This window comes from Chiloscyllium punctatum, chromosome 35, assembly GCF_047496795.1.
Source record: "Chiloscyllium punctatum isolate Juve2018m chromosome 35, sChiPun1.3, whole genome shotgun sequence".
Classification (NCBI taxonomy): Eukaryota; Metazoa; Chordata; class Chondrichthyes; order Orectolobiformes; family Hemiscylliidae; genus Chiloscyllium; species Chiloscyllium punctatum.
Genome location: NC_092773.1, coordinates 27,356,396 through 27,428,484, shown reverse-complemented (window position 1 = coordinate 27,428,484; position 72,089 = coordinate 27,356,396).

The window sequence follows — 72,089 nt, the reverse complement described above, 5'->3', positions numbered from 1 at the left end:
TAGGAAGCAACTGGACCACACGGGCAAAGTCCACACAGCACAGACAGTCGCCCTCGGCTGAAATCAAACCCACGTCCCTGGCGCTGTGAGGGAACATTGCTAACTCCTGAGTCACCGCTTACAAGATGCAAGTATACCAGTGAATATTTGAAAGAGGCACAGAAAACTGTCATTTCAGAACCAACTGGTGCTTTCAGATGAATTCCAGGAATGTCCCTGCCCAAGATTAGTTCCTCTACAGAATAAGAAAACACTCCTTCCACACTTCGATCACTCCTTTGGACGAGAAACCCTCATAATTCTCAGAGGAAATCATGTTACTTGTATGCCATGGTGGTGGGATAAACATTTAAGCATGAAACTAACGTCACTATGTGAACACCATCGAAAAACCATTGGACCACTTCACCAGTCAGAAGACACGAGTGAACGTAAGAGTCTCCACATTTTAAGACATGTGGAGGCATCAATGAAAGTTTATCTATTTTATACAAGATTAACTTCCAATGTTATTTAAACATTGGACAACATCGAAGTAAACGTGACTATGTTCTTCGTATACAACAATTCTGATGTCTAATCCATTACATCCTTTTCCAATTGCAACGGTATTTGAGAGAAGAACTCAGAAACACATTTCCACTTGAACAGGGTTCAAAGCCTAATATCAGCAATACAGACAACAATGAAAAGATCTTGAAATCAACGTAGATGTCATAGTCATTTGCTCTGAAGACGTGGAACTGGAGAATTTATGAAGTAAAGACAAAGTCGTTTTCTCTGAAGACGTGGAACTAGAGAATGTTTGGACTAGGGACATGATAATTCAATGAAGATGGAGTGAAGTTTGTTCATAAAGAATAGAGGAATTTCAGGGTGCGCTCATAAGGTTCAAAGCGCTGGAATGGAAAGACAGCTGTGTGGAGCTAAATCCTGCCACAGCCCAATTGGTTGAAATTCGAAATTTCTAGTTGTTAAATCTGGAATACTTAGACTAATCAAAATCATTCGTCATTTCCTCTCAATGAAGTCTCATCGGACATAGGACAAATGATTTCATGGTTGTGCCTAGAGAAGGAAAGGAATTAACACCAGAAGGTACTGAACCTAACGTTGGTTGGAATAGAATAATAGTGTAATGCCGTGATACAAATGTAAAGGAATGGATACGCATATCAGTGCAGAGTCAGTTCAATGTTGTGTCTCAATCCAGTCAGGCACCCAGTCTCAGTACAATTCCAGAGTCAGAGAATCTCAGAACCATACTGTACAGAAAAGGCTTCTTGGTCCATCGAATCTGTGCAACAAAAAATACAAGCAATCTACAACAGTCTCTCTTTCCTACACTGGGTGCACAGCGTTGACAAGAGTTCAAGTCCTCATCCAAGTTCTTTAGAACGTTTGTGACGTTTCCCGTCTCAAATAGTTTCACAGGCAGTACAGTCCAGAAAACAACCAACCACTTACTGAAAATTATTTTCAACCAATTCCCTCTAAATAACCTTCCTTTCACTTTTAAATTATGACCCTTGTGATTGATCATTTGACAAATGCCTCTCATATTCTTATGCTCATCTTTGCATTGGAGTCTTACTTCAAAGGAAACAGTCTAGTGTCACTTCATGTCCGAATTGCTCCAACCCAGGTAACACTGTGGTGAATCTCCACTGCTCCCCATCCAGAGCAATCACATTCTTTCTCCAATGCGAAGACCAGAACTATACACGGTACAATAGTTGTGATCTCGACAAAATTCTGAATTTCTCGAGCATGACATATCTATTTTTATAATCAATTGCACGACTGTTAAATGCAAAAGCACCAATTGACTACTTAACGAGCTTATGAATTTGTCTGCCCACTTTTCGGAATCTGTGGGCAAATGTACAAAGGTCACTCACTTACTGTTAGCCTTCTCGTATCTGTCATTTATTGAATATTTACTTTGGCTCTCTCAATATTCCACCGTGCAGCACTTCACATTTACTAGGGTTATGTTCCATCTGGGATTGAAATGCCCATCTGATCAATCTGTTCATTTCCTGCTGCAACCTTTCGTCTTCCTTCTCACTGTCCACCACCGGTTAATTTTTGTGTTCTCCTCAAAATGTATTATCGTTCCTTCCCCCACCACCACGTTCTTCCGTACAGAATTTATGAACACAATGAATAATGAGGGAGCTAGCATTGGCTCCTGTGGACGTCCATTTCACATTGTGCTCCTGAAATTATGAAATTGTCACTGGGGGAGATTTGTACATTACCATTTGTTAAGTACATGATTCTGTTATCAGCTGATATGAATGCTGAAATCATCGGACCCCAGAGTGATACATGTCTTAGTATACCACACGTTTTCCTGTTCACTTGCTGCAAGAGAATTGCCATTGAAAGTCTCACAAAAGGGTGTCCCGGTACTTTATATGATAAACAAACTTAAAAATTATTGCACAAGAAGGCAACAGCACTAACAATGTCACACCGTTCACAACTCCTCCAAATGAGCCCAATCGAAAGATCATCATGTAATATTTAATCCACTTTACGCTACATCCACCCACTTTAAATTCTCGAAATTGAATGAAGAGTCATTCGCGCTTCATGTGTGGGCTTGATGTTGATTTGATATTGCTGCAATATGTTACACTTTTGCTAACTTTACGCATTCTCCAGATGTTATTCTTTTCAAATAATGTCTCCTCTCTGGAGCTTTAAGCAAACTCTTTATAATTTAGCATGTGTTCTTTCACCTTATGTCTTCAGTAATTTATTTTAATATACCTTCCTCTTTGTCACTCGAAAATATTTTGTGAAGAATTTCAACTGAGCAATTCCAAAAAGGTTTCCCAACATAGCTGCGTTGTCTACTGCTAAGACCACCTGGTGCTGAAACGGATGATCTCTCTTTGCCTGACTGCATTTTTCTGGAAGAAACTGTTTCTGAGCAAATTTCTCCTTTAAAAGCCTCCAGTTGTAAAAGCTCAAGTTAGTAAAAGCTCGAACAATAATCTACACAGAATTATTTGCTGTTCGTTAATCTAAATGCACGTGATTTCTTGAAGTTATTTTTAACTCGCTCTGAAAATAACTTTCTGACCCTTGTTGAACTGAATCAAAGCATATCATGTGGAGGTTCCGTATTCATCAGTCACAATTCTTCAGACCTCAGGATAGTATTACGGAGCAATGTGCTGTTTACTTTAATCAGAAGGAGACTGATTAAAATAAACACGAAGTGAGAGACCTGAAATAATATAAGTTGTACAATAAAACTTAATTATTAAGCACGTTTGAACTAATATTGCAAGAAGATGTCGTTGCTCACAGAAGAACAGTCGAATAAGTTCAGACATAGATTTAAACAAACTCAGCGATCCAAGTCACTTACTTGAACCACCAATTATGCCCAGGACCATGTAGAATACTTTCCTAACCGTTTGGACCGGACGGTGCATGTCATGTCCCACGCTTCTGCTGGTAATTTCCCGAAGTTTAATTCTGTCGTATGCCGTTCATATGGACTTAATTATATATACATCAGGATCTCCACAGGGATATTTTTGTTGCATAATTTTACGAAGTGATTGTTTTTGTCCTGAAAAGATGCGACAAACAGATGACGACAGCGGAATTAATCCATCGACGCTAAAAGATGTTTACCATGGTGAATGAAGTGGGTTAACAACAACTGCCTGACGAGAGGAAAGCACTGGTCACATGGAGTAAATGACCAGTATTGGAAACCGTGCTAAATCCAAATCGAGGTGATCATTCAATTCCACATCCATCTGCCACCCGATAACTTGCCCCCAGTGGCCATTCACTGAGTGAATTCGTGCCATCAGTGTACGCATTCGCGGCTGTTTAACTTAGTTGTGGTACATCACGGCTGTCTTTAGCTCAGGGTGGGTAGTTGAAATTTTCACGGAAATAAAAGAGCACAACAGAATTTGACAAGTTGCATGCTTTTGTGAGCCAATCTCACTCCTTTCATGTTCCAACATTACCTGGCTTTCTACCAGATGTTTCATATTAGTTTCTCCATAATTGCATATGTCTTCGTCAACTCTCAAGGCATTCATGTCAAATCCTCAACACGAGTTGTGTAAAACGTAATGTCTCACCATATCATTGGTGACTCTGTTGCCAAAGTGCTGCTGCAAACTCTATCATCGATCCACTATGAAAGACATGTGCATAAGTTAAATTTATCTTGAGAGTGCGAGAAGTGGTTTGCGGAATCAGTATAAATGCCGAAATCATTAGCGGATTGCTTTATTCTGCTTTGAAAAAATAACTAAGATTTGTAATGTTTGGCTGTACATCACAGGCGTGGAGCTTGTCAGTTTCCAGATGCACATCAGCATTTGATGCACGGGTGGAAACACAATAAGTGTCTCTCACTCGCTCAGATGCAGTCCAACAGTGACTCTTCCCTTTAATTCCACGAATGCAATGTGTCCAATATGAACATACATTGGATTGCCATTTATCAGAAACTGAACTGGACTAGTCATACAAATGCAATAGCTATGAGGGCAATTTAGATTTTAGAGACACTGTAGCAAGCAACTCAAATCCTGATTCCCCAAAAACGTTACAACGTATGCAAAGTGGAAGTCACGTGAGAGAAAAAAAACGAACATTTGACTAAAAGGGTGCAGTTCCAGCAACACACAAGAAACTCGACACCATTTCGGAAACCCACCACATTTAATCGGTATCATAACTCAAAAAAAAACAGTCTGACTAGAACTGTTGCAAAGTAGAAACACTGTCCACCATCTAGATGATTTTGGGAAGCAACTCACCAAGCATTTTATTCAGGAAATGCGCTGAATGATTATGAAGCTTGATCCCAATGCAGAAACACGGCATGAGACTTTCTGAGAAAGTCGACGCCTTTGAATAAGGAAAATATCATCTGCTGAAAAGCATTGTTCATTACGGAATCAGACTTCAACATGGACGACTGTCTGAGTAAGAGAGGGATTATGTGCCTTCTCCAAATGCAATTGAATCTGAATAAATCGCAGGACATTTAACCCAGTCCCTACTTACTACTTGCTGCACCCTGATCAATGTGAGTCTGCTTGCTGGATTTCAATATGACAGTTTACTATTCTCCTTGCACCTCCACACCAATCATGGCCCATTCCAACAGATATTTATGTCATTCTGTATAAAGCGCTGTTCTCCTTTTTCAAGTCCATTGTATACTTCTGATGACAGCGAGATGACGATAAATTTCCAACACACATGTCTCCTCTCAGCAGTGTTCAGAATTCTTTTGTGTTTTATTATCACACTGACCTTGTTAATTCATCCAATTAACGATTGAATTACCCTGGCCTTTGATGTTGGCTGTTTAACTCTGTAGATTCTGCAGGATTTTCCTTTGGCAGATTTCCCACCTTGAAGAAAGAAAGGTAGATAGTCATGCCTTGTGACCAAATTAAGATGTTTTGAGATCAATTTATCCCTTTACTTCATTACTCCGTGTATTTCGAATGGAAGGGTTCAATATGAACTGTCAGAAAATGTGATCCGTAGCTGTGGAGAGTTGTTTTATTCCAGATTAAGAGAAGCATGATCCATGAAGAATATTCAGGAATTAGATCTAGGTTTGTTTGGAAGATTTCGGGTTATTTGTTAGTGAGACTAAGAGTAAGGGAACATCGTTGACTGACCCTGTTCTAAAGCCAATTCAAAGTTGATATTCACCTTCTAAACTATGTCCTTTCGGCAACAGCTGCTTTCCATTTACGTACAAACGAGAAAAAAAAATACAGGCATAATCAGTGGATTTTAGCATAAACAAGACAGTTAACGGTTTTTCTCACTTTCTTAGGTGTTTTGCAAGCACCTTTTCTGCCCTGGATTCCTGGACGAGAAAAACAGCATCAATTGTCTTTGCAATGGGTGGAATTGTGATAAAAGGTTTTAAAGTTTAACCTCCAATTTTAAAAAAAGTACAATTTTGAGAGTAAATTCCTCTGAAATGTGCAAACATATTGATCATATATTCCGAAACTCACTTTCAATTTCACTTTTTCCGTTAATTTTGCAGTCATAATGATCCTGTCTTTGGGGAAAGTGTGATCTCTCCTCACTTACTACCTGACATCTGATGGCCATGCCAACACTGAGATGTTTGTGTCCATATTAGCGCAGTCGTTCTATTGTGCTTCATGTATCATTTTTCCCAGGATCTTTTCTTGCGATCACACCAGTGTGCAAGTTCATCAGTATATTCAGTTATGCCATCATCGACCAGACAATCTGAATCACGATCACTTTTTGCTTTGATCGAATGTAGCTACCTGTTGCTGGAGGTTAACAAAGTAATAGTGCATAAGCAAAGCTAAAATTATGGTTCTTTTATCAAACTATCTTTCGCTCTGTGTAGATTTTACCTGCATGTATTTTGCAGCTTATTTTTGTGCATATATTAACGATAGACCCCGTTTCTGTGTTGCCACTTGAAGCGAGTATACTGTACTGCACAGTATGGGTTAAATTTGACTTGTTCAACATGATTTTAAACTCGTTCTTCCCCATTACTTTACATTATGTTGTTCAGTTTTATGACCATCAGAGTCATTGTGGTGGCCAGTCGTGTGAGTCAAACTTTTCAGCACCAGAACAAAAGGGTTACTTCCAAGGCCTCAAAGATTGTAAGGAGAAGAAAAGATGTGACTTTGCACTTCACCATATCTGGAAGTTATGCCTCCTGAGTTTTACAAATGCCACTTATTGATTGAGTGAGTAGAAGCAGTGTCCAACTTTAGAGAGAGAAGTCAAGCAGTGGCTAGCACTTTGCTAAAGATGTCCAATTGAAGAGCGTCTTTCAAACATAAAGTGCCAAATAGCCTCATTCCGTTCCATATTATTTTCTGTGAATTCTGTGACTCATACTGGTCTGAATCGTGCCTTACACCGTTTTAACAAAACCTCCTGAAATGTAAAGTCACGCTTTTTGAAATAAAGATGAACATTACATTTGCATTTCGCTGTTCTCTGCAGATCTCCCTCGACAATTCCAAAATCACTCTGTTCTCTCGTTTTGATCTGTTTTCCGACATTTAAATGCCATTAGGCTCTTCTACTTTTCCTTCCAAAGTGCATCGCCTCACATGTTCCCACAAAAGATTCCATTTTCTAAGTTTATCACTGTTCACTTCACATGCCCTTACCTTTGCAAACTCTTTGCATCGTCCTCACGTCTGGCCTTCATACATGATTTTGTGTTGTCTGCACACTTGGCTGTCGTACATTCACTGACGTCGTTCGAGTATAACAAAGAAATATGATCCTTCTCTGAACTCTGTGTATTAAACTGGCTACTCCCTGCAATGATAAAATAAAATCATCTTTCCGCCACAACTCTTTCTCCTATTAGTCACTGGTCCACTGCCAATGCAAATATGTCAACGCCAAAACATTGGCCTTTCACCTTATTTAATAGTTTAACGTGCGGTATCATATCCAATACCTTCTGTCAATCCAAGCACATTATATGGATTACTTCCCCTCTATGAATTCGACATTTTTGCCAGCTCAATTTGGCTGGCAATTTGAATCCATCTGAATGTGCTAGATTATCTTTTGCATTTCTTAAATTCAATTGCGCTTGCATCCTTAACAATAAACTCTTCATTTTCCAAATGAGGGTTGTCGTTTTATGGAATCCCTGCAGTTTGACAACAAGCCATTTGGCCCAACGAGCACACGACGATACCTCTGACTAACGCATCTAATCTACACATCACTGAACACTCTGGGGACTTTAGCATGATCAATTCACTTAACATGCAGAACTTTGGAATGTGAGAGGAAATAGCACCACCCGGAGGAAACCCATACAGACAGTGGGAGAATTTGCAAACTCCACATAGACAGATGCCTGAAGCTGAAATCGAATCCATATCCCTGGCGTGGTGAAAAGAGATGCTAACCACTGAATCACCGTGTATCCCCACCATTGGATAATCACATTATTTTTTTCAACAACGCATTGAATTTCCTGTTTTCTAAGTTCATAATAATTTTTGGAAATCGATGGATTCCTGGAAGATTACTGCCAAAGCATCCACTATCTTTGAAGCTGCTTCCTCTTAAATCCTTCACATGGAACACATCAGCTCCAAAGGACTTATATCCCTTTGGCTCATCTGCTCCTTTTCTTGCAGTAGTTTTATATTTATTTACATGTCTTCTTGATTTTCACTCGGCTTCATTATCCTCTTTGAGAAAAATATGCCTCAGCTCTTTGTGAAACAGGCGGTTTCCAGTAATGAAGCAATACATTCCAGTTGACAACACTTGCTGGATAGTTCTGAATGTATCTGAAACTATGCTGACATCCAGATTGGGGTGTACTTTTTTTTCATCTGAACGCGATGTGTAAGACTACTAGCATTCTGTTCTTTGTACATTTAAAACATTATGTGGTTGCTTCAACGCCGCAAACTAGGTAATAGCCAGTCGTTGTTTCGTTTCTTTGTGTAAGACAATGATAATTCATAGTATACCTGGTTGGTTTAAAATTTAACCAACAGTTAACTTTACATAAGTATTCTTTACATCAATGGTACTAAGAGCCTGCAAAACGTTGCCTGTGGAGGTGGTTCAAATTCAGCAGTATTTCAGAGGCATTTGGACAAACATGTGAAGAACAGAAGAATTGTAAAATCGTTAGAAACTAGCAGAGGCCAGGAAAAATACAAGAAGTTGGGAGAAGGCAAAATATGCGGTGAGCTGACTGGTGATAAAACAAAAGTGAAAGAGTTTTCTTTCAGACCCACAAAAGACACGAGAGAGGCTAGCTTGGATACTGGATCTCTGTAAAATGAGGCTGCTGAAGAAGAAATAGGGAACAAAGAAGTAACCAAGGAACGAAAATTTGCAACTGACTTCACAACGGAAGACTCCAGTAGTGTGCCTAAACTTTTTAAGATCGTCAGGGATAAAACGGTGGACAGTGACCAAATTTTGGTCGAAGGTGGATTGGATGGATTATGTCAAGATTTCTGAACGTGATGCCTGAGGAACCTCTCGGAGCGATGTAGTGACCTTTCAGGAGCCACTAGAGTTAACGAAACGTGGTAGATGTAGGCATAGTTACAACCTTTTCAAGTCACTTGCGTAAGTACACGAAAAGGATAGGATTGGAGTGATTAGGTTTAGAGTTCTGAGGATGGGTTACTCGAACCGAGCTGGTCGCAGAGCAGTGTCACCTCCTTCAAAACGTCCTGCACCTTCACATGGTATCTTGGATAAATGCCCGTGAAGTAGTTATTTTACTTATCCCACGATCTTCTCCGAACAATTTTCTGACTTGGTATCCACCAATTTCTGGACTCATGTCTAAATACTGTGAAACATATAGGAATAATGTTGTTTGATTTGAGAGGCACAGCAATGATTTATAAGGCTGTTGCCACGATAAAAGAACTGAGTTACAGGGAAACACTGAATAGAATAGACGTTCTTTTCCTTCAGTCTGGAGCATCACAATCTGAGCAATGATCACATACAGGTTCTTAAGATCAGTAGAGGCACGCACACGATGGCGAGCCAAAGTTTCTGTCTCGGTTGGCGCGAGTCCAAAATTCGAGGACAGATTTCAGCTGAGTGGGAACAGATTTATAATAGACTTGAGGGATAGCTTTTTCAAAGAGTGTGGAATCAACTGTCAGTGGAAATGGTGGAGACAGGTAAAATTGCAACATTCCAAAGGTACTTGGATGGTATCTGAAGATGAAGGATGTAGAGATATATGGGCCAAATACTGGCACCGGTAACACGATCAGATTGGAATGCCTAGTCAGCATGGAAAAGTTGGTCAAAAGTGTCTGTTTTCCTGCTGCATTATTCTAATACAATGTAACAGCTGATAGATATGTGAAAACTATGTTCTTATCATTTACAAAAAAGGTTGGATTCCAATTGTAAGATGTCCCGATCTCTGGTTTGCGTACACTAAACAACCCAACTTCATAAACCTCTATGGTAAATTATTTTATAGAGACGAGACCCGCCAAGGGAGCAAATTCCTCCATACCTGTTTCTTAGATTGGCAGCCACTGTTACTAAGACAAGGTCTGGCACTGCGGCGATCACTGCTGCATCAGCGTACCAGGGATCTGGGTTCGAATCCAGCCTCGAGTCGCTCTGTGGACCTTGCACGTTCTCCCGTCTGCAAGAGGTTCCTCCCAAAGTCCAAAGGTGTGCAGGTGAAATGAATCGGTGTGGCTAAATTGCACACAGAGTTCAGGTGTGTGTAGTTTTACTGCATTACTTAGGGGAAAAAATGTTGGGGAATGGTGCTGGGTGAGTTACTCTTCCGTTTGTCAGTGAAACTTGCTTTCACGCTTCGGGATTCATTGGATTCTCATAGAAGGGGGCACAATCTCAGCACATCTGCCATATCAAGATCCATAAGAATCCTACATATGACAATATGCACCCTCACATTATTCGAATCTCTGCTGAATTCTATCTGGGAAACATCTCCGCATGAGACTGTCTCTCTCATAGCCGGTGTCAGAGGAGTAAAGCAACTCTTAACTACTTTTAATGCCAAGTATATGCGTCCAGTCATTCTAGAGAGGAAACTGTGGAATTCAGAAACGAGGCGTCCAACTATAGAACATTAGAATTGGAATTTATAATTAATTTCCATTTGTATGTTTATGAGAAAAACATGAAGACAAGTGTTGTAAATCTGCCTACCATGTCGCCTATGTTCATATAAATATAAATATAAAATAACCTTCACAATAGTCCATATAAAGGCTCATGGACGAAGATAAGGGATCGTGAGATCGAATAAAGGCGACCAAGAGATGTTCGACGCAGCTGGAATGAGAACAACATCCAAAACGAGAATGACCAGACAGGACGAAAGTTGAAATGCTGGAATGCATTGGACCAAATGCCTCTGAAGAAAATCTGATCCCAAAAACCGCCAATGAAAAAAAGCGATGGGCGGTTGTATCACTGTGGTCAGCCAAGACCGTCAGGCCAAGACACTAGAACATGGAGCCGGAAGTGCTCTACAAAGATTAAGAGTGAGCCAGACTGCAGTTGATCTCATAAATCAGGACAAACTGTTCCATCAGAAATTGTTCTGAAGACGGAGAGCAGGAGGACAGGAGCAATGCAGAAATAGGAATCATAATGCCATAAATGTTCAATATTAAATCGAGAAGGCATAAATGTCAGTCAAGAGTTTAGAGTCCAGACTGGTAAAGTGCAGAATGTTGCAGCCTTATAGATAAACAGAAGTATTTAGTTTTTTTTAAAAAAAAGATGTTTTGGTGGATAAAACAGTGGCTGAATAAAGCGAACATTTCAAAAGAGCAATGAGCAGCATGCAACCTACATACATATCTACGAGAAATATATATGGGGCATTCCAAGCTGGAGCTTGCAAACTAGGCGGTTATGATTTAATCATTAATTGCTTATTGGAAAATGCAATAAGCAACGAAAGGGAAATAAGTGAAAACGGACAAAATTTAAAAACAGGTTGTTTTTGACTCGATGGTAACTGCTGTGACCTCACGTGACTTGAGAACGAACTATTGAATAAAACATAGCGAGGCACCTAGATTTGTTGATGTACCAAGACATGTATGGGAAAAGTCATCAGCGATGGCAACAGAGCAGATCAGAATAGCTTTGACCCCATGAACGTTTCCATGCTTAGGGATCTTACAGTGTTAGACTCAGCTTCCTGTGGAAATTGAGATAGCGATGCAATATGACAGCCACCGTTTGGAGTCCTCGGTTTGCAAAAGGAAATAAGACTGCTTGTTCGATATGTCTGAAGTCCTTTAATTAACTAGTCTAAATATGTGCAAGATAGGTGGATTGGCCATTAGAAATTCATATTATTTGGAGATGTCCATTCTAGGTGTCTGAGGGTCACAGGGGTAGTGTAGGATTTCTGACTCTGGGTTGAATGCTCTTTGGAAGTTCAGTGTGGATTCAATAGGACGAATGGCCTGCTTAAACGTGCAATTCTATGATTCTATCAATTACACATTCTTTTGTGTGCACTTACAATTGCTTAAACTACTCAATCGGCATTCAATCAAATCTCACGTGTCTTCTTTTACTCATTTTGTTCAAAAATTAAACAACCTTTTCGGCTGACTAAGGAAATTAGAGAGAAAATAAGGAATGGTACAGAGGCATCTGAAGCATACTAAAAGAATGATAGCAACAGAAATTAGGAACAGTACTTCAAATGCAAATGAGAGTCTAAGGAATGAGTTAGGAAGGCGAAGTGCATTAAGAGGAAAGGATCACAGGTTGCAGTAAATCGAAAAAGTAAAACAATCTTTAAATAATTAATGAAAGATAGAATGGGGCCCAGAAGGAATAAGCAGGTTAAGATGCTCACTGTACAAATGGGTTAGGCAGTGGCGCTTAATGAGGACTTTGTTTGTGTCCTGGCTAGTTTAGTAAATGGTAGTAATGGCCCAATTGAAAATGTTGGCGTTGAGCAAATGAACAATATCATGAGAGATATAGATAGAAAATCCTTTAAGAACAGACTGATGTATTCCATAGTAATGGCAGAGGTAAGGGAACAAATTGTAGATTCGTTGAAGTTAGCTGGACCGTGGAGCAATGAAGAGGATGTGGAGATCATGATGTGCACTGTCAACATATATTAAACGTGTAAATAAAGCGTTACTTGGTGATGGTATACAGGCCACCATGGAGTTATTTCACAACACGAAATGGGTTTCAATGTGTTCAAGCAGGGAGTGGTTAGTGTGGAAAACATTGCCTGGGACTGTGGCGTCAGCAGTTTCATTTGAGATATTAAAGAGGATATTAAAGAGTTATGTTGCAAGAAATGGTGCCCAGGGATATGAGGCAATGTCAAGAGACTGGGGAAGATGAAGCAGAACCGGGGGACAGGCATCGTAATAACTTCTCTTTTTCTGTGATATAGGATTGCATGCTTCGCAATATCACAGTTCTGTGTTTGCAATTGATATGGGCCTTAAAGTATTTAATATTTATTAACAGCAATAAACTTTCATCCCAGGCGTGAATAAATTGTACCTTCTAGCCCTCTTAACAAAGCAATTGTGTGCCCATGTTTTGTGGAAGTCTCGAGCATTATTATTCCATTCTCGTCTTCTAGTGAAAGAAAGGTTGTTATTTATGAGAAGTTCGATTTTAGTGTTCTTGTTTTGGAGAACTAAGTGTAGAGTGATGGCAGGATGTTTGAGGTAAGGGTGACCACCGATGTTCCTGCCGACCTCACCTGCAGGAGGTGCAGCCAGCTCCAGCTCTTCGCAGACGGCGTTCGGGAACTGGAGCTGGAGTTGGATGAACTGAGGATTATTTGAGAGGCTGAGAGGGTGATAGATAGAAGCTACAGGGACATAGTTACGCCAGAGAACAGAGGTAGCTGGGTAACAGTTAGAGGTGGGAAGGGGAGGAAGCAGGAAGTGCAAAGATCCCTTGTGGTCGTTCCACTCAACAATAAGTATACCGCTTTGGATATTTTTGGGGGTACGACCGAGCAGGGGTAAGCTGCAGTGACCGAGTCTCTGGCACGAGGTGCGGCTTTGAGGCCCAGAAGGGAAAGGGGGAGAGGAGGAGAACGCTAGTTATAGGCGACTCTACAGTTAGAGGGACAGACAGGCGGTTCTGCGGACATGGGCAAGATTCTCAGATGGTTTGTTGCTTCCCGGGTGCCAGGGTCCCAGACGGCTCAGACTGTGTCTTCAGAATCCTTAAGAGGGAGGGTGTGCAGCCAGAAGTCGTGGTGCAAATTGGCACCAACGACACTGGTAGGATAAGGGGTGGGGAGGTCATTCAGGACCTCAGGGAGTTAGGCTGGAAGCTAAAAGCTAGGACGGACAGAGTCGTCATCTCTGGGTTGTTGCTGGTGCCACGTGACAGTGAGGCAAAGAATGGGGAGAGAGTGCAGTTGAATATGTGGCTGCAAGGATGGTGGAGGAGGGAGGGCTTCAGGTATTTGGGCAATTGGACTGCATTCTGGGCAAGGTGTACAAGCAGGACGGGTTGCACCTGAACCAGAAGGGCACCAATATCCTGGGAGGTAGGTTTGCTAGCACTCTTGGGGGGGTTTCAACTAATTTGGCAGGGGGATGGAATCCGGACTTGGAGTCCAGCAAGTAGGTTAGCTGTTTTGCAGGATGTCCAAGAATGTAGGGAGGCTGCGGAGAAGTTAGCACTGACAGGGAATATTTGCGCACAAGTATAGGAAATAGGAAAGGAGCAGTCACCTTGTTGGGTGTTTACTATAGGCTCCCCAATAGCAGCAGAGATGTGTAGAAACAGATTGGGAAGCAGATTTTGGAAAGGTGCAGAAGCCACAGGGTAGTAATCATGGGCGATTTCAACTTCCAAAATATTGATTGGAAGCTCTTTAGATCAAGTAGATTGGACGGGGCGGTGTTTGTGCAGTATATCCAGGAAACTTTTCTACCACAGTATGTAGAATGTCAGACTAGAGGGGAGGCCATATTGGATTTGGTACGAGGTAACGAACCAGGACAAGTGATGGGATTGTTAGTGGGTGAGCATTTTGGTGATGTTGACCACAATTCTGTGACTTTCACCTTGGTTATGGAGAGAGATAGGTGCGTGCAGGTCTTACGATTGGGGGAAGGGTAAATACGATGCTGCAAGACAGGATCTGAGGAGCATAAATTTGGAACATAGACTGTCAGGGAAGGATGTCGTTGAAATGTGAAACTTTTTCAAGGAACAGATACGACGTGTCCTTGATATGTATGTACCTCTTAGGTAGGAAAGAGATGGTCGTGTGAGGGAACATTGCTTGACGAGGGAGGTTGAATGCATTGTAAGGAGGAAGAAGGAGGCTTACATAAGGTTGAGGAAACAAGGTTCAGACTGAGCGTTGCAGGGATACATGATAGTCAGGAGGGAGCTGAAGAAAGGAATTAGGAGAGCTAAGAGAGGGCATGAAAAATCTTTGGCGGGTAGGATCAAGGATAACCCCAAGGCCTTTTATGCGTATGTGAGAAACATGAGAATGACGCGAACGAGGGGAGGTCCGATCAACGACAGTATTTGCAAATGAGAGGGACCGTATTGTTGAAGAGGAGATTATGAAATGGACTGGTAAGCTCGAGGAGATACTTGTTAGGAAGGAAGATGCGTTGTGCATTTTGAAAAACTTGAGGATAGACAAGCCCCCGGGCCTGACGGGATATATCCTAGGATTATGTGGGAAGCAAGAGAGGAAATTGCAGAACCGTTGGCAATGATCTTTTTCTCTTCACTGTCAATGGGTGTGGTGCCAGGGGACTGGAGATTGGCGAATGTTGTGCCCCTGTTCAAAATAGGGAATAGGGATAACCCCAGGAATTACAGGCCAGTTAGTCTTACTTCTGTGGTAGGCAAAGTAATGAAAAGGGTACTGAGGGATAGGATTTATCAGTATCTGGAAAGACAATACTTGATTAGGGATAGCCAGCACGGATTTGTGAGGGGGAGGTCTTGCCTAACAAGTCTAATTGAATTATTTGAGGAGGTGACCAAGCATGTGGATGAGGGTAGAGTAGTGGATGTAGTGTACATGGATTTTAGTAAGGTATTTGATAAGGTTCCCCATGGTAGGCTTATGCGGAAAATCAGGAGGCATAGGATAGTGGGAAGTTTGGCCATTTGGTTAGAGAACTGGCAAACCGGTCGAAGTTAGAGAGTGGTGGTGATGGTAAAATTTCAGCCTGGAGCCCACTTACAAGTGGAGTACCGCAGGGATGAATTCTGGGCCGTCTGCTGTTTGTAATTTTCATTAATGACATGGACGAGGGAGTTGAAGGGTGGGTCAGTAAATTTGCAGACGATACGAAGATAGGTGGAGTTGTGGATAGTGAGGAGGGCTGTTGTCGGCTGCAGAGGGACTTAGATATGATGCAGATCTGGGCTGAGGAATGGCAGATGGAGTTCAACCCTGTCAAGTGTGAGGTTGTCCATTTTGGAAGGACAAATAAGAATGCGGAATACAGGGTTAACGGTAGGGTTCTTAGTAAGGTGGAGGAGCAGAGGGATCTTGGGGTCTATGTTCATAGATCTTTGAAAGTTGCCACTCAGGTGGATAGAGCTTGGAAGAAGGCCTGTGGTGTATGAGCGTTCATTTGCAGAGGGATTGAATTAAAGAGTCGTGAGGTGATGTTGCAGCTGTATAGGACATTGGTAAGGCCACATTTGGAGTACTGTGTGCATTTCTGGTCGCCTCATTTTAGCAAAGATGTGGAAGATTTGGAGAGGGTGTGGAGGAGATTTACTAAGATGTTGCCTGGAAGGGAGAATAGGTCGTACGAGGCTAGGTTGAGAGTGTTAGGCCTTTTCTCATTGGAACGGCGAAGGATGAGTGGTGACAGAGTAGACAGTCAGAGACGTTTTCCCCGGGTACAATACAGTGTTAAAAGGAGACATAAATTTAAGGTGAAGGGTGGATGGAATATGGGCGCTGTCAGGGTTAGGTTCTTTACCCAGAGAGTGGTGGGTGCATGGAATGCGCTGCCTGTGGGAGTGGCAGAGTCAGAATCATTGGTGACCTTCAAGTGGCAATTGGATAGGTACATGGATAGGTGCATAATCTAGGACAAATATTCCGCACAACATCGTGGGCCGAAGGGCCTGTTCTGTGCTGTATTGTTGTATGTTCTATGTTCTATGTTCTATGTTGAATGTGAGGACCGAAAACAGACAATTAAGTTACATCCCAGTCTGTGATCAGATTGATACTTACCATAGCAAATGTATTACTTCTTCCTGTCATGCAGCAGAATGACTGCAGCTGAACGAACAACCAGAAAGGGACTCACTGTTCGGAACGCAGGCTAGCGAAAAAGAGAATAGACAATAAAGTATTCTCGTGCACTGGTCAGTGAATTATAATAAGGATACAAACATGACAGTCGAAACAGGAATAAATGAGGAAGAGAAAAAACACTAATTGCTGCAAAAGCTCAGCAACTCTGGGAGCATTTGTGGAAAAAAATGAGGATCAATGTTGCAAGTCCTTGCTCAGAACTACCTGTCGCTCAAAAATGTCAGTTTATGCAGAACATATGGTGTGAGTTGAGGAAAGGTAAAAGGAGAGATCAAGCTCTAAACATCTTGGAACTGCTACTGAATCCAACAGCAAATTTCAGGCTTGAGCCCTCTTATGTCCACATCCAACACACACAGCAGATCTTGTTATCACATTGTCTACTGTTACACACAACCCATTGTTAGACACTAACATAACATAGTTTGTTCGTGAAGGGCTATTCACCCTCCTGGTCGTATCGTTTTCCACTTCTTTGTGAGTCCGACCGTTCTGCTCTCCCTATGCCTTTTTCCTCTACTGCCATTTATGGCTAATCCACTTGCCCCCAGCAACGTAGCTCCTGCATGTAAACTTATAATTTCCTCTCTACCATCAGTACTGAGCAAGGGGCCACTCGACCAGAATGTTAAGTCTGATTTCTCTTCACAGATGCTAACAGACCTGCTGAGCATTTCCACCAATTTTCTAATTTTGCTTCTGATTTCGACCATATCGCAGCTCTTTCGATTTTGAGAAATCTGCAAAACAGAGTGGGGCCGTAATTTTGAAGCGGTTGGGTAGCCAGGCAACACAAGGGGCAAAGCCATCATCAAAGGTGAGCTAGTGATATCAGAGAGTAATTGGGAGAGCCCGGGATTGATGCAATATTCCAGATGGGAATGCCATCATTTGAGACGATTCGCACAAGAGAGAGCATTGCCGTTTTCCTGTTGTCTTCAAGAGCTCAGACCAGCGTAGCGTCTTCATTTACTGTGAATAGTCTGAAATGCAAAGTAAGAAACAAAAGATATGAATCTGTGCAGTCATCTCAGCTTGGAGCTGGTAGTTCCTCGTGGAGTCCCACGTCTGGACTGTGCAAACAACAACTGTTGCATTTTGACTTTACAAAACTGACAATTACCCTTCCTGGTGCTGTGGGCCCTATGACAACGCTGCTCCTATCTCAACATCATGCTGCCCTTGTTTCTTTTTCCACGATGAGCTGTAAAAAGCCAAGGTTCCGATTTTTCTGGGTTTGGGTTCTTTGCTAATTTCTAACAGAATTTGCTGAAGGGAATACTCAGTAAAAAGGCTTTCAATTTTTAAAACACTTTATAATGAAAGGGAAATGGCCAGTTTTGCTTTTGGTTTATTTTGATTTGGGTTATGTTTTGGTTTATTTTTTATCAGCGGACCGAAAGAAACAGCTGCAGTGAAAAAAAGAAAATTCTATGCTGATTCTCTCTCTATCATCTTTCTGGGAAGAGCCTGTGTTCGACTTTACCGTTTCGATAAGGGGTGTGTTTATGGGGATGTTGCAGAAAATTGGAACAGTATTATAAAGTCAGTTTTCTTTTCACGTAGTTTACCTTATTCTATATTCTATTCTCGTTTGTTAGCCTGTAAATACATTCTGTTACGTTCAAAACTGAGCGATTTGACCAGCTGCATCACTGCTGCACTTTCTGAGATTACTTACAGTTTGGAAACAGGCCCTTCTGCCCAACAAGTCCACACCAACCCGCCGAAGCGTCGCCCACCCAAACCCATTCCTCTATATTTGGCCCTTCACCTAACACTACGGGCAATTTAGCATGGCCAATTCACCTAACCTGCGCATTTTTGGATTGTGGGAGGAAACTGCAGCACCCAGAGGAAACCCACGCAGTCACAGGGAGAACGTGCAAACCCTACACTGCGAGTCCCCTGAGGTAGGAATTGAGCCCGGGTCTCTGGCAATGTGAGGCAGCAGTGTTACCACTTTGCCACCGTGCCGCCCACTAAGCATCGATTTAGAAACCACAACACTGCGACAGCCGGGAATTGAACCCGGAGTCAACTGCTTGGAAGGCCACTATACCACCATCACCCTGCTAAATATCCACTACACACCTGCTTAAATTAACTGGAAAAGTTGGCGTCTGAGTGACCTTTATGAAACGTTATGGAACGTTTTGACATTTTTCATGACATCTCTTTCAGCATGCATTAAAGTGTATCATAACAGCTGTAATAAAGCCTGCCATTATTGCTGAAGACTCTTGAAGATGTAAACTCGAAACAGACACATAAAATTCTGGAGAATCTCAACTTGTGGATTGTCTTTTCATTTCCAAATTCTGACGAAGGACAATAACACCAGAATCGAAACTTTCTGCCAGACCTTCACATTTCTTTGTGTTTGTTCCATTAATGTGACGTCTCTCTGTGGGTTCGAGCTAAACTGTTCCGCATTTTGTAAATACGACTTATTGATGACTCAATACATGATGATTCCTGCAACCGCTTCACAGGAGAACTGTGGAATCGAGTGTGGACACTGAATCATATACGTTCAGATGAGCACAAACGACAAATGCCTTGAGCAAAGAGGTAGATTTTAAGGTTATCAATATGGAAAAACATTTTGAGATGCAGGAGGTTTATTAAAAGGAATTCCACAATTGATGTTCAAGGATTCTGATGGCCTACCACGAAGACAGATGAGGAACAAACGAAGAGTTTGCAGAGCTAAGTAAACCTAAAACTGTGCCAACATCACAAACGAGAATTGAGTGTGCATAGAAAAAGGTCATGGAAACGGAAGAAAAAAAGAGAAAACTGTTCTTAATATTAAATTCAAAACATTGGCTTACTGCAGCCATTGATGGATTGCAAGCACAAGGTGTGAAATGTGGTCAGGAATATTACAATTCAAAACATGAATAACAGATTTTGATCATGTGTTCACAGAGGATAGCATGTTGAGATCTCAGAAGGAGTGCCTTCCAACAATCATGCATCAAAGTTACAATAACATTGAGATATTTTCGCAGAAAATGCTGGAAACATCGAAAATAGTAACAGGAAAAGGACTTGCATCTATTTGAGCCTGTTCCTTCATTCAATCTTATGATAGCTCATCATTAGACCCAGTACCTGTCTTCTTTATGAAAATAGCCAAAGCACACCTCTCAGTGCACCTCTTTGTTTTGCGCATTGATAATCACGTCAATATTACATTTTGCCGCTTTTGCTCCTGAACTGGATAGCCTGAGATTGATCCTGGTAATACCGTGTCTGTCATGTAATTGCAAACTACCTCAAACTTTAAGAATTGCATTGAAGCATGTATGCATTTTCTTCAGAATTCACTCTACTTTGCATTGGCGACAGAGCTGCAGATAGAATCATAGAGTCATGGAGTCATACAGCACGGAAATAAACCCATCAGTCCAACTCATCCATGCCGTACAGATATCCCAACCCAATACATTCCCACCTGACAGCACCTGGCCCCATATCCCTCCAAACCCTTCCCATTCATATACCCATCCAAATGCCTTTGAAATATTATAATGGTACTAACCTCCACCATTTCCTCTGGCAGCTCTTTCCATACATGTACTACCCTCTGTGTGAAAAATTGCCTCTTAGATCTCATTCATATCTTTCCCCTCGCACACTAAATCCATGCCCTGTCGTTCCGGACACCCCACCCCACGGGGAAAAAAATCTTTGCCTATTTATCCTATCCATGCCCCTCAAAATTTTGTAAAGATCTATAAGGTCACCCCTCAGCCTGCGATGCTTCTCGCAAAACAGTACTAGCCTCATCAGCCTCTCCCTATAGCTCAAATCCTCTAACCTTGGCAACATACTTGTAAATCTTTACTGAGACCTTTACAGTTTCACAACAACTTTCCGGTAGGAAGGAGACTAGAATTGCATGCACGCAATATTACAACAGTCATCTAACCATTATCCTGTCGAGCTACAACATGTCCTCCCAACTCCTGTCCTCAATATTCTAACCAATAAAAGAAAGCATACCAAACGCCTTCTTCACTATCCTATTTACCTTCGACAGCACTTTGAAGGACCTATGAACCTGCACTCCAAGTTCTGTTTGTTCAGGACCGCGCACTGGGACTTAACAGTAAGTTTTTAAGTCATGCTAAGATTTCCTTTCCCAAAATGCAGCATATCGCATTTTTCTGAATTAAACTCCATCTGCGAATTCTCAGCCCAATTACCCATCTGATCATGATCCCCTTTTTAATCTGAGGTAACCCTCTTCTCTGTCTACTGCATCTCCAATGTTGGTGTCACCTGCAGACTTACTAGCTGTACCTTTTATGCTCACAACCAAATTATTTATATAAATGACCCAGCACCTATCCTTTTGGCACTCCACTAGTCACAGTCTAACAGTCTGAAAAACAGCCCTCCACCTACACACTCTGTCTTCTAGCTTTGAGACAGTTCTGTATCCAAATGACTAGTTCTCCCTGTATTTCCTGAGATGTAACCATGCTAACAAGTCTCCCATGTTGCATGCTGTTCCGACATCTAATCATTTATATATTTTAAGATTAGCTAGGAGACAATCAGCGATCCTTGCAGTTCTGTGATGGTCAGCAGCAGAGAGTTGGAAGCCTTGCTAAATTGTTAAGGAGGCTGTGACCAAGGAAGAAGGGTGGTGTGGATTGATAGGGAAGAGGTTTTGCAGCGGGTAATGAAAAGTGTGTCTGCAGTGTATCCAGTAGTTAATGAAATATCAGTTGCGTGAGGATGTGCAATGTTCAAGTCAATATGAAGGGAGACAGGCATCCTGAATTTGATCATTCTCCCAGTCCTTGGTTAACTTATCTGGTTCTCTGATAAATAGGTGCATGTTTCAAAATTGAAATCCTAAAGTTAGCACAGGCGCTATTTGACCCAAGCCAAGTTTTTAAGTTCAAGGTCCTTTGTTATCATTCCTCATTCTTTCAAATATTGCAAAGTCATTTACAAAACGTTCATTCATTGTCTTCCCTCATTGTCATAGAGCAGAATTTGTTGTTTTCTCACTTCAAAGGCAATTTAGTAGTCACTCTTGTTGTGTTTCTGGAGTCACGTGAAGTATAAGTGGGCAACGATGGCAAATTCGCTTCTCTATTGAAATCAAAATGATATTTATGATATTCAATTGGTAATGTGTGCAACAATACTGATTATAGCTGATGGAATGGGGAACGTTGAATGATATGTCTGTCCAAGAATGATCTTGGAGATAGTGAAGTGAATTTTGATGAGATGTGACATGGATCGAGATGAACTGGAGTAACTCGAGGCAATTGAATGTGGGAGGCAATGTTAAAGGAAGTGGAGTCATCAAGAGCTGCTGGTTTATTGCGAGAGCGATGCAGTAGGGTTTGTCCAAGTGAAGTGGTGCACAAGAGATATTATTTGCACCTGCAGGTGAAATGAGAGTTAATCTGGATTTAAAAGTTTACACATGAGGCTGAGAGGGGTATGCACTGAAGGAGATTGACACGATTAGGAGCTGTGCACGAGGGTTAAATATTTAAAAGTGACGCAGTTCAGTCTCGTTTTCACTAACATTGTGACTGAGATGGAGCAGGACATACAATTGAGACAGGCTCCATGCGAGATCAATGGCCATTGAACTGCATTTCTCCGATAGCCCTGTTTCTATTGCAACAAATGATGCTTGCTCTCCCATAAAATTGAGAAACTTTGCCTCAGCTTGTGAGAAAAACGGTAATGGCCATGTGTATTCAGTATGAAAACGAAAGGTCTCCAACAAAGTTTCTAATATGGAACAAATCGAAGTCACAAAATGCTGAGCACTTTCAGTGATGTGATTATCGATCAATCAAATAATTTATCGAATTGATTCATTCAGCGTGAGTGTTAGCCACAATCTGATTTCAGTCACACATTTTTAATTCCAGCAAAGTAGATTTAGGGATGTAATTTGTACTCTGTACTTGCTATGCAAACTGACAGAAACATACTAAACGTTGAACAATGCAGTTAAAATTTCCCCAAACTACAAATGATCCATTAAGTGATTATATTTGTCTCTTGACCTAGTGTTTACAGAACTGTTCCCTGGCTGTATGCTCAGAGAGCGCTGCTGGCCCTGAAAATGAGAAGTGTAGTGCAATGACAACTTTGAACAAAAGAACTGGGCGATAATAAGGCAGAGGGAAAAATGGAAGAACTCTACTGTTTTCCAGAAAGCAGCGTAATAATTATATGCTCTTGCATCACGAGACGGGGAGTTCCATTCGTGCATGTTGATCTGTGAGTATTTGGGGAAATAGAAAACTGCATTGTTGAACATTTATGATGTTTCCGTGTGCATTTTGATCTCCATCAATCCAGTCACTTGGCTTACAGACTGAGCAGATCGGCACAATTACTGTTCCACTTCTGCTACTACGGTTTTCTCTCTGCCTTGTTGAGGTTTCAAATTCAGGCCAGAAAGGGCCACAAAGGTGAAAGTGACAGTGACCCTGACAGAATAGTCAGTGTCGGCATAAATTCCGAGATTACTCATGCGTCCAAACTCCTTCTCGAAAAGAAACGTATCACAAAAGATTTCTCAATGTTGGCAATACCAAGCCCAGTTCGTTAAATTTCCAGTTAGTCCAGGGAAGGCATAGCGCTTAGAAATAGGGTGATGCATTTGGAGATATCATTATTTTCGAAATAGTGATACATAATTACAAATATGTTAACTGTGAGGACAGCGCATGGACAAATAAGTTACAACTAAATCTGTGATCAGATTGATGGAGGACTTATCAATGGAAACGCATTGTTTCTTCCAGCATTGCAGGGGAATGAAGACAGCTGAACAAATAACCAGGAAGTGTTTCAATCGTCAGAAAACAAAGGAGACAAAAATAGAAAAGGTAATAAAGAATTTATGTGACACTGGTTGGGCAATGTGAATGGGGATGCAAAGGTGAGAATAAAAGCAGGAATAAATGAGAAAGAGACAGACAGACAGAAACAAAAATTGCTGTGAAAGCTCAACAGGTCTGGCTGTTTCTGTGGAGACAAATCAGAGTCAAAATTTCTGGTGAATCACCCTTGCTCAGAAATAGTGGTCGCTATAAAATGTCAGATTATGAATAACATGTGGTGGAGGTTGGGATAACGAAAACTGGGAGCTCAAGCCATAAATTTGTTGGACTTGCTATTGAGAGCAATAACAACTTTGGTCTCGCCTCTCTTATGTCCATACTCTTACACACACCTCAGTCCTTGATATTACATCGTCTACAGTTACAAGCCAATCCATTGTTTGCCACTAATAATTCCCACTAACAGCTACCCACTCTCCTAGCCGTAATGTTATCCACTTCTTTGTGTGATCGATTGTTCAGATCATCTCCATTTGCTTTTTTCCCCGCCAGTCATTTCTGTCTAATCCACTCCCGTTACCAACGTATCGCCTGCATGTAAAGTGACATTTTCCTCACGAACATCAGCACTCTGAAAGGGGTCCTTCGACCAAGATGTTAACTCTGACTTATCTTTAAGATGTTTCCAAACCTACCGAGCTTTTCCAGAAAATTCTGCTCTTTCTTTCTGATATCAATTATATCACAGTTCTTTGTTTTTGATAAGTCAGGGAGATAGAGTAGAAGAGTACGTTTCAATGGTCGGACAGCCAGGAAACACAAGAGGCAAGGTTATGACCGGAAGTGAGCCAGTGTTGTCAGAGGGTAATGGACTGGAAAGAATATCTGTTGGGGTAATGCAACATTGCAGCTGGAAATGCTAGCACTTGAGATGATTTGCACAAGCAAGAGCATTTCTGTTTTTTCTGTTTCTTCAAGAGCTGTCCACAGCGCAGCGTTTCCATTCACCCTGAGTAATACAAAACACAATGTCAGGAAAAGAAACGATCAAATTTCTGAGCAGTAATCTCAGGTTGCAGCGGAAATATCTTCATGGAGTCACGTTTGGACTGTTCATGCTACAAATCTTGTTTTTTGACTGAATAGTACTGCGCATTCCACGTCCTAGTTCTGTGAACCCTGTGAAAACTCTGCTCCTTTCCCAACGTTGTATTCCCCTTTTATTTTTTCACGAGGAGTTGTATAAAGTCGAGGCTCCCATTTGGGTCCGTTACTTTAATGATTCGATTTCTTACAGCATGGAAACAGTTCTACGGCGGAACAAGTTCACACCTAACCTCCGAAGTGTAACCCATCCAGACCTATTCCTCTACATTGACTCCTGGCTAATGGACCTAACAGTGTGGGCAATTCAGCTAACCTATGCATCTTTGGATAATGGGAATCACTTGCAGAAAAGCCCACGCAGACTCGGGGAAAACGTGCAAACTCCACATAGAAAGTTTTCCCAGGCAGGAATTGAACGCAGGTTTCTGGCGCTATGAGGTAGCAGGGCTAACCATTGAGCCACCGTGCCGCCCCCGGCTAAGATCAATACTTGGCTCAAATGCTTTCAGAGTTCAAAAGAAAAACACTTGCGGAATAAAAGGCCATTGTCCAGGACTCCCATTTCAGGGAAATTCCACTTCTGGTTTTACATTTTAGCTGGGGACCCAACGAAACAGCTACAATGAAAAATGCTGATCGCTCGCTAACATTTCTCTTGCAGTAGCCTGAGTTCGTATTTACCGTTTTGTTAGGGTGTTATAGAATCGGTTTCGGTTTCAGATAGGTTAAGTTATTCTATGTTTTCGTCCCTTTTGTTCATGTTTCGTTCGGTAGTTCATATATAAAAACATTTCTGTTAAACAATGAGTGGTTTGACCAATTGCATCACTCCTGGAATATGTGCTGTAAACACACTCAAAATAACTTGAAAAGGCAGGGTCTTTGAGACGTTGACAGCCCTTTTAGGTTATAATATCCGTTGTAAACCTTCGTAAAATAAGGTGAGAATGTAGGTTCTGGGAGACGTTGATAGCCCTTTCAGGATGCAATAACGACAACCATAATGGCTGAAGACTGAACGAACAGAAAGAATTCTGGAGAATCTCAACTTATCCAATATCCTTTCTTTTCAAGGTTCTGAAGAGGACAATGAGGCCAGAATCCAAATTTTAACACTCTTTATCTCTCCACAGTTTCTGCCCGATCTGAACACGGTTCTCTGTGTTTGTTTCGTTAATGATATATCTCTCTGTTGGTTCGAGCTAAATTGCTTCCTCTTTCGAAGATACCACATGTTGATGACCAAATAGGTGATGGTTCTCACTTCACAGGAGAATTGTGGAATCAAGTCTGGACACTGAATCATATTTGAACAGATGAGTACAGATAACAACTGCCTTGAGCAAAGACATCGATTTTAAGGTCTTCAATATGGAGAGCCATTTCGAGATACAGGAGGGCTTGAGAGACAATTAGAGAAGTTATGTCCAAGGCATCTCATGGTCTACCACTAATAACAATGAGGAACAAATAAAGAGTTTTCAGAACTAAGTAAAGGTAGAATAGTGGCAGGATCACAAATGAACATTGCATCAGTATGGGAAAGACATGAAAACGGGGTAAAACTGCTCATAATATTAAATTCACCACATTAACCGAGCGAAGCAATGCAATATGATGGTGAAATATGATCAGGAATGTAGTGACTTAGAAAATGAGTGGAGGACTTTGCATGATCATGTGTTCATGGAGGATGACATGTCGGGCTCTCAGCTTGAGTGCATTGTAACAATCAGGTATCAAAGTCACAATAACATTGGTACCTATTCGCAGCAGATAATGGAAGCACAGAAAATCGGAGCAGGAAAAGAACTTTCATGCACTTGAACCTGTTCCTTTGTTCAATCAGCAGATGAATGATCATCAGACTCATTCACATATTGAACTTTTTCGTTATTTTTCGACCTTTTTTGCCTGAATAACAGCTCCTTTCTGAAAACAGCCAAAAGATACCTTTCGTTGCAGCTCTCCCTTCGCCAATTAATCACAACTTCGATAATGTGTCGTCCCGCTTTTTATGTGGAACTGTGCAGCCTGATGCTGATCCTCATGATACTGTGTCTGTCATGCATTTGCCCACTCCCTCATGTTTTGCAAATCGCACTGCAGAAATATCTGCACCTTCCTCAAAATTCGCTCTACTTTGTGTCGTCTACAGAGTTGCAAATATTGCATATTGTTCCGACATCAAATCATTAATATATTTGTGTATTAGGTGGGAACTAAGCATTGATCTTTGTAACTGTGTACTATTCATTAGCTGACATTTGGAAGCTTGCTAATTTATTGAAGATACCGTAACCGGGGAAGCACGATGGTGTGAAGTGATGGGAAAAAGTTCTTGGAGGGGGAATGAAAAATGTGGCATCATGTTCCCCAATAGGTAATGGGATATCAGTTGTTGAGAATATGCATGTTTAATTCAATGTGAAGGAAGACAGTGATCCTGAATTTGAGCAAAGACCACAGGGTAAGAGCTGTTGATTCGATCTTTTGTGAGTTGCAGAAGATAAAACAATGATTTTGTTAACTCCACTTTTTATGTATGACATTTGCGAGCCCAAGCAGAAGCGCATTGGAATACTCGAGTGTCAAAGAAGCAGCCAAATGCATGACGTTTTCAGAGATGAAGCTGGAAATAGGCTTGTATGAAAAGGGATAAATAACAGTGACATAACAGCAGAAATGGAATGAGTTCAGAATGAAGAAAATCGTTTGTCAATATGTGTGTTGTCAGAGTTCATAAACATCTGGCATAAGATGATTTGCAGCATTCACAGGATTTGTTTTTAAAAACATGTGTTCCCCTGTTTGAATATATGTGCGAAGATTACAATCGAACCAAGTGGGAATGGTGGAGAGACTGCCACAGTTGCTTCACTGCTTGCTCTGCAAGAGGTGCAGTGACGCTCCTCGTACTCACTGCATATGTGGCCACTGGAAGGTCGCATCTTGTGCTATGTTGATGTATCTTTTTCATGTCTGACGTTGCTTGTTAATTTCAGGCTTCAGTTCGTCTCAATTCATCACGGTAATGGCTATATGTCTACATCTTAAAACATTATGCAATTTTGGGAATCGTGAAGAAAATTTTGTGGAATCAATTGATTAGCCATGACATCAGTGAATTTTGGAACATGCATAAACAAATGAAAGATATCCTGATACTCCTATTTCTTATCATTTTATAAACATCCAGCTTGGTGTGTGTCCCATCTTTCATTGATTGCTCTTTACCCTAAATGTGTCCTCTTTCTCAGACACTTCAGATCCCATAAAGCCTGTAGACCTCAGAACTCTGATGTTTGTGATCCAATAACTGTACCAATGTTCTGCTGATCTATAGCTTTCCATTAATACCAATTGTTTACTTCACTTTGCCTTTATCTTTCATTCATTTAACTGGCTTCATCGTGCTTCCCCGATCTTGGTGCTGCTCTCACTTTTGTAGTTATTTTTGTTGAACTCTTTATTTAAAATAGCTTCCAGTGGTTTCCTGGACTTCTCTCTGAATTTGGAGAGTGTTGCTACATAGACAATAGTGTTTGCGCAGCAATTCAAATTATGCAACATATACGCAACATGTTTAAATGTATACTCACCATTACTATCTAAAGGGTCATCAACATCAAAATAATATAAAATATACCATTACCAGAAAAAAATGAAGGAGCCAGATAGAGACAAGAGTAAAATCACAGACTGCTTTCGCTTCTCTGTTTCTGGGTCCCTGGTAATGTTTCCATTACTCTTACCCTTCAGACCCTTGCGGATTCGACTGGCTACAAAAATATGCGTCACTGTCAGAGCGTTGAGGAACAGTATTAAAGCAAATGGGACGAGTGGAGTCAAAATCTTTTCAAAGTCGTTAAATGCTTCCCACACAGGGTTGTCAGAATATGCATATGAATTAGAACAGCCCCATTTTATATTGTCTACAATTTTTGACGGTCGAAATCTAAAATAGATAGGAATGTTTTTCAAACAGAAAAGAATTCCAGTTGTTGCGAGTACGATTGTTGCAGTTTTTTGAATGCAGTACTTAGATTTCAACTTCTTACAACAAATTGTGATATGTCGATCCAACGTGAAAGCAATAGTAAACCAAAAAAAACAGTCAGTGATTACGCGGCATAGAGCATAACGAACACTGCAAACTGGGGTGATGTCTAGGAACAATGAGGGAAATAATCATTCTTGATTTTGCTGAGTATGATCTCAAAGATAACGAACAGTAGATCCACCGTTGCCATGGCCAGCAAGTAGCGAATGGTGCAGGCAGAAAGTCCACACTTTCCTCCGGACAAGATTGCAAGTGTTATTGCATTTACTGCAAGAGGAAGAGAGAGAGAAAAAAAATACAGAAACACGGGAAAATAAAAACATTTCCTGTCGCTGACTTAAAGGCAATAATACTTAGATTTTCACACCATGAAAATGTTACTGAATCAGATAAAAGCTGAAAAATGTGTTCCTGGAAAAGCACAGCAGGTCAGGCAGCATCCAAGGAGCAGGAGAATCGACGCTTCGGGCATAAGCCCTTCTTCCGAATCAGATAAAAGGCTTGCAATTACAGTTACGTCGTCCACTTGGCTCCAAGAGTCAACCTCCAGACTTTGTAACTTTGGAGCACCAACGTCTTTCACAGAAATCATAGATTCTCTCCTTCGGACACAGGCAATTTGGCCAAAGAAGTCTATGCCCCTTCCCCATAACTAGACTACACATTCCTTGCCTTTATGGACAATTTAGAGTATCTCATTTACCTAACCAACACATCCTTGGAGTGTCGGAAGCAAACAGAGCACCCGGGTAAAGCCCATACAGTGTAGACTAGCCCTCGGCTAGATTCGAACCCAGTGTCGTGGCGCTGTGAGGGAACAGTTCTAAACCCCTTAGCCACCAGTCCACCGATTACAGGCTGAGGGTATATCAGTGAATATTTTAATGAGAAAGAAAAAAACATTATATTATCACCTATTTAGTGTTTTCAAATGAATTCCAGAAATGGGAATGGCGCTCCCTTAGATTAGTTACACCACAGTATAAGAAAACCCTCCTTGCACACTCTGATTACTCCTTTGGACGAGAAAGCCTCATAATTCTCAGAGGAAATCATTTTACTGGTATGCCATGGTGGTAGGATAAATATTTAAGCATGAACCTAACGTCACTAAGTGAACACCATCAAAACAAAACACTGGACCACTTCTTCTGGACAATTAAATGGACAGTATTTTTATCAATTTACGTACACCAGTCAGAAGACACGATTGAACGTAAGGGTCTCTACATCTTAAGAAATGTGGAGACATCAGTGGAGACTTATCTACTTGATACAAGAATAACCTTCGATATCATTATAAACCTTGAGCAACATCGAAGTAAATGTGACAATATTCTTCGAATAATACAAATCTGATATCTAATCCAATATACCCTTTTCCAATTGCAAGCAATTGGAAAAACGGCATTGTGGAGCTAAAATATGCCACAGCCCAATTGGTTGAAATTCGAAATTCCCAGCTGTAAAAGCTGGAATCCTTTAGGTAATCAAATTCATTCGTAATTTCCTCTCAATGACGTCTCATCTGACATCGGAAAATGATTTCAGGATTGTGCCAAGAGAAGGAAAGGAATTAGCAGCAGAAGCTACTGAACCTAACGTTGTGATACAAATGTGAAGATTCCTGAAGAAGGGTTTATGCCCGAAACGTCGATTCTCCTTCTCCTTGGATGCGGCCTGACATGCTGAGCTTTTCCAGCAACACATTTTTCAGCTACAAATGTGAAGGAATAGATACGCAAATCAGTGCAGAGTCAGTTCAATGTTGTGTCTCAATCCAGTCAGGCATCCAGCCTCAGTACAATTCCAGAGTCAGAGAATCTCAGAACCATACTGTACAGAAAAGGTTTCTTGGTCCTTCTAGACTGTACAGCCAAAAACACAAGCAACCTACAATAGTCCTACTTTCCTGCACTGGGACAGCGTTGAACGTGTCAAGACTTCAAGTCCTCATCAAAGTTCTTTTGAACGTTTGTGAGGTTACCCGTCTCAAATAGTTGTCCAGGCAGTACAGTCCAGAAAACAACCAACCACTTACAGAAAAATATTTTCAAACAATCCCCTTTAAATTAACTTCCTTTCACTTTAAAATTCTGTCCCTTTGATTAATCATTTTAAAACAGGTAACAGTTGTGTTCTATTCACACTGCCCGTGCCTCGCATAATCTTATGCAACTCTTTTCACTGGAGCCTTATCTACTCCAAAGGAAACAATCCGCGCTTATCCTGTGTCACTTCATATCTGAATTGCTCCAACCCAGTTAACAGCGTGGTGAACTTCCATTGTTCCTGATCCAAAGAAATCACATTCTTCCTGCAATGCGAAGACCAGAACTGTACACAGTACTATACTTGTCACCTCAAAAAAATTCTGGATTCCTCGAGCATGATATGTCTGCTCGTATAATCATTGGCACGACTGTGAAAGGCAACAGCATCAATTGACTTCTTAACGACCTCATGAATTTGTCTGTCCACTTTTCGGGATCTGTGGGCAAATGCAGAAAGGCATAATGTTCGCCTTCTAATGTCTGTCACTTATTGAATTTTTACTTTCTCTCTCTCAATGTTCCAACGTGCAGCACTTCACATTAATCAAGGTTACGTTCCATCTGCAATTGAAATGCCCACCTAATCAATCTGTTCATTTCTTCCTGCAACCTTACATCTTTCTCCTCACTGTCCACCACCGGTTAACCTTTGTGTTCTCCTCAAAATGTGTTCCTTCATCTTATGTCTTAAATAATATAAATTTTTGTCTTTGATACTACAAAACATTTTCTTTAGAATTTCTTCTGATCAGGTCTAAAAAGATTTCCCAACATAGCTGTGGAGTCTACTGCTAAGACCACGTGATGCTGATATCGACTATTTCTCTTAGCTTGACTTTGCATTTTTTCTGGAAGAACCTGCTTCTGGGCAAACTTCTCTTTAGAAAGCCTCAAGTTGTAAAATCTCAAGTCGGTAAAAGGTCGAACAATAACCTTCACAGATTTACTTTCTGTTCGTTTAGCTAAATGCACGTGATTTCTTGTTTTTTTTAACTCGCTCTGAAAATAACTTTCTGACCCTTGCTGAACGAAATCAAAGCACATCATATGGAGATTCCGTTTTCATCAGTGTACAATTCTTCAGAACTCAGGATACTATCACGGAGAAATTTGCGTTTATTTTAATCAGGAGACTGAAAGTCATAACATCAACTGGGGAGTCCTGAAATAATGAACATTGCACAATAAAACGTGAATAATCAAGCACGTTTGACCTAATATTGTAAAAAGACATCATTGCTCCTAGAACAACCATCGAATGAGTTCAGACATAGAACTCAACGTTACAAGTCACTTACTTGGAACACCAGTTATGCCCAGGATCATGTAGAATATTTTTCTCACCGTTTGGATCGGACGATGCATGTCATGTGTGCAGTATCTTGTCCCACTTTTCTGCAGGTAATTTCCCGAAGTTTAATTCTGTCGTATGCCGTTCATATGATCTTAATTATACATACATCAGGATCTCCACAGGGATATCTTTATCACATTATTTTATGAAGTGTTTGTTTTGGTATTGAAAAGGTGCGACAAACAGATGACGACAGCAGAATTAATCCTTTGACGCTAAAAGATTTTAACCATGAGGAATGAAGTAGATTAGCAACAACTTCCTAACGAGGGGAAAGCACTGATTACATGGAGTAACTGACTAGTTTTGGTAACTGTGTGAAAGCCAAACGGAGGTGATCATTCAATTCCACATCCACCTGCCCCCGATTCCAGGACTAAGCTTCATATTGTGACTTTGATAACTTTCCCTGAATGGCCATTCACTGAGTTAATTCCTAACATCACGGTACGCATTCGCTGCTGTTTGACTTAGTTTAGGAACGTCACCGTTATTTTTAGCTCAGCGTGGATAGTTTAAAGTTTCACAGAAATAAAGTGAGCTGAACAGAATTCGACAAGTTGTATGCTTTTGTTCAGATGTGAGCCACTCTCACTCATTTCATGCTCCAATATTACCTTGCTTTCTACCAGATGTTTCATATTAATTTCTCTAAAATTGGATATATCTTCGTCAACTCTCAAGGCATACATTGCAAATACTCAACACGGGCTGCGCAAAAAAGTAATGTCGCGCCATATTATTGCTGACTCTGTTGCCAAAATGCTGCTGCAAACTCTATCATCAGTCAACTCTCTAATCTCGATACATAAGTAAAGTTTATCTAGAGTGTCGAGATGTGGTGTTGGGATTCAGTATAAATGCCGAAATCATTAGGGAATTGTTTTTCTCCACTTTGAAAAGAAAACTGCGGATTTGTAATGTTTGGCTGTACATCACAGGCGTGGAGCTCGTCAATATTCCAGATGCACATCGGCATCTGATGCATTGGTGGTTACACGCATGGAAACAGAATAAATTATGCATTTAATTACTGTCTCTCACTCGCTCAGTTGCAGGCTCCCCTTTACCTCCACGATTTCAATGTGTCCAATATGAACAAACTGTGGATTACCATTTATCAGAAATTGAACTGGACTAATCCAGTGCAATAGCTACGAGAACAATTCAGATTCTGGTGATACTGTAGCGAGCAACGGAAATCCTGATACCCAAAAAAAGTTACCACGTCTACAAAGTTAAAGTCACGTGATAGGAAAAGAATTGACCGAGAGGGTGAAGTTTCAGCAACACACAACAAACTCGATACCATTTAAGAAAAACAACACATTTATTTGGTATCATAGCTAAAACAAAACATTCTCTCCAGAACTGATGCAAAGTAGAAGCACTGTCCACCACCGAGATGATTTTGGGCAGCAACTCACCAAGCATTTTATTCAGGTAATGTGCTCGACGAGTTTGAAGCTTTATCCCAATGCAGAAGAACGGCGTAAGACTTTCTAAGTAAGTCGGTGCCCCTGCTTAAAGAAAATATAATCTGCTGAAAAGCATTGTTCATTACGGAATCTGACTTCAACATGGATGACTGTCTGAGTAAGAGAGGGATTATGTGCCTCCTCCAAATGCTAATGAATCTGAATAAATCGCAGAAGAATAATTAATCCAGTCACTACTTAGTATTTGCCTCACCCACATCAATGTGAGTCTGCTTGCTGGATTTGAGGATGACAGTTTACTGTTCTCCCTGACCTTCTCACCAATGATGGCCCATTCCAACAGATATTTATGTCATTCTGTATGAAGAGCTGTTCTCCTTTCTCAAGTCCATTCTATGCTTCCTAATTCTGATGACAGTGAGATTACGATAAATTTCCAACACACATATCTCCTCTTAACAGTGTTCAGGATTTTTTTTTATTATCACGCTAAGCTTGTCAATTCATCACTTTAACGATTGAATTACCGTTGCCTTTGATATTGGCTGTTTAACTCTGTAGGCTCTGCAGGATTTTTCTTTAGCAGATTTCCCACCCTGAGGAAAGAAAGACAGATAGCCCTGTCTTGTTACCAAATGACGATGTTTTGAGATCAGTTTATCACTTTACTTAATTACTCCGTGTATTTCGAATGCAGGGGTTCAATTTGAACTATCAGAAAATGGGATCCGTTGCTGGGGAGAGTTGCTTTATTCCAAAGTAAGAGAAGCATGATCCATGAAGAATATTCAGTAATGAGCTGTGAGTTTGTTTGAAAGATTTCAGGTTATTTGTTAGTGAGACTGAGAGCAAGGGAACATCGTTGACTGACCCTGTTCTAAAGCCAATTCAAAATTGATATTCACCTTCTAAAATATGTCTTCCTTTCGGCAACTGCTGCTTCCCATTTACATACAAACGAGAAAAAATACAGCCCATAATCAGTGGATTTTAGCATAAACAAAGCAATGCATAGTTTTTCTCATATTCTTTGGTGTTTTACAAGCACCTTTTCTGCCCCGGATTCCTGAACGAGAAAAACAGCATCGATTGTCTTTGCGATGAGTGAATTGTGAAACGAATATTAAAGTTTAACCTCCAAATTTAAAAAGTACAACTTTTGAGAGTAAATTCCTCGAGAATGTACAAACGTATTGATCAGATATTCCGAAACTCACTTTCAATTTCACTTTTTCTGTTAACTTTGAAGTGCTTTTGATCCTGTTTTTGGGGAAAGTGTGATCTCTCCTCACTTACGACCTGACATCTGGTGGCCATGCCAACAGTGAGATGTCTGAGTCCATACTGGTGCAGTCGTCTATTGTGCTTCATGTATCATTTTTCACAGGATCTTTTCTGGCGATCACACCAGTGTGCAATTTCATCAGTTATGCCATCATCGACTACACAATCTGACTCACGATCACTTTTTGCTCTTATCGATTTGTAGCTACCTGTTGGTAGAGGCTAACAAAGTAACAGTTCATAAGGAAAGCTATAATTATGGTTCTTGGATCAAAGTATCTTCTGCTCTGTGTCGACCTTATCTGCATGAAATTTGCAGCTTAATTTTGTGCATATATTAACCATAGCCCCCTTTCTGTGTTGCCACTTGAAGCGACGATATTGGAATGCACAGGATGGGTTACATTTTGCTTCTTCAACATGATTTTAAACTCATTGTTCCCATTACTTTACATTCTGCTGTTCAGTTTTCTGACCATCCGATACATTGTGATGGCCAGTCGTGTGAGTCAAAACTTTCAGCACCTGAACAAAAGGGGTATTCCCAAGGACTCAAAGATTGTAAGGAGAGGGAAAGATGTGACTTTGCACTTCACCATATCTGGAAGTTATGCCTCCTGGGTTTTCCAACTGCTGGTTATTGATTGAGTGAGTAGAAGCTCTGTCCAACCTGAGAGGGTGAAGTCAAGCAGGAGCTACCACCTGGCTAAAGTTGTCCAGTTGAAGAGCCTCTTTCAGACATAATGTGCAATATAGCCTCATTCAGTTTCATGTTATTTTCTGTGAATTCTGTGAATCATAGTGGTCTGAATGGTGCCTTACACCATTTTAACGAAACCTCCTGAAGTGTAAAGTCACGCTTTTTGAAATAAAGATGAACATTACATTTGCATTTCGCTGTTCTCTGCAGATCTCCCTCGACAATTCCAAACTCACTCTGTTCTCTCGTTTTGATCTGTTTTCGGACGTTTACACACCATGAGGCTCTCCTACTTTTCCTTCCAAAGTGCATCGCCTCACATGTTCCCACAGAGGATTCCATTTCCCAAGTTTATCACTGTTCACTTAAAATGTCTGAACCTTTGCAAACTCTTTGCATCGTCCTCACGTCTGGCCTTCATACATGATTTGCGTTATCTGCACACTTGGCTGTAGTCTCTTCACCGACGTCGTTCGTGTATAACAAGCAAAGAAATATGATCCTTCTCTGAAATCTGTGTATTCTCTGGCTACTCCCTGCAATGATAAAAAAAATCTTTCCACCACAACTCTTTCTCCTATTCGTCACTGGTCCACTGCCAATGCAAATATGTCAACGCCAAAAACATGGCCTTTCACCTTGTTTAATAGTTTAACGTGTGGTATCATACTCAATGCCTTCTGTCAATCCAAACACATGATATGGACTACTTCCCCACTATGATTTCGGTATTTTTACAAGCTCAAATTTTCTCATAAAGTTGATACTTATTATTTTCCCTTTATGAATCCATCTGAATCTGCTAGATTATCTTTTGGCTTTTCTTAAACTCAATTGCCCTTGCATCCTTAACAATAAACTCTGATATTTTCCAAATGACAGTTGTCGTTTTATGGAATCCCTGCAGTTTGACAACAAGCCATTTGACCCAACAAGTACACAACGATGAGTGTCCCACCAAACTCATTTGCCTACGTCAACCTCTGACTTACGCATCTAATCTATACATGACTGAACACTATGGGGAATTAACCATGATCAATTCACCTAACATGCAGACCTTTGGAATGTGAGAGGAAATAGCACCACCCGGAGTTGCTCCATACAGACAGTGGGAGAATTTGCAATCTCGACATAGACAGATGCCCGAAGCTTGAATCAAATCCGTATCCCTGGCGTGGTGAAGCAGAGGTGCTAAACACGAGTCGCTGTGCATCCCTACCATTGGATAATCACATTCCTTTTTCAATCAAACGCATTGAATTTCCTGTTTTACAAGTTGCTAACAATTTTTGGAAATCGGTGGATTCCTGGAAGATTATTACCAATGCATCCACTCTCTTTGAAGCTGCTTTCTCTAAAATCCTTCGCATGCAACACATCAGCTCCAAAGGAATTATATTCCTTTGGATCATCTGCTCCTTTTCTTGCAGTAGTTTTATATTTATTTACATGTCTTCTTGATTTTCATTCGGACTCATGATCCCCTGTGGGAAAAATATGCCTCAGCTCTTTGTGAAACAGGCGATTTCCAGTAACGAAGCAAAGAATTCCAGTTGACAACACTTGCTGGATAGTCCTAAATAAATCTGAAACTATGCTGATATCCAGATTGGGGTGTATTTTTTTCTAATCAGAAAGTGATATGATTCTGTTCTACCGACGATTCTATTCTTTGTACATTTAAATCATTATGTAGTTGCTTCAACGCAGCAAACTTCATAATAGCCAGTCGTTGTTTCGTTTCTTTGTGTAAGACAATGATCAATCAGAGTAAATCTGGTTGGTTTAAAATTTAACCAATAGTTGACTTTACATCAGCATTCTTTACAATAATAGTACTAAGTGCCTGTAAAACGTTGCCAGTGCAGGTGGTTGAAATTCAGCAACATTTCAGATGTATTTGGACAAACATGTGAGGAACCGAAGAATTGTGAAGCCTTTAGAAACCAGCAGAGGCTAGAAAAAGTGCAAGGGGTTGGGAAAAGGCAAAATATGGTGTGAGTTGACTCGTCATAAAACAAAATTGCAAGAGTTTGATTTTAGATCCGTAAAATGCCCGAGAGAGGCTAGCGTGGATACTGGACCACTGCAAAATGAGGCTGAAGAAGAAGAAATGGGGAAGAAAGAAATAACTGACGAACTAAATTGTGCACCCGACGTCAGAGTGGAAGACTCCAGCAGTCTGCCTAAACTTTAAGTAAGTCTGGGATAAAATGGTGAGTGGTGCCCAAATCTTATTCGAAGGTGGATTGGATGGATTATGCCAAGATTCTGAACGGGGTGCCTGAGGATACTCTCGGAGCTATTGTAGGGACCTTTCAGAAGTCGTTAGAGATAGCGAGAGTCCCAAGTGAATGGAACGAATTCCTGAGGAAGTAGTAGATGTAGGCACAGTTACAACCTTTGCAAGTCACTTGCTTATGTGTAAGAATAGGATAGGTTTGGGGTGATTAGGTTTAGATTTCTGAGAATGGGTTACTCGAACAGAGTTGGTTGCAGAGCAGTGTTGCTTCCTTCAAAGCGACGTGCAGTTTCTGACTCGGTACCCACCATTTTCTGCACTCGTGGCTAAATACTGAGCAATATATTCGAACGATGTTGTTTGACTTTAGAGGCTACAGGAATGATTCATGAGGCTGTTGCTGCGATGGGCGGGGGGGGGTGAGTTGAGTTACAGGGAAGCACTGAATAGAATAGGCCTTCTTTTTTTCATCCTGGAGCATCACATAGTCGTTCCGAAAATCAGTAGAGGCACACATACTTTGAATAGTCATTTTTTTTCTGTTTCGGTTGGCACGAGTCCAAAACTCGACAAAAGATTTCAGTTGTTTGGGGAAAGATTTATAAGAGACTTGAGGAATAGCTTTTTTTCTAAGAGGGGGAATCAGATGCCAGTGGAAATGGTGGAGACAGGTAAAATTGCAACATTCGAAATGCACATGGATTTTATTTGAAGATGAAGGGTCTAGAGATATATGGGCAGAAAAATGGCACTGAAAGTAGATCAGATTGGAATGCCTATTCAGCATGTAAAAGTTGGTCCGAAATTTCCCTGCTGCATGATTCTATTACTTTGTAACTGTGATGGACATGGAAAAACAATGTTATTGTCATTTACACAGAAGCTTCGATTCCAATTGTAAGAAGTACCTATCTCAGGCCTGCATACACTTAACCACCCAACTTCACAAAACTCCATGGTAAATTATTTCACAGATACAAAACTCTCGAAGGGAGGGAATTCTGCCATTCCTGTTTCTTAATATGACAACTTTTATGAATTAGACAAGGGCTGGCACTGTGGCTCAGTGGCGAACACTGCTGCCTGACAGCGCCAGGGAATTGAGTTCGAATCTAGCGTGACGCAGCTGCCAGTGTGAAGTTTGCACGGTCTCCCCGTGCCTGCATGGGCTTCCTCCCACAGTGTAAATGTGTGCAGGTTTGGTGAATTTGTCAGGCAAAATTGCACACAGGGTTCAGGGATGTGCAGGTAAGGTGCAGTACTCAGGGAGAAAATGATGGTGCATTGGTCTGTGTGAGTTAAACTTCCATATGTCGGTGTAACTCAACGCTGTTGAGATTCAATGGATTCTCCTACAAGGGGATTCTCCTATCTCAGTGCATCTGCTCCATCAAGTCCCATAATAATCTGCACTCTCACATTATTCGAAGCTCTGCCAAATGCAGGCCCAATCTGCAAAACATCTACTCATGAGACAGTCTATCTCTGACCCGGTGTCAGCCGAGTGAAGCATCTCTTATTTGCCTTTTATGACGATATATGCGTTCTGTCATTCTCGAGAGGAAACCGTGGCATCAGAAACGAGACGTCCAACGAGAGAACATTAGAATTAGAATATAGAATTAATGTCATTTGTGTTTTTATGAGAAAAAAATATAATGACCAATGTTCTAATCCGCCTACCACGTCGCCTCTGTTAAATAAATATAAAACAATGTTCACCAACATCGATATAAAGGCTCATGGGGTCATATAAAGGCTTACAGGCTCGAATAAAGGCGAGCAAGAGATGTTAGACACAGCTGGGGTGAGAACAGCATCCACAACGAAATGGAAAAATAACTACGAGGAAAATTGAAATGCTGGGATGCATTGGGCCGAATGCCTCTGAAGAAAATCTGATCCCAAAACCGCTAATGAAAAATGTGCTGGGGGGTTTTAACACTGTGGTCTGAAAGACCGCTACGCGTGAAGTGGACGACATGCCAAAGCATTAGAACACGGAGCTGGAAGTGTTCTACAAAGATTAAGAGTGAGCCATATCGTAGTCAAGATCAAAAATTTGGACAAACCGCTCCATCACAGATTGTTCTGCAGACAGAAAGCAGGAGTACTGGAGAAATGCAGAAATAGCAATCATAATGCAATAAATGTTCAATAGTAAGTAGAGAAAGCATAAATGCCAGTCAAGAGTTTCGAATCCAGTCTGGTAAAGTGCAGAATTTAGTGGTCTGAAAGACGAACTAGAGTATTTAGTTTAAAAAAGGACACTTTGTTGGAAGAAACAGTGGTTGAATAATGGGAAAGTTTCAAAAGAGTGATGAGCAGCATGAAGCCTGGATAAATATCTATGAAAATATATATATATAGGGTATTCCAAGCTGGAGCATCCTGGTGTCATTTACAGCTTTAGAATAATGTGTCCAACCCAGGTGGTTAAGATTTAATCGTGAATTACTTATTGGATAATACAATAAGCGACGAAAGGAAAACAAGTGAAAACAGGCATAATTTCAAAACAGGCTGTTTTTGGCAAAATAGTAACTGATCTATTGAACTAAACAGGCAGAGACCTGGATCTATTGATGTGTAGAGACACGTATGGGAAAATACATCAATGATGGCAATACAGCTGCTCAGAAGTCATAGACTCAGCTTCCTGAGACTGGTGTTGTGGAAACCAAAAAAGCGATGCAATATGCCCGCCGCCATTTGGAGTCCTCGGTTTGCAAAAGGAAATAGGACTCGCTTGTTGGATATATCTGAAGTCGTTTAACTAAATAATCTAAATATGTGCAAGATAGGTGGATTGGCCTTTCTAAATCGCTTATACTATTTGGAGATATCCAACCTAGGCTTTTGATGGTCAGGGTAGTGTAGGATTTCAGACTTTGGGTTGAATGCTCATCAGAATTTCAGTGTGGATTGAATGGGACAAATGGGACAAATAGCATGCTTTCACATGCAATTCTATGATTCTATCATTGTTTTGTGTGTACCTAAAACTGCTTAAGCTACTACATCTGAATTAAATCAAATCTCACGTGTCTTCTTTTATTGATTTTGTTCAAAAAATAAAACACGTGTTAGGCACTTTCAGCCTTACAATACACTCGGCTGACTAAGGAAGTTAGGGAGAAAATAAGGAATGAATCGGGGGCAAGTGATACATACCAAAAGATTGATAGCAACAGAAATCAGGAAGAGTACTTCAAATGCGAGTGAAAGTCTAAGTTATGACGAAGGAAGGCGAATTGGAGTATGAAGAAGAGATCGCAGGTTGCAGTAAATCAAGAAAATAAAATGATCTTTAAATATTTAATGAAAGATAGAATGGAGCGCAGAAGGAATACACAGGTTAAGATGCTCACTGAAGCAATGTGTTAGACAGTGGCCTATAATGAGAACTTCCTTTGTGTCTTTGCTATTTTAGTAAATGTAAAAATGGCCCAGTTGAAAATGGCATTGAGCAAGTGAGCAGTATCGTGAGGGATATAGATAGGAAATCGTTCAAGAAAAGATAGATGCATTCCATCTTAATGGCAGAGTAAAGGGAACAAATTGCAGATTCCTTGAAGTTAGCTGGAAGGTAGAGTAATGAGGAGGTTATGGATATCTTGATGTGAGATTTGGACAGGTTCAATATGTTGATAAAGCATGGCAGATGCGGAAGAATGTGCATAAAGACGTCGTTATCCAATTTGGTTAGGAAGATAGGAAGACAGGCTATCATTTGAAGGATCAAATAATTATTTGATTGACTATCAATTGAGAGAGGTGACTAATCAATGAGATCTAATGTGATCGTTCACCAATCACTGTGTAAGCAAGTGGATGGTGCAGCATGCAGAAAAGAAGACAAATCTGGATGTTGGCCTTGATTGTGAGAGAATTATATTGCAATAACAACAATGCCTTGAGGCCACTATATTCGATATTAATTAGACTTTTCCTGGAACATAATGTGTAGTTTTAGGGATGATTGTCCGATGAAGGGTGTTCTGACTACCCAGAGAGTGAAACGAATATTTATCAAATTCTTTCCTGGGATCAAAGAGGTGACAAATGAGGATAGGTTGGTGTGGTTAAGATTACATTCACTGGAGTTCAGAACAATGAAGGTGGGACCTCTGAGAAAACGACAACATTCCAGTAGGACGAGACAATTTAGATGAAGGAAGAATGTTAACATTGTTGGGCGAGCCAGAAACAAGATTTGTGGACAAGGCTTAATAAGATTACCATTGAAATGAGAAGTTTGCTCACGCAGAGAAGGGCGAACCTGAGGTACTTACGAAAAAAAAACAATTACGTATTTGCCAGAAGGAATTACAATTTGCTCTGTGCATAAAGGCATCTGGAATATCCTGAAAATGGGTTAATGCATTTGAGCTTGACGAACTCGCAGGATCATACTGAATGGCAGAAGAAGCTGGAGCGGTCGAAGACTTGCACCTATTCCTATCTATTAAGTTTGTTACACGAGTATGCTGCCTCCTTACAGGAAAGGAAGAAGGGCAGATAGCAGAAAAAAAGAATGGGTCACTTCGTATCTCTCCTGGCACTGGGAAAGCACCATAATCTATGGCATATTCAATGGCATATATTTTACAAAAACATAATACATTCAGAGTGCTTCAGTGAGAGAGAAATATTTTCAAATTTGGGAAAATTAGAAACATGCTTGTTAAAATCGAATCATTAGGTGAATGGAGCATGCAGTTTCCAACGAGAAGTGTTCAACAAGGTACCACACAAAATATTTGCTACAAGAGGAGAATTCGTGTTTTTGCAGACATTATCTTTGCATTGCTGGACGATGGTTAACTAACAGGAAAGACTCAGAAGACATGGACAATCTTCAGATTGACAAACTGTAACCACGAAGATACAATCGGTTTTGGTGATTTGTTACATTTTTGTGGGGCAGCAGGAATGAAGAAATATTTGCCAGACAATAACGCTCAGATTGTTTGAGCTCAGCTTGGCTTCAGACTGCCAGAATCATTGCAATAATGGGAACGCAGGCAAATGGGAACAGAGATTAATGGGAATAACAAGCAAAAAAAATCTCTTGATTTCACCTTTATTGAAGTAACAAAACAAAAATATGACCATTGCTATGTCAAAAGATATATCTCATGCTTATATTGTCCTAAATGCAACTGGTGCGCTGTCAATCCAAAAGCACCCGTACTTATAAACTAAATTGTGTTTGAGCATTTTTGAGCATTAATAGATACGGAAACATTTTTTTTAGTTATTATAATGCACCTGCTGTACTTCCAAATTATCTCTCCCGTTCCTATATTTTTCCATTTGTTATATTTGATCCAAAATAACTTCCTCGTTTGCGAATTAATTCACGTTCTAAAGAGGATACAAATCGATCTTTAACGGCTAATAATTCAAGCATTTCAGGAAAAAAGAGAGCAACAATAACAACCACAGAGGAGAAGATGTCTATGACTGGTATCAATAATCCATCACGGCTCAAAAGCAAGCTATTGCATGTTTGTTGTTTTTATGTGTATGCTTAGAAAGAAAGGTAACCTTCGACTCTGATGAAGTCACATAAAGGGTAATTACTATCTGACATTAGGAGTAACTGTCCTGTTGCCATTGGACGATACGGTTCAGGCAAATGACGGAATGAGATAAAACAACTTGGCAGTAGAAATATGATAGTTAAAAATATAATCCATGATCTGAGAGGAGTACTCAGGCTAGGAGGCGCTCAGGGAAGCCCAGTTCCGCGCCGAAAGACCCACGCATGGGTCAAGGAATTTGGCGAATGCAAACGCCCGCAGGAAAATATCCAGAGGGAGAAAGAGCGGTTTGGGTGAAGACTCCTCACTGGAGTAAACCCGCGATGGCAAGGTTAAATCTGCACTGCAGGATCTGAACAAGGAACGAGACTGGAATAGTCTCTAGGTGGATGAGATCAGTTTATTGAGATTAGAGGCTTTAAGGTTTAGCACTGAAAAGACTGCACCAGACAGATAAAAGACGGAGAAAGAGGACAGGAGAGAGACAGAAGGAAGTGTTCGTTCACGCCTTGCAGAGAAGAGGATGCTATCCCTACCAATTTAACAAGAATAAAAAATGCACTGAGAGAATGTTAACCCTGTGATGTCAATTTGGGTTGGTGACAACCAAAATTCTCGTCTTGTATACTTCCATTACCTAATTAATTAATGCAATCTGTCTGAACAGTTTTTATTCAAACAAAGTCAATAAACTGGTAAATGAACTGTTGTCATGTGATAGTAGGGAACTGCATTAACAAACCATTAGATGCAACAAAACCATGAGTCTTGATGTCAGTTCAGTTCAGAAGAGACAAAAATTCAGCCTCGAAGCAAGTTTTATCCCTCTTCTCGAAGGCTGTCAGTGGGGATTGGGGGAATCAGTTAACTTGTCAGAAGGACATCGTTTCTGAAGCTTCCAAACCACGACAGTCTGTTTTGGAAATCTGTTTGGCTGGAATTGAGAAAGGTTAAGCTCCCATACTTCTGAAACATCAATTTCTGCAAACTTGGCACTTAGATTGCCTTCATACTCCATGCCAAATAACCTGTAAGGAGTCAGGAAAGCAGAGCATTATCGAATGCAATAAATATAATATTCTGCCGAATCTAAACCTCAAAAACTGACAATTATCATCGGAGATACAATGGTTGTCAGGGGAATGCTCGGCAATCCTCAACCATGTCAAATTCAAAAGCCAATCAATCTCCTGCTGCCATTCTATTTCCTGGTCGATATGGACAGGGAAAGGTTGAAATGGAAGTCAGCTGTGGGAAGATGTGAAGCTGTTCAGTTTGGAAGTGAGAACAACTGGGAGAGTTTTACTGAAATGGAGAATGACTTCAGAAACCGTCAACGTAGTGGACGGGGGTGGGGGGGAGGAATGTGAATGCTGAGGGGGTATCTACCCTCATGGGAAAATATAGAACCAGAGGGCACAGTCTCAGAATAAATGGGTCCTAATCCAAGAGTGAGATGAAGAGGACTTTCTTCTCGAAGAGAGTTGTGAGTCTTTGGAACTCGTTGTCACCGAGAGCTATAGTGGTTGTGTTGTGTATTTACAAGGCTTAAATACATTTTAATAAGTAGACAAACCATAGCATAAGAGTAAAATCAGGAAAGCGAATGTGAGGAATGCTGTATCTGACATGATCGGTTTGACCCTATTTCTTATGGTTTTATGGTTCTTCGACATTGAGGTGACATTTATTCTACTTTCTTACTTTATGTGAAAACCTTATGAACTGCATTTGAAGAACATCTGCAGCTCATACAGAATTTGTTTATTGAATAACTACTGTATTAAGCAATCAAGCACAAAAATGAAACATATGATGTCAGCAACGAGTGAGAGAAATAAGATTTAATCTTTTGGCTCGAGTGATCCTTCCTCATAACTGTTCTGCAGCTATTTCTAGTTTTGTTTTTGACTTATAGCATCTGCAGTTCTTTCATTTAGTATATAATCTATCATGTCAGCTCTCATTTTGGGATCAGACATTACCAGTTGTAACATCAACAGGAATCAAACAATATAGTGTTTATTTCCAAAAGTACTGATGTGTCTTTGTGCAGGAATAATCGAAAATTAACATGCCGGTAAGGCAAGCAGTTCAGAAGTTAGATAGCATGTTGGTCTTTAACGCGACAGGATTGCAATGCAAGACTAAAGACATCTTGGTTCAAGTGAATCGAACATTCATAAGACTGCACCTAGAGTAATATACGCAGTTATGGTGCCCTTGCCATAAGATGGGCGAGACTGAAAAATATGGAATGAGAAGCATTTGGTAATATCAAAGAAAATTGCAATGTTTCTGAAAGGATTGACAGCAAAAGCAAGATGAATGCTTCCACTTTTATGAGGGCAAGTGCCTGAGAATCATTTCAGAATAAAGGAAACTCATTTTGGTGTGTTATAAGGAGGAACTTCTTCAGTCAGACGATGATGGAATTTGAAATTCTCTGCCCCAGTGAACTGTGGAAGCTCCATCATCTAGAAAGACCTTTATAGATCTCGATTTAGTAATGATATCAATGCATGTAAATGTATACTGAACGGCCATGATTCGGAAGAACAGGACTGGTTTGATGTTACTGTTAGCTGAATGTGGCTACACATACCATTCTTCTGTATGTTGTCCGAGCAACTGCTCGATTTTTTTTTATCAGCTCACACTTTGTGTCATGCATCATGTTCTCCTTCGTGTCTTGAACCTTGGCTTTCAATTACTCAGTAAAATGCTGCCTTCATTCATTTTCTTAAACAGAACTCAACATTTGTAAAGCTCAGACTGTAGCCGTACTCCAGTTGTACACAGCAGTATATTCACTAATCCCCGCATCACAATTTCAACAGCCAAGCTATTATGTTGCAATGGTGAAAACATCATTTGATTCTGGCACAGAGGGAGTTGAATTGAAAGGAGATAAGTGCACCTGTTTGTTTAAAAACTATCTCCAATGGCCGACTCCAATGATTCTATTGTGTCACGGCACAGTGTACAGCATCTATTAACAAGGCAGATCATTCAATTTGTAATTTCATAATGTCAGTTGGAGCAGGGCTAACACACACACACACACATAGAGAAAGAGAGAGAGAGAGAGTCGAATTTTTGTTTGAAATTAGCGACTGAGAGACTAGAATGATGCAACAATATACCGGGTTCTGGCAATGATACATTAGATTGATAGGACGTTGGATTCGGGTGAAAAAGTTTACACTGGATTGGAATGTCCGAACAATCGATTGGAAGATCTCCAACAATGTACTGGAACGTTACAACAGATTGTAATGGCACGAAAATGGGGAGAATTTTCTTTGAAATGCTGAGTTGTTTTTCAAACAATGTTGATCAGATGCCACTAAACCACTGCATTAGAAAGGTCCTTTGGATTATCCGATTCATTTATTTTCCTATTCTCGTTATTTTTGCAGTGCCTGTTAAATCCTTTGTATTTTGATAAACTGTCATACTTGCAGTGAATCTGTTGTTGCTGTGGTTTTGTATCTTGTCTGTTATTCATTCCCATGATCTTTCATAAGAATCTGAGAATGCTTCAAATTTAGTCTTTTACTTTGGCTGCTTCTGGACAACCCCTCCCCACCCCCCCCCCCCCACCCCCACCCTCTATGAATGGATGTTCCAACTTTAATCCTTGTTATCCATAGGTCTTATTGAGTATTCACCCATATACCTATTGATGTCATATCCATACAAAAATTGACATATTTAATTGATTTAATATATAATCTTTGTTTTTTATTGCAAGCATCATTGCTTACCTATTAGCTCAATCACATACTTGCAATAGGATAACACGTCGCAAATTTTCTCCATTTCCAAAACGTATTGGTTCACATATCTGGACTGACATGCCTCATCGCTCAACTCTGGGCACACACACGGACTTCTCTGCTCATCCTTTTCAAGAGGAAGCGGAAAGTGATAGAGCTGCCCAGCTGGCCTGGAGACATTTATAGAAAGCAACATAATCACCATTTGGTTTACAAAGAACAAAGAAACTTTACAGTCCAGGAACAGGCTCTCGGCCTTTCAAGGCAGAGCCAGTCCAAATCTACTGTTCAAACCAGACTCCGAGTTCCTTAGCATCTGGATCCCTCTGCTCCCCACCTACTCACGCATCTGTCCAGACACATCTTAAATTAATCTACCGTGCCTGCCTCTACCACGTCTGTTGGCAACGCATTCCAGACAACCAACAACCTCAGTGTGAAGTACTTGACACGTGTATCCCCTTTGAACTTTTCACCTTTCACTTTGAAAGCGTGATCTCTCGTTATTGAATCATTCAGACTGTTTTCACGCTTGCCTTTATCCATCCTGTCTATACCCTTTATAATTTTGAAAACTCAATAAGCTCCCCCCTCAATCTTCTTTTGTTTAATGAAAATAAAATTCACATACTCAACGTGTCTTCATAGCTTGCACCTTCCATAACGGACAGCATCCTCGAAAACCTTCTCAGCATCATTTTCCAAAGCGTGCACATTCTTTTGGTAACTTGACGACAATAACTGTACACAATATGTCACTCCTGTATTCCAGGAGATGATTCCTCCAGATCATGAAAATACCCATATTTCACACCCAGAGATTTTGGACACTGGCTTGAACATTTAAGATAATGTTTATCCGAAGAATGGACCCAAAAACAGATGAGCCTGAGTCAACCATTGCACTTCGGAGAGTAGCTGCAGTTCAACTTGTAAATAGCAGATAAACTGAATGTTTAATGTTTTGATAATAACTTTGTCTTGGATACAATGTCTTGGATACATCTGGCCCCGAATCTGTCCCCGATGCACAGAAGGGAAGGAGGAAAAGAGGAGAGTGTTAGTCAAAGGGACTCAATAGTTACAGGACCAGATAGAATGTTCGTTGAGAACGAACAATACTCATGGTTGGTGTGGTGCCTCCCATGTGTCAGGGTCTGTCATGTCTCAGACTGTGTCTTCGAGTCCGTGAAAGGAGAGGCTGATCAGCCCCAAGTCGTGGTCCATGTAGGTACGAAAGGCATAGGTAGAAAATGGAATAGGGATGTAAGGCTGGATTTCAGGGACCTAGCTGAAAGCTGAGAGGGAGAACAAACAACGTTATTATCGTTAGTTTTTTTTACCCGTGCCAAGTGGTAGTGAGGCATGGAATAAAGAGTGATATCAGCTAAGCACGTGGTTGCAGGGATGGTGCAGGGGTGGGTTTCAGGTACATGGAGAATTGGGACTCATTCTGGGGATGGTGGGACCTCTACAAACAGGACTGTCTTCATTTGAACCAGATACTGATAGCCTGTATGGAAAGATTGCTGGTGCTATTTGGGTGGGTTTAAACTAGCTCAGCAGTTGGATTCAACCTGAGGTGTAGTTCCAGACCACAGGAGGATGAGAGTAAGGAGGGCATGGACAGGATTTCACGGTCATAGAAATGAGCTCGCAGACAACAGGCTTGTTTGAAATGTGTCGTCTTCAACGCCATTGCTTTCTGAAATAAGGTAGGTGATCTTGCAATAGATATAGAAAACCTGAGAATTTGTTATTGTGGCCATTTCGGAAACTTGGATAGTGCAGAGTCAGGAATAGATGTTGCAGATTAAAGGATTTACATCTGTCGTTCAGAACAGGTAAGGCGTTTAAAGAGGAGGAGATGTGGCCTGGTTCGTCAAGGACCGTATAACGGTTGCCGAAAGAACTTTTGATGAGGACACGTCTGCTGAGATGGTATGGATGTGGATAGAAATTGGAGATGAAAGGTCGCTCTGCTGGGTATTTTTTATAGGCCTCCACAGAGTTCCATGGACCTGGCGGAGAGGATCGGCAAAATGATTCTGGGTAGAAGTGAATGGAACATGGCGATCATTATGGGACACTTTAACTTGCACAACATTGACTGGAAATGCTGTATGTGTAGTACGTTGGATGAATCAGTTTATTTTACAAATATGTACAAGAGGATTTCCTGCCGCAGTATGTCGAAGGACCGACAAAAGGGGAGGCCACACTCGATCTGGAGGTTGCTAATGAATCAGGTGTTTGATTTAGTGGCAGGTGAGAACTTTGGAGAGAGTGGTCATAATTCAGTTACGTTTAGTTTAGCGATGGAAAGAGATAGGTACATGCCACAGGCCAAGAGTTATAGATGGCGGAAGGGCAATTGTAATGCGGGTGGGCAAGACTTAGGATGCATAGAACTGTTAACTCAGCCATATAAGGAACATTTAAATAATCCTTGGATAAAGCATATGGTTTATGAAGGGATTCTGTAGGCGGAATGTCTTACGTGAGTTCAGAGTTTGGCGCAACATCGAGAGCCAAAGGGCCTATTCTGCGCTGTATTGTTCCATTCACTATGTTCTACGTCATTGCTACAATCACTTGCTACAACAACGGATACGCAATGCGATTTACGCATCTCAACGAGTGCTCAGTAGAACTGATATTATTCCAAGAAAAATATATTCCTCATTCTTTGTTTTCCTCACAGCTAATGTAGAAATAGATGGTTCTTGTGTGGTCTCTTGAAATATGTCACCTGATGGCCCTGGCAACGGCAGATCTCCTGGTTCTCATCATTTATGTCATATTGCGACACATTCCATTTCTCTACAAAAAAGGTCTTTTTTAAGAAGGCATCCAGCTACCTATACCCACGCTGTCTTGCTTTATGCAGCCATTTGCTGTTCTGTCTGGTTTACCATCACTTTCACCTTTGATCGATTTGTGGCCATGTTTTGCACAATTATGAAAATTAAATATTATAATGTGAAAACCACGGCTGTGGTTCTGAGAATGTTGGCTGGATTGAACTGTTTGAAGAATATTTTGGGGTATTTTATGTTCAAAGGTCAGTATTCTCTGAGGAACAGACACTGGTTTTGTCGGATGGGAAGAGATGTCAGGTTTTCTAATGTGTCGGAGCAATTGTGTGCTATCATTATATACTAGTGTCGACTTGTGCCCCACAACCTAAGGCGCCTCTGGAATTTCAGTTTTGCCCTTTTAGGGACATGAAACGGCGGGCCCTGTACAGACTACTGCGACACACCATCCACCTCTTCTCCCTCATTCACCACTCAGACACGCCTTGGCTTGCCCATTTGCCATTCGGTGGTGGAGACCCGCAATGGAGGACCAGGTGTGGAGGGTGTTGCACGCGGTGGTCTCCTGCTAGCACTGATTGTGGTGGCTCACGGCCACCCAGCCCAAATGTTTGTTCTGTGGTGCTGTGGAATCGGTGGACCATGTATAAATTGGATATGTGCGCTTGCGCTCCTTTTCGATTTTCTACCAAACCTACTTCTCTGTTTTTGGTTGCACTTTAGTTCCACATTCCTGATCTATGGGTACCCGGTACGGAAGGAGGAGTGCAGGTCTGAGGACCTCCACATTGGTCTGCTCCTGGATCTGGCCATAAGTATGTCCAAGCAACGGGCCGTGGAGCGGGTCGTTCGGGCCAACTGACTGCCTTGTTCCACAGTTACTTTAGAGATCAGGTGTCTCCGGAAAAGGAGCATGTGGTGCCCACCAACATCCTTGAGCTGTTCAGGGGCAGGTGGACACTGCAGGGTGTGGAGTGTATTATTTCACCGTCCAATTCTATTTTGATTTAATCCCTGCTCTCCCCTTCACGGTTTGATCACACAGCATTGCATATTGATGTGAAGGGTACTGCTTGTCAGTGGCCACATGGGTGATTCTTTTCTTCCTGGTGTTGGAAATTGAATAAAGATTCATGTACCTTGTAAAACAAAAGAAAATATATTAATGTCGGGTGTTGCCATTATTCTTATTCTGCTTTTCAATGGTTTAACGGTCAGAAACATTACACTGATCCGAATGTACTCAAGAGACTGCACCATCAAAGCTTTTGGAAGAGCGCCACAGACTCAGAGATTAAGGGTAGAAAGAATTCCATCATTTTATCGTTTCTCATCGCAGCAAATTTTCTACTGTTGTGGTCAGTATCAGTGGTGCTGTCCATAAATTGGAGAATTGTAAGTTTGAGATGTAAATTTATTGATCTGCTTCTTTGCATAATGGAACTCGGCTACATGCTCCAGTTGCTCAGTTGCTTCACAAACATTGCAATTAAGGTTACCATAATATCCTAAATTCAGCAAGCAGTTCAAAAATACGGTGGACTATCCCTTTAGTCCACTTGGTAACTGGATTAAACTTTGGGCTTACTGAAAAAATGCACCGTGTGGAATCAGTCCTGCATCTATTTCGACGCAGTGCATACTCTTGTTGTCTGATTTATCGAATTCTACGAAACTAAATTGTATATTCAGTACCTCTGATGTGTGGTTTTTATCTCTCCAAATTGATCGCCAATGCAGCATATTTTTCTGCAAATAAATCTAAAAGTCTGTGAGTGTGTGCGTGTGTACGTGAGAGTGAGAGAGAGAGAGAGTGTGTGTGTGTCTGTTTTTCGTTTGCAGATCTTTCCCGTGTCTGCATCTAAGGTACGAATTTCGGTTGAGGAGAAGCTTCAGTAAGTTGGGCTCTACTCGAGATTGATCACGAAATGATGAAATGTCGTCGAGTTTGAGGCTGATAAACATGGTAGCAATCGCAATCTATACAGTTAAATAAAGTAAATAGAAACCCATAAAAGCAACCTTCGTTTTTGTGGACGGGAAAATAAAGAGAAATGCTTGCATGGTAAATATGATGAAGGAGCAGTGCTTCAAACGCTTTTGTTTACAAATATACATGTTGGATTACACCTTGGTCCTGTGTGATGTTTAGCATGGTAAGTAAGTCGTGGTAGGCTCTTAAAGTGACATTTCATAACTCTCAAAAAGAACATAGTTTACAAGGATACACTTCAATCAAAATCATGCACGAGACATAGAATTTAGGAATCACTTGAAGTTGAAAGAAACTGGCTAATGCTGTGAAGATGTCTGGTTATGGTAATGTCATTTTCGAAAATGAACGGAGAAAGTAGAATATACAAATAAATTAGCAACAGTGGTTCGAAAAGGAAATGGTAAGAACTTCAACAAGGGAAGAGAAAAGGATCACGCTGGCGAAAGGAAACATTCCTCCCTGAGTGAATGGAACTCTGGAATTAACAACACTGAAGGAGGAAAATTGTGTCGACATTGGATAAATATTTTGTAGTTCTTTGTAAAGAAAAAAAGCCCAAAACAATAGAAAATCAGGCGCTAGATCAGAGAAAGGATTGCAAAGAATCATTATCATCAGTAGAGAACATATTTTGTGTTGTACTGTAATTAAAAACATGGTTCACGAGAGAGTTTCGGAAAAGTGAGAAATTCGCATGCGGTCATGATACTCAATTGAACAGCCATTGCAGATACAATGGCGCAAATGACCTCTGACTGTGCTGCAACAAGCGTCTCGTTCTATCGGGGAACTGAAACAGGCGAAATGGTCATCAGTTCCATCCAAGTGAACATTTGTATTGTCGAATCTTAAACTAAGTGACAGGTAACATCGTACCAGATAGTGTTTCATTTTTCTAAATTACTTGGTTCTGGAAATGCCTAAGTGGATTACAGAACAAGAACATCAGATATTAAGCATCAGCCAAAAGGCTTAATTTGAATTAATACGTCAGAGCAGCTAAGTTCAATATCAAGAGTGTGCTGCTGGAAAAGCACAGCAGGTCAGGAAGCATCCGAGCAGCAAGAGAATCGTCACTTCAGGCATAATTATTTCATCAGTCTTAGGCCATAAACGTCGATTCTCTTTCTTTTCGGATGCTGCCTGACCTGTTATGCTTTCGACTATGATCTCCAGCATCTGTGGTCCTCATTGTCATCCAGCGAAGCTCAGAGCCGCGGTTTTCTCCCTTTGAACTATGTAGGAAGCCTAGCTCACTTCCCATTCCCAGGTTCGTGACGTGACCAGGAGAAGTCTCCAAGTGCAACTCGTGGAAGACCGGGATTTGGAACTGGACTGGTGGCTGAGAATATTGTGGAGCATTCGGTGAGAGGATCACTTCTGTCACGTCACCTCTCTTCCTTCTTCCCTCCTATGTAAAATACCTTAGCTCACACAATCTGTCTTTTTAAGACCAGCCCTCCAACCCAGGCAGCATCCGAACAAAACTCCTCTGCACAGCCTCTAAAACCTCAATATCCTTCTGATAATGAGGCGGCCAGAACTGGACACAGTATTCCAAGTAGCGTTTAACCAGGGTTTGAAAGATTTGCAGCAAAAAGGCCGAGGCTCTTCAACTCAATGACCGAATTAATGAAACCAAAAACACCATATGACTTATGAACAAACCTATCACATTGGGTAGCAACTTCTGTGGGTCCATGTGTTTGGAACCCAATATTAACTGTTCCTTGACACTACCAAGACTCCTGCCTTTACCCCTGTTTCAGCATTCAAATTCGACCTTCCAAAATGAATCACTTCACACTTATCCATGTTGAACTCCATCTGCTTCTTCTTAGCCCAGCTCAGCTTCCTGTCACTCTCATGTTGGAGTCTTTGACAACTCTTGACACTAACTACAACGCCACCGACTTTTATGCCATCAGCAAACTCACTAACCCACCTTTCCACTTCTTTGTCCAAATTAGTGATATAAACTACAAAGAGCAAAGGCCCAAGAGTAGATTCTTGAGGGACACCACTGGTTACCAACATCCCAGGGAAATATTTCCATCGTCTACCACTTGCTGCCTTCTTTAAGCCAGCCAATTCTGTATCCAGGCAGATATAGTTCCCCCAATCCCATACGTCTGTGGGGAACTTGATCAAGTACGTTACTGAAAACCATTTACACGACATCCACTGCTCCACGTTAATCAATTTGTCTCATCAGCTCCTCAAAGAACTCATGAAGGTTTGCGAGCCATGACCTGCCACTCACAAAGCCATGCTGACACATGAGACAATCGAAATAAAGTTCATTAATTAATTATGCAAATCGATGGTAATGTGTATGCTAACATTGGGATTAGAATCATGGCAGCACAGGAACCCGGGATGGAAAATGACCATTCACGGTTTTCTGAATTTGGGAGGACAGAAAAAACGCAAAACCTGTTTGAGGTGAATTACTGATTAAACTGGATATAAACACAATACTGAGGAAAGATATGAGCTTAGACGATGCAAAATCCATGTGGGTAGAACTGAGAAATGCCAAGGGAACAAAAAACAGGTTTATGGTTTAGCGGTGATATTTGGAAATGATATTAAATAAGAAATCAGCAATTTTTCCGCTAAGCAAACGCATAAAATTAAAGATGACATGAGAATGCGTCAAAATTGGGCGATTAAATTTTGTTACATTTGTGTTTATGGACTGATTTTCTGAGCTGATGTCATAATGAACTAACAAGAGAACAGGTTACATTTGACTGGCCATCACTCAACGGGAAAGGAATAATTTGTAATGTAGGTCTACGACATCTCTTTGGGTCTGAGTGAGCACTATATAAAATACTTATTCATTAAGACTGAGAGTGAGGTATTTGATTCTGAGGCTGCTATTGTGAATCTTAAGAAGGGAAACGAAAATGGTTTGTCGTTTGATTTACCTATGATCCATTGAGAAATCACTGGGAAAATTAGAGGAATTACAGTGAATAGCAAATGACAAGCATTCAAAGGCTTAATGGGTGATTTACAAAAAGTTATATGTTCCCATATGGAACAAGAGTGCAATAAAAAACAGGGACCAAAACGTGTCTTACAAGACAAGTTAGAGATAGCATTCTACGCAAAAAACGAAGCTTTCAAATTCGTTCCCAAAGCTGTAGACCTGAAAATTGGGAACTGTTTCGAAGTCAGCAAAGGTGGAGCAAGGTATTCATTTGTAACTTGAGATAGAATTTGAGATTGCGAATGCAGGGATACTCAGAATTTCCTGTAGAGGCTTCTACTGGCGTTTAAACAGAAAATGTTTCATACAAGCAAGTGGATGCCGCTTTTAGCCAAGGTGGTTATAGTTGACGGATAAGGTTGAACGGTTAGGAATGAGAGTAATAGAATGTACTCACACAGGGAGTGGTGAGTCTATGCCATTCCTTTGTACAGATAATTGCTGAGCCCAAATCATTATATCTTTTGGAGATAGATACACCAACCAAGAAGAGATTAGCAGCACTATATTTTCAAAACAATCATGTAATCAGTCACATTGCACAAGATTGGTGAGGGATAAATCCTGTCACAGATGTTCATTCAGATGATTATACAATGGTTTTGTAAAGGTCGCAGTGTGGGCAGCAGATGAAATAAACAAACAAACGGAAAGTCTTCAAAGTATTCGCAAATAACATGGTCTGCTGAAACTGACATTCCCTGATGCTGGGGCTACTGCATGAACATTCTTTAATTTTGAGCAAATAACAGGAAAGTCATTGAACAAAAGCTTACCACCATCGGAGCAGCGGCCTCCATTTTGACAGCAGCAGCAGGACTGGTGAGTGCATTGACTACGTGGCTGTCAGATATGTAACTTCCTTCTTTCTTAAACATACTTCGTGGATCATGGAGCCCACGTTGAGCAGCAGAGGACACGGTACTGCTGAGTCAGTGAGCTAACATAGTTGGGTGGTTGCTTTAGCTGGAACATGACTAAGGGTGGGACGGTAGTTGAGCGCCAGGAAGCCGGTTAGATTCCCACCTGAGGAGAATATCTGCGTGGAGTTTGCATGCTGTTCTCGTGTCTGCATCAGTTTCCTCTAGGTGCTCCGATTTCCTCCCAAAATCCAAAGATGTGCTGGTTAGGTGAATTGGCAATATTTATTTGATGTAGTGTTGTGGGATTAGTCAGGGGTTAATGTAGAATAATAAGTTAAAGGAATGCGTTTCTGTGTGATACTTTTCAGAAGGTCAGTGTGGACTTGCTGGGCCAAAGGACCTGTCCTCCCTTAACAAAATAAGAAAACGTTCTTTGAGCCAATTTGGTAAGATTAATACTTTCTTTTCTATGTCTCATTGGAATTTCAGTACAGTGGAAATAGTTTTTGGCACTTGCATGTTGATCCTGTAGAATTTGGAAAGTAAGGGTCACCATTACTGTTACCGTTGACTTCATCTGAAGGAAGTGCACCAAACTACAGCTCCTTGCAAACCGTATTAGAGAACTGGACCTGGAGCAGGTTGTACACCTGAATATTTAGGATGCTGACGGAGTAATTTAGAGGAGTTAAGAGGAGATAGTGTTCTGAAGATATAAGTGTTCTTTACTTTTAAGAGAGATAACAGTTCTCAAAACCTACCTGACAGTACCAAGGGTTCTTAATTAGACACAATGTCACAGGTGCTCCAACTACTGGGGTAGCTGGCGTACCTCGGCGGCTGAAAATGACAGAGCAGATTCGAATTAGGCCAATCATCTTAAATTATTCCGAAAAATACTAAACTCCAGTCCAGTTCGAATCTAGTATATTGACATTCTTAAAAGCCACTGAAACAATACGATGTTTTGCGGGTATAAGACTGGGGAAATTTGAAGAGTCGAGAGGAGAACTCCAAACGACTAGCATGTAAAAAGACTGCCTGAAAGATAGTTCTCTTAAAGGTACCTTTATCAATCTTTACCCTGTGAAGCAGAATCACCAAGAAGAACAAAAGAAGGTCGAGTTGCAGAGAAGAACGAAAACTCCCTGCTTTTGAGATAAGAGATTTTGTTTTGTAAATCTGATCCGGGAGTTATATTAGCCCAGTACTATAGAAGTGAAGGTAACAGATCGGTATGAGTAAAGAATTGAAATATTTGTTAATTGATTATTCACTGTTATACTTAAAGAAATATAGATGTTTATTTTAACTTTAACTTATTCTTGGCCTATTGAATTTTCACAGATGACTGCACGGGATAATTATTTTCTATGTTGCTGGCTTTAAGTTAAGCAGGAGACTTTATCCCGTGTGCTATCAATCGTCACACCCCAGGTACAAGTATAAACTGTGAATGGATGGGCACGGAACAGGCATCAGTGCAGAGATGCCCTGTGGCCGTTCCCCTCAATAATAAGTATAAGATTTTGGATACAGTTGAGCTATGGCTTTTCACACCGGAGACTTGATAGAGGTATATAAGTTAATGAGAGGCTATTCCCCAAATCGGCAATGGTTTTTAGGGGGGATCATAATTTTAAGACGATTGGAAGAAGGTAGAGTAGAGATGACAGAGTTATGTTCTTTACTCAGAGAGTGGAGGCTGTGTGGAATACACTGCCAGGCGTGGTTTTAGAGTCAGAGACATGAAGGAGATTGAAGCGACTGCTGGACAAGTACATGGACGGCAGTAAATTGAGGGGTATTATCTTTAGGTTGATCTTTGTTCCGGATTAATGCCTGGCACAAAATCTTGTGCTGTAGGGTCTGTAGTGTGCGGAACTCTTCTATGTTCTATGTTCAAATGTGTCATTTCCAGATTGCAAAAAAGCAACCATGACAGCGCCATGTGTACATCTCCTATCACCAATTAAGAAACTGGATACAAGTAAAAGTACAGATACAAATAAAAGTCTCATAATGCTGAGCCACACGGAGACCACAAGAGAGAGAGCTGAGTAAAATATTGGACCTCTTTACTCACAAATGAGTTGCTTGCATTGAATCTTATTCAGAAAAGGTTCATGCGGGCCATTCCCAGGACGAGAAGGATTTGATAATATCGTTGAAAAAAATGCAAGGTAGTCTTTAAGAAACATGAAATATCAATAAAGGTTCTGAAATGGTAAGAGCTGCGTTTATCCTTACAGGGAGAATGTAGAAATCGGGAAGCAATTTCAAAATAAGTGTTCATCCATTCACCAGGCAGATGAGGAGGTTCGTCCTTTTCTGAGGTGATCATCAGACTGGGGAATTCTCTTCCACAGAGGACAGTGGACACTCCACTATACTGGATGCTGAGACAGGATTGTCATTCACAAGGAACTGAGTGTGATGAAGGTTCAGTCAGCAAAGTATATTCAGGCTCCACTATCACATCAATTATCACAGATTAAGAGGAAGAATGGGTATATCAGGTGCTACATTTCGTTGTGTTTTCCTGGTGTCTGCTGTGTGACCAATTCCCGTCGCCTATTCCCATGCATCCCTTTTGATGTCCAATGTTGTTTAAATGACTACTCTTCTTGCTTATCGACTTCGCCTCATTACTTTCCCTCTTATTCTCATATGCACTTTCCTCTCCCATTTTTGCAGGATGCTGCAATCCTTTGCCGCAAAGTGGCTGTCATGTTCTATGAGCAGACAATGAGATTTTCTGGTTTTGCCTATCCGTTAACAAAATCCGAATGACGAGGGGAATACAATGAGTATCACTGTGGTTAGCCAGAGAGTCGAAACAATGAAAGAACAGCTGCCCATGCCCTCCAGAAACATTTTGCCATTGCCGGGTTAGAGTCTGGCATGTAAAATGGTAAACCAGGAACGTTAAGGGTGATTGCAAACTGTTGCATTACCCAGATCACAGCAAGTTGATCGCGTTATTTGGGCATCCTCCTCATTCCCAGGCCAAATGGCACTGCCAATCCTTTGGTGGATTAGGATTGAAAAGTAACAGTTTAGTCTGCCTCTCCCGTGCTGTCTGGCCTTGCAGAACCTTCTTATAAAGCTGGAAGAAATTTATCTTCAGCTCTCTCGATTGATGGATGACTAGCATTTCAATCCTGATGAGGGGAAGACGAGAAAGTATGCTTTTGCGTCTTCTTATGTCATAACAGACTATGATAATTACCCAAACGTAATGAATCATTTCACCTCAAGGGAGTAATCATGTCAATGTGGAGTCATATCAAGGGAGTAATGATTGCAGTGTGACTTTGTGCCAGGATATCGCTGTGTTGCGGTAGTTGTTATGTTAGTGACTAGTCGTTTCAGAGATTTCATCATGTTAAGCATTGCTGCGTCTGAGGGTTAACTGTATTAGGATGGTCGCTGTGTAATGGTAGCCACTTAAGGGAGCGTCATGTCAGTGTGTAATAATCGTTTCGGAAGGAATCACCTCGAGGGTTTAGTCATTTCATTCGCAGCTTTGTTCAGATAGGTGGATCAGTGGTTAGTGGTGTCAGGGGCAAGCGATATCCGTTGTTATAGGGTAGTCATATCACTAGGTAATTGTGTCTGCAGGATTGTCATATCAAACAATAGACACATTGGGGATAGTTGTGTCAGGATATCGTCACATTGTGAAAGTGTGTTCGGGCGTGGACATGTTAGAAGGTTCTTCTTGTGAGGAGCAGATGTGTTTGGTGTAGTCACGTTGGAGATTAGGTACTTCTGATGGGGTAGATCTGTTAGGGACAGACTTGCCTGTGGGCGGTAATTTTGGGGTAGTAACGTGGGGGGCATTTGTGCCAGTAGTACTGTTATTATTGATAGCTGAGCACGAGGCCGTCGTGACATGGAGTTGGGGAAAGCTGCGTTAAGATTATTGTGTCAGGAGCAGTCGTGTCGGAGTGGTCAGGCCGTGGGGCAGCAACGTCATAAGATCACCATTTCCAGGGCTAACTGTGTCGGGTTCCAGCATTTCAGGTGAAACTCTGCCGGAGGCATTTGCGTAAAACGGTTTTGTACCGGGTAATATCCGTGAGAGGAGCAGTGCTATGTCAGTGGGTAGTCATCTTGGGAAGACATCATGTCAGGGAATTGCCTTATCAGGGTCCAGTCGCATTGTAGGGACGATTGTCAGGGTTAGTGTTGTCGGATGTAGCCAGGTTGATCTCAGCTGTGTTGGTGGTAGGTGTATCAAGGGGCAGACATGTCAGAGAATAGTCATGTTGGGATTTAGTCATGCCAGGTATAATTGCAAAGGGGGGCAGTGTATCACTGCGTAATTACAATGGGCATGTCAGGAAATGGGATTTTGGAAAATAGTCATATCAGTGCGCAGTTGTATCGTAGTCGTGTTAGGGGAATAATTATCTCAGAATAGTGGTGTTAGGGAAGAGCCTTGTCGGGGCACTCATCATATTGTCGGTAAACATGTTGTCGGGTTTTCACATCAGAGCTAGTTATGATGGGGCAGTTGTGTTGGGTGTTGTGTTGTTCCAGTTTTCGTGTTAGTGGCATTCATGTTGTGGCAGAAATGTCACGGGGCAGTCGTATAACTGTGTGGTGATATCATGCGGCAGTTATGTTGGGGTCAGTCATGTTGCAGGGTTGCTATGTCTTCGGCAACCATTTTGGGTGCAGTCCATTTCGGGTGCTGCCGTACGAGAGGGCTGCAGTAACTAAGTCTGTGGATCATTATGTCTGATTCCTTGGAGAGTAACAGGTCGTCAGATTGGTGAGAGGGAAAGTAAGTAATTTCTGGGTGAGTGATATTTGAGTCAAGTCAAAGAGAGGGAGTTCTCCATATCCTACCGCTGCAACACGAATTAACATTTTCACAATTTGGAATTTATAAATGCAAACAGCTTTTGTTACATTTCTCCATCTGATATGGTGACAGATTTCCAAACCCAAACTGAAACCTTCTCTGTTTCTGTAACAACGTTTAACATTGAACTATTTCTGTAATATTTTCCCTCTTGCCTCTAATTTTCTAAAAGAAAATGTTGGCATCTCGCTGTATTTCATCTGCAAGAGGCTGAAAGTTGGGAATGTATAGAGCATGTGGTGTGTATTTTTAATTCAATATCGTGCCGAATAAGACAAGACAAGATTTTCACTCTGCCTCAGTGCACGTGACAATAAATAAATTCAATGCAATTCAATTCAATTCAATTAAGAAGGTGTCAGTTGGTCAGTCAATTTAAGTTTATTTACGGCCACCATTTTGTGTTAGCACATTAACAACATGGACTTTCTAAACTGGGAAAGGCAAGAAAGAAGGGTGACTTGGGATTTCATGTGTGTTTGAGCGCAGCATAGAATCACCAGAACGAGAGCTGGAAAACAAGTGGTCAATGGCAGAGGAGCGAAATAAAGCAGGTTGTGTCCCGATAATTTGGATAATACGAGATGATTAAAGTATGTAAGAGAATAATGGAATCTATTGGGATTGAGGTAAAGAAAAGCAGTAGAGATAAAACATTTTCTCCAATTCACACTTGAACTTAAATATATTTAGTGATTTTATTTTCTCTTTCAACACCATTAGCACTTTGTCTTTTGTCCTTGCCCTCTACAGTGATTACAGCCCCTTCTTAACTTTACCAAAAGAATTTCAAGAAGTAATTTGCAGAAATCTTTCGGCTGGGAAGAAGTCGCACTATGTTCAGACATTGACTCCGCTTTCTCCCTTCACAGATGCTGCCGAATCTGCTGAGTTCATTCACCATACTATACTGTTTTTCATCAGATTCCCACCACTCTCAACATTTTAGTTAAAATATTTCTCAGGATCTCGGAGCTAAATGACATCTGGATTTCTTTTCAGGAAAGGTGAGCTCAGAGAACCTCTTCGAGTATGCAAATAAAGGAGCAAAACCAAACTGGAAGTAGAATAAATAACTGGCAGAGAGAAACATGTCCGTGTGGGAGGAATTGCAGACCAGCCGGTGAAGCATGTCGGGTAGAGTCAACCACTTCGCAATGCATGCATTGCACAGTAACATAGCATACAGAATTGCACAGGCTGCGGGAGGCCAAAAGACAAAAAGAGAGAACAGCACTCTGAAGCACATATACTCTGCTGGACAATCTTGGAACAATGTGTTTTTCGCTTCTCAACCGAGGAGAATGTGAACGCGCTCCTCAACTGCCATAACTTCTCCTGCATTTGGGGACGTCACAGATGCCAACACACCAGAACGGGAATGAGATAGCTGAACCCTGGGAGAACCCTGGGAGAACCCGGGAGATGGAGAGAATTATTTGACAGAAGGTTGAATATGAGGGTAAGAGAGGCTTTGAGGAAGAGAGAAAAAGGTAAGGAGAGTGTAAGGAAGATAGTAGCAATGGGCCCCACAATACGGGGGATTCGGAGGGTACAGTCCAAAATCAAATTGAGTTGGGATTTCAATTAATAGTACATTAGGTGAGGCTGTTCAGAGGTATCAGGCAGTACGATATAGCAGATTGATCGTGTGGTGGTGGGGGTTGAGAGTGCAGAATGAGAGCGCACAAGAGATGGCAACGAAACAGGGGTCGGTCACTTTCTTCATTCATGAATGGAGCTGGTCTATCAGAGATTTGCCGCGATGGGTATGAAAGGTGCTGAAATAGAACAGTGAAGAGTCTAACAGGGAATTGACAACGAGGGTATGAGATGGGTTAAGGGAACGTGGCAATAGATCTCTTTGGGAGGATGTGTGGGAACGGCAAAGGGGAGGAGAAATTGTATGAAGGGTAGAGTGCATCACACGAATTTTCATGAAATGTGCATCCCATTAAGTGAGCGTTCTTAAAAGTGCGTTTTTTCCCTTTATTCATTCAAAGGAAACGGCATCATTGGCGAGCTTACAGTTATTGTCTATCCTTAATTCGCAGCGGGGCAGTTAACAGTCAACTGCATTTTTGTGGGTCTGGATTCAAATGCTCACCAGACATAGGAAGCATGAATTAATAATGGAGGCTTATCTTCAACACTCGACAATGATTCATGTTCATCATTACACTCTCATTTCCATCCAACATAGCGGGATGTGAACCCAGGACCCAGATCACTATCTACACTGCCTGGTTAATAGTCCACTGATAATATCATAAGGCCATCGTCTCTGCTGAGCGAGTCCTGCATTCTCTGTGATTTCTCTGCCTACCTTTCTACCTGTCTGAATCTCTATGTTTTGATTCATTGTGTGTGGGTTTCTCCCTCTCTCTCTGTCGTTTTGTTTCCCTGGGCTTTCTGTCCCTCTATGTTAACTCTTTTGCTACGAGTCGCTCTGGTCTGTCGCCCCCACCCCCAAAGCTGGAGTAGAGTTGTCATCAGTAGCACTCGATGTGGAGGTGGTTAGTGTAGTGGGCTCATCCTGGCCCATATCTCTCCAAAGTTTGACTGCCGTTTTGTCCAACCTGGACGGGTAAAGCATGTTTCTTATTGATGGGTACGAAAGGGATGCCTATTTGTTGGGCACTTGCTCTGCGTTAAGGCAGTCAGTAAAATGGTCAGTTCATCTCTACGCATCCTGACTGACTATGTCTTCAAGCACATGAGCTGGCACTCAGTGAGCTGGAATAGTGTTATTTTATAGATACATAGGGAAATATGCATACCATAGGTATGCAAGGTAGGAACGACAGAGAGGGCAGTTAGGGAGCAATTAGATAGCATTGGAGGTAGACGTTTATGAGGGAAGCAAAACTTGGAGAATGGTGCAACATATGAATTTAGTTTTTCTGCTGTTTTTGTGACATTTTATAAATTACCCAAAATCTAATTGTCAGGAACATAGATTAATATTGACCAATACATTTTCTTTACTTATCTTTAAAAACTCTTCAGTGGATCGGTGTGGACTTTTTGAGTTAAATGGCATGTTTCCATACTGTAGGGAATCGAATGTAATCCAAACAAAATCTTGTAGATTTTGTCCCCTGTTCCATGCTTGTTTACAGTTATAGTGTTTATCAGAACCTAAACAAATCCCTGGTCCTCCTTTGCTGAATTCTCGACTTCTTCCAATTGTGGGCTGTAAAAGTTCCCAGTTTGTCTGCTTTTTTTTTAACCTAATACATTGTGACCCATCGTTTGGCACTTGTTCTCTTCGCATTCGTGCTCCAAACTGGAAGAAACCATTCCGTTGTTCAGTTGTTCATTCTTTGAAAGTTTTGCAATGTCTATCAAATGTCATTCCATTCGGCAAAATTTGCCAACCCAACACAGCCAACTCACGCCTCCGACATTGCAGTATGTCTACTTCAGTTTCAGGATGTTAGTGGTAGAATCAACTATCTCATTCTCCTTCCGTGCTGAAGAATTTCATTATATTCTGATATCCTCGAGGCATTTCTCGTAACTATATTTCCAATTATTCCTTTCTTATTGCGTAAAATAAAAGCTAGGATGTCCTGTTCTCCACTTGCTTCTCTACCTACACCTCTCGGAAATCATCCGCGAGTGCAAACATGAGAAGTCCCTCCTGTACAATATTGTGATTAATTTAATTCGCCCAAACTTTAAGCGAATTAAAGTAGACAGAATTGCAGATACGCCTTTACTGCATGCATCTCTGCTTTGCTGTTTAACACCTACCCAACACAATCACTTCAATTTGGCAGTCTATATGTCAACGCTACTTATATTTTGTATTTGCTGTTTTGTGTTTATCAGTTCTATCTGCATAGATTTTACGCTGCTCGAACTCAAATGTTTTACCAGGAATTCAGCTCCATCATTAGTAATTTCTGCCTGTCCTTTCTATATACTGACTAACCTTAGGTGGTCAGTTCCCATCACTGATCAGCTTGCCACCATATCTCGATAATTCCAATTGTCATACCTGTTTTTTTTTCTCAATTATTCATTAAACTCCTTTATTTCGAATGTCTCATGCGTTCAGGCGCAAATTCTTAAGATGAGTTTTGCGTGTCTTTTTGTTTGTGTGTTCGATGTGGTGCCTCGATTCCTTTGCCTTTTGTTGCCCGATTCCTCCTTCTGATCTTCGTGTACGATTTGTCATTCTCTGACTCATAGAACATATAACACAGAAGATAGAACAATACAGCACAGAACAGGCCCTTCAGCCCATGATGTCGTGCCGAACATTTGTCCTAGCTTAAGCACCTATCCATGCACCTATCCAATTGCCACTTAAAGGTCACCAATGATTCTGACTCTGCTACTCCCACAGGCAGTGCATTCCATGCCCCCACCACTCTACCCCTTTCATCCCCCACCACACTACCCCTGTCTTCCCCCCTATAACTTCTACCATTCACCTGACATTTATGTCCCCTTGTAATACTCTGTTGTACCCGGGGAAAAAGTCTCTGACTGTCTACTCCATCTATTCCCCTGATCATCTTATAAACCTCTATCAAGTCACCCCAATCCTTCGCCGTTCCAATGAGAAAAGGCCTAGCACTCTCAACCTATCCTCGTATGACCTATTCTCCATTCTAGGCAACATCCTGGAAAATCTCCTCTGCACCCTCTCCAAATCTTCCACATCTTTCCAAAAATGAGGCGACCAGAAATGCACACAGTACTCCAACTGTGGCCTCACCAAAGTCATGAACAGCTGCAACATCACCTCACGACTCGTGAATTCCATCCCTCTGCTAATGAAGGCTAATACACCATAGGCCTTCTTACAAGCTCTATCCCCCTAAGTGGCAACTTTCAAAGAGCTATGAACACAGAACTCAAGATCCCTCTGCTCCTCCACCTTACTAAGAACCCTACAGTTAACCCTGTATTCCGCATTCTTATTTGTCCTTCCAAAATGGAGAACCTCACACTTAACAGGGCTGAACTCTATCTACCACACCTGAGCCCAGCTCTGCATCATATCTAAGTCCCTTTGCAGCCGACAACAGCTGACTCCTTGAAGTCGGTCCCATTGCCCTTCCAATTTAGTTGAGACTCTCCCTAATTACTGGCAAACGCATTCCATCAAGTATCAGTACTATCCTGCCATTTTGTAACTGGTTAGAAATCCCTATAATCAAGATTTCACACCTCGACTTAAGATACCTTTTGCTCATCTGATTTCTTTACCACGTGATCAATCCATATAACCTGCTAATTCACCATTGACGAGCATGTCACATTGGCAGTAATCCTGTTCTCATAACCTTTATGACACTAGTTTTTTTTTAAAACTTGCTCCGTAAATACCAATTTCCTAAATTTAAGACTCACAATTTTTGTTTTCACCTTTTTAATCGTCCATTACGACAGGCTGCAGGTGAAATGCTTTAGCGTGTGCTGTAACTTCGCTGTAATATCTCTGACATGAAAACCAGGGAGGTAACTTTCTAACTTAGATCTCGTATGTGACTACAGAAATGCCGATGCTTTTTCACCTGTTAGGCGTAGGCATCGCTGAGTGTCCAGCATATTATTTCCTGTCCACAGATGCCCTTGAGAAATTGGTGGTCAGCTGCCATGTTAAACTACTGTGGATCATACATCCTACGTTGGGAGGGAATTCCATAATTTTCAGCAATTCCAGCAATATATTTCCCAAATCAGGTGATTATTAATTTGGAGGGGTCTTAAGTGATCATGGGATTAGAACGTGATGTCTCAGGATCTGTGGTGAATTTCTGCGTTGCATTTTGTACAGAGTAAGTACTGCAGCTGCTGTTTGACAATTATGGAGGCTGTCAATTTACGTGAATAGTGTGCCAATCAATCAGGATGCTTCGGGCTGGATGGTATCAAGCTTTTTGAGTGTTATTGGTGTGCACTAACAAAGCGAAGCAGAGAATATTCCATTACATTCCTGACTTGTGCTTGTAAGTGATGGACAATCTTCATAGAATCAGCAGCTGAGTTACTTGCTGCAGTATTCCTCGTCTCTTGTAGGAACTGCGTTTATGTAATGCTTGTACTTGAGTTTCGGGTTAATGTTGACCACAAATGTTTATTGCGGGGGATTCAATGATGGTACCATCACTGATTCTATCGGAGTTAGTAATTACTTGTGATTTAAGTAGGACAAACGTGACTTGACAGTGGTCAGCCCAAGCCCAGATATTGATCCAAAGCTGTTGAATTTTAGCAAGATGCACTTCAGTATTTTAGAAGTCGTGCATGTTGCTGAACATTGTGCACTCTTCGAGAACATGCCAGTACTGACCTTATGACAGACAGAATGTCTTTGCTGAAGCAATTCAAGATGGTTGGACCAAGGACACTACTCGAATGAACTTCTGCAGTGATGTCCTGCAGCGAAGAAAACTGAACTACAAGAACCAGCGGGGAATTTGCCTTCTAATACTCACAGATTTCTGTATTGATAAAGCTCTTTGATTGTGCAGTCTTTCATAATCTTTGCTGGTATTCATTCCATCATGCTACAATGCAAGGCATGAGGTGCAGGAAGCTCATTCACCTTTAGTTACATTAGTTGTGCGGGTAGAATCAGAGAGCTACTACAGCTCAGAGGGAGGCCATTTCGACTTTTCAGCCTACATCCAATCTTCAGAAGAGTATTGCTTTCTCGTGCCAGTATATTGGTATTCCCAGAATTTGCAGTGCATACCCATTCCAAAAGTAAAGTGCAATGCACTTTCTTCATCAGGAAAAACGATGTTTTATGTTCACTTCTCCAGATTTGGTATCGGATTTTGTATTCTTTTGTGCATTTTATAATGCTTTCATCTACAAAGACAGATATGGAATATGTGTTCAATATCAACACCAATTCCTCTTCTGCCATTATTAATTCCCCAGTTCCAACTTGCATGGATGAATAATTCCTACCGCTACTATCATCGGTTCTTTTGTTTCAAGATTCAGATATAGGAACTTTTGCCATCTTGTTTCCTAAATATTTCTTTCCAGTATATATTTGCATTTACTTTCTGCACTCCCCTTCCTCGCAATTTTTTTTTCAAATCATCATTTGCTGCATTCAAAACATTTCCAACCTTATACTAGTCAACGTCGCAGCATGGACCTCAGTTGTGTCATCCACGATGTGATCCTTAACTTCCATACTTAGTCACGGAGAGTACACCATTTATATTACACTGTGTGTGTTTATGAATGTTATGAAATATCTCCTTAACTTCCTGGTACTGCTATTTACCAGCTAGTTTTGTGCTTTTTGTTTTTTCTCGCCTGCAGTAATCAACGCGATTAAAAAGCATTGGATTTCTTTAATCAGTTTCAGGCACCAGATTCCAACTGATCTTGTTCACCCGCCAAACCACGTGTCATTTCATCATGTTATGATCACTGATGAGAAGTTAACATTTTCTCATGTTTGTACTCATGCAGCCTTGCACACTTGGAAAATTACACAAAATCATAGGTATTCGCTCAGGAATCAGATACCAATATAAGGGATAAATTCCCATGTGAAATGGCCAGGAGATATAAGTTTGCTTGACATGTGTCAATATATCAGACAGTATGCAATATTGATTGCAGCGAAAATTATTCAGAATACATTTCTGGTGGGGCAATACTTCAATAATTCTCAACATTTAAGATATTTAACAATTTTAACAAACGGGTAGTTCATCATCTTCTTCAACTGCTCTCTGAACTTTGGATGTATCACAACATAAATCATAGAGTTTGTGCAGCAACTGAGCATCTGAAGCATGTAGCCTAAATCCATTACAAAAAAAGGCTGCGATTTTGACTGATAGCCCAAAAATACCATTCGTGAACTGATGGAAAACACCATTGATACTGACCATAACAATATGAAATTGCCTGAGACGAGAAACAACAAAATGATAGAATTCCTTCGATTATTCATCTCTGGGTCCCTGGCGCTTTTTCTATTGATCTGATGGTGAAGTCGCCTGCGAACTTTGCTCGTCACGAAAATGTGTCTGGCCGTTAAAGCATTGAAAAATAGAATAAGAATAAAGGCAACTCCAGGAGTGAGAATATAATGAAGGAACTCCATTGCCCCCCAGACGGGAGAAAGCTTGACATGCATTTTCACCCAACAAAACCAGGGTCTGTTTCCCAGTCGATATCGACTAGTATATACAAAATACCAAAATGTGTTCTTCAAAAAGCTCAATCCAGTCACTGTGCCCAGAACCACTGCCGTTGTTTTCGTTTTGCAAAAGCTGGTTTTCAGACTTGAGCAACAAATGGTAACAAATCGCTCGAAGGTGAAAGTGCTGGTGAACCAGACAGAGCAGTCAGTGGCTGCGTAAAGTAGGATAGCATGGATATTACACACAGGGATGGCATGTAAAATGTGATATTGTTCCTTATAGACAAATGGAATGTGTCACAATATGAGGTCAACGATAATGACCAGGAGATCTGCCATTTTCATGGCCATCAGATAATGAGTAATACGTTTGCAGAGACCACTCTTTCCCCGGGACAGGATCATGATTGTTGCGATGTTCGCTGTGAGGAAAGTAAACAATGCATTTAGACATTCTGCTCAGAGCAAATGTAACAATTTTTTTCTTAACACTGATAGAGGTATGCAATGTTTTTACTTGAATGGCGGCCATCTGCTGGAGCCATGTACCGATGGTCTGCAAGATGACAACTTGAAATATAAGATGTGATAAAGATTGCAGTCAGCTGAAACTTTTCAAATAGTTGGAACAAATTTTGTCGTAAACTATACAAACCACGTGATGCAAGTTTTTTGTGGAATTCAATGTGCAGATTCATCAGTGAGGATTCATGCGCCAGATTTGATTGTACGTGCGTTTAACTGGATCAGTGATCTCCTTACCCTGATAATTACGGAGCAGTCCTGGGTGATTACCGTCTATTGTAATGCTGATTCCTTCCCCATGACCCAATGTTGGACTAATCGAAATTCACTAATTCTCACCTTATTGAAAGCAAAACGTATTAACGAATCCTTATTGAGCCCTGATGTTAAGTTTTTGAGTCAATTGTGTGATAGAAAAATTCCCGCTTACTTGGATGTCTTCAACATAACGCCGAAATTGAAAACATCCAGGACAACCGATCTACTCGACTGGAACCATCTAACAAAATACGCATTTGTGCAGTCTATCATTGATCCTTAGCAGATCTAGTATATATAATCTACATGGTGCCCTGAAGCAACTCATTTTAAAAAAATGTTCTGAATCCGTCAACGTGATCCAACAAAATGACAGGTCATTAGATGTATCGGAACATGAACCGACGCTGAATCGCCTATCTCAGCTCTTCATTACTATTTTTGCATATGTCTCGGTGTTTCCAATAAACATCATCTTCAGTTTGCAGGCTATTGTATCAAAATGTAGACGCCGGTTATCAGAGTGACTGTGAAGAATGGGAAGTGTGGTCACATTAAATTTGAAACATCGATTCTGTTTTTTGCTCCAGGGTGACTCAGTGGTGTGCACTGCTACCTCACTGCACCACATGTCCAGGTTCAATTCCAGCCTGAGCCGACTGTCTGTGTGGCATTTGCAAATATTCTCTGTGTTTGCGTGGTGTCAGGCAAGAATCTGGTGTATGTCCGATGTGCACAGTACGTGCTTTAGCCACGTTAAATAGCCCCATATGGTCCAGGACTGTGCATACGATATAGATTCAATTTTTCAAACTTTTAGCTGTCTCTGCTTGATCTTAGGAAGTATAAAAACAGGTTTCATGAGCATGTACCAAAGTCTCGCACCCCAAGGAGTATAAGTGAACCAGTAGTATTTGATTGCAATAAAATCTCTATGGTGCACCCCTTTCATAGGAGTGTAGTGAAGTCACAGTTATGCAATGCCGTTTGTAACTAACAGCAAATACTGAGATATTCAGTGAACAAGTGCTTCAACTGCGTGAATGTTAAATACAGAATCATTGCTTAATCAGTAAGGACGCTAAGATGGTGAAGTTTACAGGGATCATAACGGGATACCAAGATTCTTCATTGGTGCAAAATTGCACAGAGTAAACTACAAGCACAGTTATGCATTGAGCAATGGTTTGTACAACGAGCATGAACCGCTGCCAGGTCTGCACACTATAAATGCCACATTAATAGAAATTGGAAAGACTTACCAGGGATGCCAAAAATTGCGAGAATGGGGTAATAAATGAATTGAATGATCTGAAGTGCCCATCGAATTCGATGTTTTAGTAACATCTGATCAAAATTTGCAGAAAGATAACTTGTCGTCTCAAAGAAATCCCTCTCCACTATTTTATGATTCCAGTCTATTGTTCTGACATTCAGAACCATTGCTGTAACATTGCAATCTACTGTCTTCACATCTTCAACCGTTGTTATGCCATTCCAATAATGTTCCCTTGGATTCCAATTCAATGTTGTAACAAAATAATCTACTGTCGCCATATTCCAATTCATTGCTTCAGCTTTCTAACCTTTCATTCACTGATAGTGATACCTACTCTCTCTCTCTCTCTCTCTCTCTCTCTCTCTCTCTCTCGCTCTCTCTCTCTCTCTCTCTCTCTCTCTCTCTCTCTCTCTCTCTCTCTGTGTGTTGTTACAAAGCACTGTTCATGCCGAATGCGTTGCTCCCAGTGACACGATAGTGAACACATTGAAAGATGTGCCACATTAATAGATGTGTATCACGCTTCAGTAACCCAATTGTGATTCATCAAGAATGGAATGAGTGACAGTCACTAAACAAACAGATGTAGTAAACTGCTTTCAATCGAATACCCTCTGAATCACAGTATATAGTATGTCTATCAAGGAAAGATATGAAGTTTGCTGAGGAAGCATGAAAATGTTTATAACGATAGTAGTTATGAGATCGGAGTTTGGGGGACACAGGAGAAAACTGATGCTGCAACTACTGGGCAGTCCCTATACAGTTCACCATGTTTTAAGATGCCGGAAAGGTGTCCCATAGATCAGGCAAGGAGTTATGTAATGGAAAGGAAGTAGCGACATAATGTTCACACAGGAAAAGGAGATGTGTGGGCTTTCCCCCCGATACAGATGCGTCTATCCTAAACCTAGCAAACCCGTCTTCCAACTCCGATCATGACTTTCATTCACCTAATATTACTCCTTGGCTGCAATCGTCATTAGAAATCTATCAGCTCTGTCTTGAACTCAATATCCAATTCCACAGAGTGGAAACAGGCC